Source organism: Blennius ocellaris (assembly GCF_963422515.1).
Source record: "Blennius ocellaris genome assembly, chromosome: 1".
Taxonomy (NCBI): Eukaryota; Metazoa; Chordata; class Actinopteri; order Blenniiformes; family Blenniidae; genus Blennius; species Blennius ocellaris.
Genome location: NC_137650.1, coordinates 22,065,652 through 22,126,599, shown reverse-complemented (window position 1 = coordinate 22,126,599; position 60,948 = coordinate 22,065,652). Strand labels below are relative to the sequence as shown.

The 60,948-nt window shown below is 41.5% G+C and overlaps 5 protein-coding genes across 5 annotated transcripts; 4 read left to right on the top strand and 1 right to left on the bottom strand.

Moving 5' to 3' along the window:
• The first annotated feature begins 652 nt into the window (after positions 1-652).
• got2b (glutamic-oxaloacetic transaminase 2b, mitochondrial) lies at positions 653-9,592 on the top strand. The gene is made up of 10 exons (XM_080506179.1): positions 653-805; positions 3,915-4,071; positions 4,526-4,654; positions 4,779-4,838; positions 4,918-5,079; positions 6,027-6,131; positions 6,253-6,403; positions 7,104-7,269; positions 7,362-7,512; positions 8,300-9,592. The coding sequence occupies exons 1-10, from the start codon at positions 723-725 to the stop codon at positions 8,420-8,422; spliced, it is 1,287 nt and encodes a 428-aa protein (XP_080362305.1). The 5' UTR covers positions 653-722; the 3' UTR covers positions 8,423-9,592.
• A 1,812-nt stretch (positions 9,593-11,404) lies between these two features.
• Positions 11,405-19,512, top strand: slc38a7 (solute carrier family 38 member 7; the record flags this gene model as incomplete). Its single annotated transcript, XM_080494221.1, has 11 exons — positions 11,405-11,659; positions 12,054-12,107; positions 12,996-13,140; positions 13,879-14,014; positions 14,111-14,209; positions 14,365-14,422; positions 14,515-14,629; positions 15,665-15,812; positions 16,367-16,566; positions 16,655-16,706; positions 16,941-19,512. 11 exons carry the CDS (start codon positions 11,405-11,407, stop codon positions 17,041-17,043), a joined length of 1,365 nt encoding a protein of 454 aa, XP_080350347.1. The 3' UTR covers positions 17,044-19,512.
• A 58-nt stretch (positions 19,513-19,570) lies between these two features.
• On the bottom strand, positions 19,571-25,490 carry LOC308132364 (lysosomal protective protein). Its single transcript, XM_080499443.1, has 11 exons — positions 25,244-25,490; positions 24,302-24,413; positions 24,079-24,216; positions 23,810-23,968; positions 23,513-23,604; positions 22,521-22,605; positions 22,266-22,418; positions 22,016-22,161; positions 21,282-21,444; positions 20,520-20,609; positions 19,571-20,423 (listed from the first exon to the last, which is right to left on the bottom strand). The coding sequence occupies exons 1-11, from the start codon at positions 25,429-25,431 to the stop codon at positions 20,340-20,342; spliced, it is 1,410 nt and encodes a 469-aa protein (XP_080355569.1). The 5' UTR covers positions 25,432-25,490; the 3' UTR covers positions 19,571-20,339.
• A 1,800-nt stretch (positions 25,491-27,290) lies between these two features.
• On the top strand, positions 27,291-30,474 carry LOC308131056 (transcription factor E2F4-like). The gene is made up of 7 exons (XM_080497648.1): positions 27,291-27,454; positions 28,564-28,673; positions 28,768-28,923; positions 29,313-29,356; positions 29,706-29,770; positions 29,861-30,155; positions 30,336-30,474. The coding sequence occupies exons 1-7, from the start codon at positions 27,350-27,352 to the stop codon at positions 30,437-30,439; spliced, it is 879 nt and encodes a 292-aa protein (XP_080353774.1). The 5' UTR covers positions 27,291-27,349; the 3' UTR covers positions 30,440-30,474.
• A 9,762-nt stretch (positions 30,475-40,236) lies between these two features.
• On the top strand, positions 40,237-60,245 carry LOC308131081 (stereocilin; the record flags this gene model as incomplete). The annotated part of the gene is made up of 29 exons (XM_080497677.1): positions 40,237-40,336; positions 40,432-41,559; positions 42,184-42,208; positions 42,324-42,876; positions 43,040-43,927; positions 44,073-44,135; positions 44,209-44,334; positions 44,510-44,676; positions 44,761-44,947; positions 45,079-45,191; positions 46,675-46,807; positions 46,913-47,095; positions 47,411-47,449; positions 47,521-47,697; positions 48,128-48,277; positions 50,564-50,622; positions 50,788-50,911; positions 51,052-51,134; positions 51,246-51,381; positions 51,894-52,096; positions 53,781-53,871; positions 53,987-54,158; positions 54,299-54,468; positions 55,942-56,097; positions 56,218-56,360; positions 56,766-56,914; positions 57,178-57,275; positions 59,840-59,987; positions 60,157-60,245. 29 exons carry the CDS (start codon positions 40,237-40,239, stop codon positions 60,243-60,245), a joined length of 5,853 nt encoding a protein of 1,950 aa, XP_080353803.1.
• Between the last annotated feature and the right edge of the window lie 703 nt (positions 60,246-60,948).

Here is a 60,948-nt window from a genome sequence, read left to right as displayed (position 1 = left end):
TTCTGTGGTCGTGTATACCTTTGTGGTCATGTTGCCAGTCTGTAATGGCAGTTTTTTTTCTGTCTGTCTGTCTGTCTGATTGCTTTGGATGGGTGTAATCATTTCACTTCACTAGCATTTTATTTGACCTTGTTTTTTGTTTGCATTGATAACTGACAAGGTGAGAGTGGATATTAGGCAGGAGACGTCCTGGACAATGATATCTGTAGATGGTATTGATGTATGTGGTGAAGGTGAAGGTCTGCACTGAAAAGAGGAATTGACAGTATAAACCCAGGTTTGTGAAGGATGCACGGAAGAAGTGAAGGATGGTGAGTTTTTCCATTGAGATTTTCATTGGATGTCAGCAGGATGAACAGGATTAACGTGAACATTATTTTTTTTACATAATTTTTCTGATCATCAGAGATGCGAAATCCGGTTGAAAAGTTCCGGAAATGCAAACCTCTCTTTCGGTGTCGTTGTTAACCACCTTCGTGACTGATTAGGAATAAAGTCTTTCATTCTGGGTGTTTTATGTCCCTCACGTTGCCGCACTCTGCACGTTATAACATTTAACGGATTTACACAGATTATACTCTTCTGCGCTTCGGCAGCGTGGACGCTGCGCGAGCTCGTTGTGACGTCAGTACGCACTCGAGGGCGTAAACGTCGTCGTGGTCGCGCCTGCCCTTCACTTCAGCCCACATCCGACTAAGCCCGACTCCCAAGGAGCAGCAACCATGGCCCTCCTCAAGTCCAACAAGGTGATCTTCTGCCTGGGGAACATCTCCCCGTCTCTGGGAGCTCTGTCCAGCCGCAACAGGTAAACCACACCTCCTCCGGCTAAACCCTGCTCGGACACCGAGACGCCTGCATTGATAAAAGTGCGGGTTTCTTCACAATATTCACGGTGATCTTTCCCGTTCCAATGCCAGTCTGACAGGCAGATTAGCTGTTATTTTTAGTTCCACGGCGGTGAGTGTCTCGGTGCAGACTGCGGCTCTGTCCTCGATACGGTCCTTACTAGCTGCCACGCTAACCGCACACACAGGGGTCAAATGGTTCCACCAGGCCCCGCGGTGATGTAGGCTGCACTGGGCTTCCCGTGCAGCGAGTTACTGTTCAGGTTAACGCTCTACAGGTGATTTTTTTTTTTTTTTTACAGAGTTGCATCAGTCGCTGGGTTCTGTGATTCACACTGGCGTGACCGTAGAAGGTTATTTTTCATCCACTTCATGAAGATGGTGAATGTCACGACACGTCGGTGTGTCAGAAGCACAACTTCCCTGCATCAGTCAACGCCTTCTGTCTGAGAAATGGTGGCTCAGTCACCTTATAGTTTGTTGTTGTCATAACGTATCACACCTTTTGTGTTAAATGTATTTTTATTGGCCTTTTAACCAAGTTTTTAGCTAATTAGACAATCGCGATAGCTTCAGTGGCCAAATCCCACGCTCTTTTTTGAGCCAACAGACTTGTCGTAGTTTCTAAAATAGAGCGATCTGATTGGCTGTCGCGCTCCGTCATTGTGCGTTGATTGGCTCCTCTCTTGCAGTTCAGCTCGCTCGTGTCTTTCAGGGTGCTCTTGGAGGGCAATCTAATATATTTCTTCTTTTTTTTAATGTATCGCTTCGTGAAATGAATTATCCATAACAGTATAATTTTAAGTTTAATTCAGAGTGCTCTATTCTTACTTAACTGGAGTCAATAGTCTGTGTGTGCGTGTGTGGGTGAAATCGTTTGGTTTTGTGAGCACATTGTCTAGTGGTTTCGTTTTGTGGTTGGGTTTCAGTGAGCCTCCCTCGTGTCATATCATGTTTAAATTAGTCCAAAATGAATTGGCCTGACAACCCCAAACACACCCGCTCTGCAACTTGACAAGAAAGGCCTTTGATCTGTTGCTCACGAATAATCTCCCTGTTTACCTAAACTCTGAAGTTCACTGTTCAAAGGTTATGTTTATATGCATTTGACAATCAATACCTCTTTGGGAAACATTTAGCTGTTGTTGTCATTTTCAAGGCTATCATTCCACATGTTGGTAAATAACACAAAAACAAACAAACTATCCTGTTTTGTTTGTATTAACAATGTTTTTTTTTTTACTTATTCTTTTTGACCTGCTATCTTCACAAACATACATTGACTGACTACATTCTGCATATATGTTCAGTGAAAGTTGGAAAATCTTATCTAATCAGGGACTTCACATATAGAAACAGCCCGACAGCTCCACAAACTGTTGACATGACACCAACTACAGGAATAACACATGACTCTAATAAACAGCCATAAAACATTCTTCTTTAACCCCGACTCAAGATTTAAAAAAAGTTTGTTGTCAATGCTAATCATTTGGGAGGAGATAAAAGCTGGAACGCGGATCTAAACATTTACTTTTTCGTTCATAAGATAATTCTCTTGATATTCATGCAGTGACCATACATTTGTTGATGAAGTCACAATAAGACATGGTCATCCCATGAGTGTTAATATTATTGGATTGAAGACTTACTTTTGGCCTTTACAAAAGGTTCTGTGCTAAATTTAGCTGCAAAGTGAAGAGGGCTCACAAAGAAACCTGAGACGGCGACGTCTCGCTGAGGACAGGGGTGCAGGTTACTATGTGTGAAAATCAGATCACTGAATGTTTGTGTTTTACCAGTAATCCATGCCGTCATATGAGCTCCTTTTTTTTTTTTTTTTTGGTTCTTTCTCCCACAATAAGTTTAATGCGGGTCCCATTCTTTTTACAGCTTGAGCTATTTTGATATACACAATAACCTGCAGACTGAGCCTGACTGAGGATAATAGGGAAGACCACACAACCCTTTTCACACTTATGACTATGTTGCATTCTTTAATTCTGCCCTGTTTACTTGTTCTTTTTATGGGCTATTTATTTTCTGGGTTGCTTTACCTCCACCACAGTTGCGCGGGATATTTTCACGATTTACTTATTGAGTTAGTGCCTGAGTTAACTCTGGAAAATTGAGCGGTTTAAACATTTAAAAGATGGACGACATGGTTTCGTGCGGCTCCAGAATTTAAAATGGAGAAGCAAAAAAAAAAAAAAAAAATTTTCAACTTATTAATGATTCGACTATCAAAACACATGAATATTACACTAATTGAACAAACCATAAACCTCAGTATGAAAGGATGAACTTGGTGAAAGTCGTAGTTATTTCATAGGCAGCTTGTGTCTTCGATCCAGATTAAGCGTGACTGTTGTTTCTGGACTCTGGACCTTCTGAATGGATTATGTTTGCTTCTTGAAACCTGTTTCCACTGAGCATGTGTTGTTCATTTGTCTGTATTAGTGTACTAACCATAACATCACATGAGGAGTATTATGTCCACTGGAAGTTGGAGGTTTGCTCACTCAGGAGTCGCTCTCTGACCAGCATCACAAAGAAAAAGTATAGCTGCAGCTCTTCTTACTCGCCAAGGAATATCCTGCTTTTTTTTTGCAATTAAATGTCTGTACAGTAATTTCCCAGTCTGATACTTCTGTTTTCTTGGTATATTGACATGCAAAGTGGTTTTATGGTGTAGAAAATGACATGAACTTGTTTTTTTTTTTTTTGTTTGTTTTGAAATTGTTCATCATCTGCTGGATGTCTTCTTTCAACTTTCTTTGGTGTTCCCGAACCATCGTTCTCACTGAATGTGTATGGCACGATCGGATCATTTTGCAACAAATCTGAAATCAGCGATTTCTCTCAGATCCACACATAATTTAACTCGTCCAATCTTGCCTGCTAAAATAACTTCTGGCTAAATTATGCAACTTGCAAGACAAACTGGTACCGCAACACCAATGTGGGGAATAGCTGACTTGAAGTTTATTGAAACCTCTCAAGTGGTGAAAATGTGTGTGACTACTGTTCAGTTGTGGTCACTAACTAGCAGTTTGGGTTTACTTGCAGCTCATGGTGGGGTGGAGTGCAGATGGGTCCCCCCGACCCCATCCTGGGGGTATCGGAGGCATTCAAGAAGGACACCAACCCAAAGAAGATGAACCTGGGAGTTGGAGCCTACAGGGACGACCAGGGGAAGCCCTATGTCCTCAACTGTGTTCGCAAGGTAAAGCCGTTGGCAAAACCGTCCAGGGAATCCACTCAAGTTCTCCTGTTTAATGCACACAGAGTGATTAAATTCATTCAGGGATTCATTTTTGGTGGTGATATGCTGCACTTGTCTCGTAGTTGACAATGTGACCTGTTTAAGCAAGAGCTTTGAAACCGCTGCATGGTTTGTTTAGCCTCTTATTGTTAAAAAAAAAAAATGGAGTCAAAGGTGATGGCCGAGCAACATTTGTTCATGGGTCAGTACTTGCTGAGTCATCCCGAGTTGTGCTTTTTGAGTGTATTTCAGGCTGAAACATCTGGACAGAATTAAATTTTTTGCACTCATCACTGTTATATAGTTTGTTTTGTCTTGTCAACAAAATCACATGAATATCCATGCCTTGGTTGATTTAAAAAATATGTTTTTGAGATGGTTTATTGCAATTTCACATTATATTCACCCCCCCCAGGCTGAAGGTTTGATTACAGCTAAACAGCTGGATAAGGAGTATCTTCCCATTGGTGGACTTGGGGACTTTACCAAAGCTTGCGCCCAGCTGGCCTTTGGTGCTGACAATGAGGTGCTGAAGAGCAGCAGGGTAAGTTATGATGTTCACCAATCCAGCCACAATAAAGTTCATATGACTGTTTCGAACCAAATCTGAGCATCAATTGTTTTTTTTCGTTTGTTTGTTTGTTTGTTTTGATTTAAATCCTCAACAGAGCATCACTGTCCAGACCATTTCAGGGACTGGATCTCTGCGTATTGGAGGCAACTTCTTGGTAAGACTCACTTGTACTTATCATTTACAGCAGGGAAGACATTGCAGCCATTCAATCAGGCTGCCTTTCTTTGTCACAGTCTCGGTTCCACGGAGGTCCAAAGGACGTGTACCTGCCCAAACCCTCCTGGGGAAACCACACACCTATCTTCAGAGACGCCGGCATGCAGCTCAAAGCATACCGATACTACGACGCTTCCACCTGCGGTTTTGACTTCAAAGGAGCTCTTGATGACATTTCCGTAAGATCTTTTTTCGGTTTTCTGTTGGAATAATGCTTCGAGAAAGATATTTATACAAGTACATCCTGTTTCTGACTTCTTGAGCTTTGGGAGAAACATAATATAAACAGGAAAGTGATTATAGAATAGCCTTTGAACCAGTTGCACTGTCACTGTGAGACATGATAGAACACTCAGCTGCTGAGAGCTTTTTGCCCTGTGGTATAAACGATAACCATTTAGCCATTAACTTGTCTCGAAGCTTTCAACCAACAATAATATCTATGTGTTCGTACCAGTGTGTTTTTGCAACAGCTGCCAACAAGGACCTTGTTTTCACCCTCACTTATCTTTGAGTGGCGTTTCTATTAGACCAAGTAAATGAGGCACATCATTTTAAATTCTGAATCACGACATCGAGTACCATTGGTAACGAGCTGTTGAAAAGTGTCTGTAGTTTCATGTTTGAATGTATTAATCCACAATGTAATCATTTCTGCTATATTGATGTGTTTTGCACACTGTGACTTATTTGTAAATTTTATGTCAAATATATTTTGACTTGTCAAGTCGATTTGTTTGACTTTATTAAGGGTAAACCACCTTAGTGTGCATGCATAGTGCTAAATTGCATCTTCGTGCTTGAAGTGAAGCATTCACACCGCTATAGCAAACAAACTTGACATTCAGCAATCAAACACTTTGGGTTTTAAAGCACACCCCCTATTTTAAAGTCCTCTTGTATTCTTGTAGTTGGTCAGCGGTCGTGAAAATCAATGTTTATCCAGAGCCCTGGCTTAATTGAGATTCAGTGGCAAGGAGGAACGCGAGCAGACCTCCTACAATGGAATGTATTTACCACACCTAATGTTGCAATTACAGTGGAATAGGAATTGTGAAATTGACTAAGCAGAACAAGTCGTAAACTGACGGTGTTGTATTTTGAAATCTCCTCTTTTGTTTCTCAGAAAATCCCTGAGCAGAGTGTGATCCTGCTGCACGCCTGTGCCCACAACCCCACCGGAGTGGACCCCAAGCCCGAACAATGGAAGGAGATCTCTGAGGTTGTGAAGGTGAGTGACTGTTATTGCCACGTTTGACAGGTGATCGTTCACAGCACATTGCGTGGTTTCCTTCACCTTAAAACTGTTCTCGCTCTGATGTCTGCCACCGTCTTTTCTTTCCACTCTATAGAAAAGGAACCTTCTGGTGTTCTTCGACATGGCCTATCAGGGCTTCGCCAGCGGAGACATTGATCGTGACGCCTGGGCCGTGCGCCACTTCCTTGAGCAGGGACACAACATCGTGCTCTCCCAGTCTTTTGCCAAGAACATGGGACTTTACGGTGAGTCAAACCTAAAGCACAGGCTTTGCACGGATGAGCGTTATTACCTGCAAGCGAGTCACAACTTAGAAATGAAATAAGGCTTTTGCAATGTTTCAGGTAAAAGCCATATTTGCGTTTTAATACCATGCCGTGCAATTTTTTTTTTTTTAAGTCTTCAAACTTTAAAAGTTCTAAAAAAATAAATAAATGATGTAATACGTTTATTTAACGTGGCTTCAAGGTTCAAGGTGTTTTATTTGTCATATCACTAGTAAAAGCCAGGTTTCACAGTGAATGAAATTCTTATTTTGCCGTCCACCCTGAAGCCGACCTATATAAATAAGTATATACACAAGAGAATAAAATATAAAAAATAAAATAAAGTAACAGAGCAGTGCAAAAATATTAGTGCGAAAGTGAGATGTGCAATGTAAACATGTCAGAAGCTGTTCAAAAGTCTGATGGCAACTGGGAAGAAAGAGTTTTTCAGTCCATTCTTTTCACTTTTAGTACTATAAGACATTCAATGGGTTGAATGTAAACGAAGCTTCCCCAACTGTCAAAATACACAGATGTTATTAGTTATTATTTGGAAACTTAATCCAGTGAGATTATTCTTTCGCCTTCCGATGGCCTCTGCTTGGGGCCAGGTCTGATTTGTTGAACTCTCAGTTGCAATTTCGCTGTCGTCACTGTCGATGACTGTGAATGTTCACAGGTGAGCGTGTCGGAGGCTTCACCGTGGTGTGCAGCACCGCAGAGGAGGCAAAGCGTGTGGAGTCTCAGCTTAAGATCCTCATCAGGCCCATTTACTCCAACCCACCGATGAACGGGGCCAGAATCGCCACGACCATTCTCAACACACCAGACCTGCGCTCGCTGTGGTACGAGCGCCTGATGCCTTCGGTCTTTTGTTAGAAATCGGGTGTACAATTTTTGTTTCTACGCGAATCACACTTTTCTTTGTCCATCCCAGGTTGGATGAGGTCCATGGAATGGCGAACCGCATCATCAAGATGAGAGAACAGCTGGTGGCAGGCCTGAAGAAGAACGGCTCCTCACACAACTGGCAGCACGTCATCGACCAGATCGGCATGTTCTGCTTCACAGGCCTCAAACCCGAGCAGGTGAGCGCTCAGAGCGTAGGACACATAAGATTACTCTTTGTTGAAATATAGCTTTAGTAATGGCCAATTCAGTTCATTAAGCCTGTTTACGTGACGTCAAAACATCAAATTATTGTCTGGTTCCTGGAGGGAATGGATTATTCATGTGATGATGTAAGCCAAATATATTATACCTTTATCTTTTTCCATCTGCGCATGTATTTGGATGGGGGGGCTGTTCAACGAGACAAAACCAGATTTCGATTTTCAGTTATCCCATATTTGATGTACAAGTAGATGTGTTGGAACGATTTCTTCATTCCTCCCAATTATCGGCTTCTGGTCATGTAATCGGGCTTATTAAAAAGCTCTTTGTCAGACCATTTAAGAATTGAAAGATATAAATCTCCTCTCTTTCAATTATATAGAGCTCCAGCTCGGACCGGTAGTTTCCTGGATGCTCTGCTGGTTGCAGTTTTCCATATAGTTTTTATGTTTACAAAAATCTCCCCGTCTCACTGTACATACGGGGCAGGGTTTAACTTTTACGTGCATTTATTGCCGAGAACTGCTGTAGACCAAACAAAATGTACGTTTATTTTTTTGTTTGTGTTCTTGGTGTTGCTATTAATTCAGCAGAATAAACTATTGCAAACTGAAAGTAGAAAATCTGAACTTTTTCAATGAGATTGCGTACTGAATCATAAATTACAAAACGAGATGATAATGAAAGTGTAAAAAAACAAAAACCAAACATTGCACTGGACTCCGTCTTTAGTAGAATCGTTAACTTGTTTTGCTCTTGCAGGTTGAACGACTGACAAAGGAGTTCTCCGTGTACATGACCAAGGACGGCAGGATTTCCATGGCGGGCGTCTCCTCTGGAAACGTGGGCTACCTGGCCGATTCGATCCACGCCGTCACCAAGTAGAGTGGAGCCAGTCGGGAGAGTGGTGAAATCAAAGCAGCCGTCATAGAAGAGGAGCTTCAGACATCACGTTTTCTCATCCATTTTCACCATTTTAAAAGTCAACTTAACATTTAGATCAACTTTTTCTGGATTGGAGTTGAATTTGGAAAAGTGGTACATTTTACACACAAAGCACATTTTTTTTTTTTTTTTCCCCAGTTACATTTTTTTTTTTCTTTTTAAACATTTCATCAGGCACCCCTGCAAAAAAAACAAAAAACTTTTTTTTCTTTTTCTGCCAGAATCACTGAGCTGATATCTAACCTTGGCTTATTTATTACGTGGAGTCGACTGTTGGCTGTGTTTGTCCTAAATGTGCACTCTTGATCTGCTGCGGGCCCGTTCACGCTAAATCATCAACAAGCACACAAACCGAGGAAATGTTAGCTTGTGTGTTAGTTTTGCGTCCAAAATGAGCTTTCTGCTGCTCTGTGACAGCCTGTAGAGATGACTTTTTCTTAATTTAACGGTGGATGGGTAGCACTTTATGAACTGAAAGACACTGTTTGGATATCAAGACATGACTTTAATCAATTTACATTCATAACTGCGACATAACTAATCGGTTCTTCAGCAATGTAATGTCTTATCTCTCTTTGGCTTTTCTTCCATTACTCTTGTGTTCAGTAATTTTCTTGAAGGATTTTAATTTTTAGGTGAGCACATGGCAGCAGCCTCTCGGTCACTCTCGCCCCCTTCACCATCAAGCACACAAACCAAAAGAGTTGAACTACAATACAGAGTAAAGTATAGCTAAGCAATTGACTGTATACCCTGGTTTCCATGCTAAATATTGATTTTCCACATATTTGCTCCAAATATGCCTGATCTTTGAGGACTGTGTTCTTGAAAGCCCTGTGCATGTCTGTGGGTTAACGTGACGCGTTCATGAGGAGATGGGACATGTGCGCAAGCTGCTGGTTCACTCAGACATCGTGTCTCGCTGTATGGATCGGTTCATCAAAACTGTGAAGTCAAAGGTGACATTTGGTAATGTGGGCTTTGTCCCAAGTCTGCGCATACTTCTGAAACTCGTGGCTCTTTGCCACCATGTTTTACATTCTGTCCTAAAATATGGATCATTGGTCATGTATCATTTATTGAACAAAGAATAAATCCTTATAGAGTCGGGATGTGTTTTGTTGTGTTTTCTTTTCAACCATTGCAATCAAGAGTTGTCGAGCTTTCCTTTTCACAGTAATTTTCACACTTATAATCCTACATCCTTTGTCCTACAGTGTAAATTGCTGATACATAATAGTTTGCAGCAAGATGAAATGTATTATTTCTGATCCAGTCTCAACTCTTATAAAGCACTCAATGAAATTCTTTCAAATGAAAAGTGGTGACTTGTGGCATCTTAAAACCAAAATTTAGAAAATGCCACAAATATCAAGTGTTTTTTTTAGCAGTATATACATTTCCACAGACTGCACAACTGAGCAGTTTTACAATATGAGTTAAGAATGTTCTCGAAATACCACTTATTGGATGCAAACGGTATATTTGACAATGGATATTCTGTCAATATCTCTTTTACACTTCATTTGCTGTTATAATTGTCATTGAGGTCATTGAAGTAAATCAAAACAATGAATTTACAAAAAAAGCATTGACACGTGTATATTTACAAATAGAACATGTACATCTACCTATATATCTGTTGTTTTAATCAACATGCATTTGTTTACATCGAAATCTATTCAGTAATCTGGTTCATCCTGTCTATTTAATATCGCACGACGATCCTGTCCCGTTCGTAGGGTCAGACTTTTGTAGTTTTGAGAACTACATTACCCACAGACGCTGGTTTCCTGTCACGTGACTCGGTGTCACATGCTCGCTGGTTGAATACAGCCGGGCCAGTCATTCCCTGCGGCGGAGGCTGAAGGTAACGAGCTGCCAACATTTAATTTCCACAGTCAACCAAACAACAAACACATTACCACCAACAGGAATAGTTCAGGGTTTTTGGGGTTTTTTTTTTTACAGAAGATGTCCGGTCTGAAGAAACGAGCCTTCGGTGTGTTTTTGGCCTCCAGCGGGGTGTTTTGTTCGTTAGCTAGCTATTGTGGGGCGGTGACAAAGGGCATGGCTGTGTTGACACATGTTATTGTGTCCGTGATGAAAAGAAGAGCACATATCTAACGTCGTTTTAAGTTCTTAACTGGCGTTTCTTCAAAACAGTCATTCAAAACCGGTAGTCGTGCCTCCCTGTCATGTCGTCTCACATGTCAGGAAACACAACAACATTAGAAATATCAGCCGAGGTGTTAATGGAAGCTTCTCTGACTTCTCTTCTGGACAGAAAATGTCAAATTGTCTTACTTGACCGATTGTTGAAAGGAGTCCTGCAGCAGGTTTCAGTGAGGAGCCATCCTCCAAGGTTAAAGTCAGCAGTGAAGGTTTTACAGTGTTGTTAATCCAGATATTACTCTCAGCTCGGGTTAACCTTCAGCATTTCTATATTGTCGATGGATATCTTTTTCAAAAAAGTAACTATTTATGGATCATTGCAGGATTTTTCTCACAATACTGACAATAATGTATTTAGAACAATGTAATGTATTATATCTTTATTCTTTCCCCCTCATTATTCTATAAAAAAAACTAAAATTTAGCTTATTTCACACTATTTTAAAGTTTAACCCGCATTATGTTTTTAAATTCTGGTTTGGTACAGTACTCGAGCCTGTTATTGATTCTGTGATGGCTATTTCCCTGAAGAAGTCTGACTTCAAGCTCCTTTTTTTTTTTTTAAACAGATCAATCACCAAATGGCTCCACCATCACACTTCTGAGATACTTCATCTGCCTCCGGACATAAATCACCACCCGGTGCCGCAGTTGGGGAGATTTGTCGTCTCCTCACTTTTCTCCTGGAGTCTGACTCCCATCGGGATTGGGTCGGGCTTCCTGGACTGAGCTGCAGCCTTCGAACTCATGGCGATAAACACCGACGTGGAGGACTGGGGCGTCATCGGCAGCAATGACTCTGGAGAAAGGGCGTGGCTCCTGCAGAGCCCCAGTGTGGACTCCGTCCGGCAGCCTGAGACTGACGGCCCGCGGGGCGGCGGGGTGTCGTCTATCGGGGCCGTCTTCATCGTGGTAAATGCTGCGCTGGGAGCGGGTCTGCTCAACTTCCCTGCAGCCTTCAGTATGGCCGGAGGCGTCACTGCTGGGGTGATGCTACAGATGGTGAGGAGAGTCCAGTGATTGATTTGTGCTCCTTGCACTGATTCCCTACTTTTTAAACTGTAGGAGTGTGGTACATCAGCGGCACGTCCACATGAAGAGGGGGACTAATCAGACGTCATGACAGGCCAATTACGTGTCTCCAGATTTTACTGACACTGCACTTAAAAAAAACTAAACAAAAAAGCTGGATGAAAGTCTCCCATTGCTGTCTTAACATCAACGTGCCTAAAAACAAGAGTAGGCCAGTCAATTGACTTTATTCAGATAGACGTGCCTCGATAACAGTTTAAACTAAATGTTAGCGCTGGTAATGGCTACATGGCTGTCAGTCTTTCTCTCTATTGCAGACAGTAAATTGTAACCTTCTGCTTTGTGTGTCCTTTTATTGTTTCAGTTCATGCTGATCTTCATCATCAGTGGGCTGGTGATTCTTGGCTACTGCTGCCTGGTGAGTGTCAATCCAGAAGCACGGTCGTCCTCCTTTTATTATTATCGCTGTCTCCTATTTCATTCTCACACTATTGAGCTGTGTAACCCCAGTCACTCGTCGCTCACTTCAGTTCATTGACTGCGGCCTTGGGTAACGTCATTGTACTGTGGTTGGGATCTTGAGTGACTGCCGATCTTTGCACAGAGGTACAGACTTTCACTTCCTGAATTCCTGGGACATGCTGACAGGCTAAAAAAAAAAATCTCAGTGTAGAATGAGTAAAACCAAGGCTGAGTCGGCTAAATTTATTTCATCATTTGAAAGACGAGATGACCAATATAGATTACCAGGGCTTTAAAGTGCACCTAAAGTTACTTCTTTTATGACATATGATGAAAGTTAATAATGAACAGGATTGCACCGGGATGAATGTCTGCTTGTGGAGGTCAGGTCGGAGTAAACGTCGTGTTCAGCTGCAAAAATAACTTCACTTTATATCACAGAAGTTCTATTAGTTTGGGAACATAGTTCTTGATTAGTTTTTTTTTTTTAACCATCTTCAGTAGGATTAAAAAGAAGAAATTAACTGATCAGTGTTATATACAGGTGCAAAAAAATAGAATATCATTGAAAATGTATTTGTTAGTTATTTACATGGTAAAATATAGAAACTATGATGTTTAAAGTATTTGTAATAACTGAGATAGTGTCAATAGAAAATTCTAAAGAAGCAAAATTGGCTTGAAATATTCCAGTCTATGTGTAAAACACCTAAAATATGTGAAAATCTCAATGTTTTGAGGTTCACCTATAACGACTTATTATTTCACAACTTGTCTATCGTGATCACAATCCCCTTTGGTTGTGGATGTTCACGCTTTACAGTAATTATCCTGCTGCCTTCAGGTCTGTAACGAAGGCACCTACCAAGAGGTGGTTCGAGCAACGTGTGGAAGAGTCACTGGAGTCTTGTGCGAAGTGGCCATCGCCGTCTACACCTTTGGCACCTGCATTGCTTTCTTCATTGTGATTGGAGACCAGCTGGATCGCCGTGAGTCCCATGAGCAGCGCATTTTAACAGACTGGCTCGATAGTGTTGTGACAGTTAAGCTTGTTTTGACGAGCGACTGGATTCTCGTGGATTTTATGGCCGGTAGAATTGACAAATAATGTGCAGAGAGCAACTGTTTTTGCTCCGTTTATTTAATATGACTGTGTTTTCGATGACGATGAGAAACCGATGCTTCAGATGTGCGACAGGCTGCGATCGGGTCATCATACTGCAGTCGTCCTGTTGGCTACCATAATGAACCCAATGCTTTATATTTCGGCTTCCTGGTCGTTCCTTAATTTTCTAGACATCATAAATGGTCAAAAAGTTTTGGGTTCCAAGTGGGTTGAAACTATTCGGGTTTCTTTTGGTCAGAATTGAGACTTCTACTATCACCAGATCACATTTTCCTACATTTTGTCTCTCATGGAGCTTTGCTGAGAGCAAAGAGCATTGAGGATGACCGCGCTCAGCCTGTTGGTTCTCTCATGTGACCAAGTCTTACATTATCACCCCGTGACATGCTGACTGTGTGAAAATCCTCCTTCAGCCCGTTCTTGGCCTTCTCCCTCTCACTTCAAAGTTAATGAAGTGGCTGTGACTTGGATTGTCTGCAGAATGTCTGCCACGTGCACAGCAGCTTACAGTTCATGGATTCATTAGTGTGCAGTACATTTCAGTGTCTCAGTGCGTCTCAGAGCTTCTTTTTTTTAATATGATTCCTGCTGTGCGTTGCAGTGATTGCTGCGATGACTCATGAACCGGCTGCAAACTACTGGTACACTGACCGCAAGTTTACTATTGTGGTGACTGCCGTCATGGTGATTCTCCCTCTGTCCATCCCCAAAGAGATCGGCTTCCAGAAATATGCCAGGTACACAACTGAGGTCCACATGGTCGTCCTGCAGCCTGTGATCGTGCTCATTTCGCTTTGCATAGTGAGCATCTGAGTTGTTTCTCTCCACTGCAGTGCCCTGAGTGTGATGGGAACCTGGTATGTTACCGTTGTGGTGATTATAAAGTACATCTGGCCGGATAAAGAGGTGACTCCAGGTTATGTTCCCACCAGGTGAGGCCTGTATGCACATTTTACGACACTGCCATCACTTTATGCAGCTAGTCGCCCTTTAAGAGTTTGTTTTTTTTCCCCCTTTTCCAGCACAGTTGTCCATCGCATTTTCATGTTGCTTTGCTTGAGTTGCTGAATTGCTGTGTTTGTTACAGTGCTGCTTCCTGGACAGCAGTTTTCAATGCAATGCCCACCATATGCTTTGGTTTCCAGGTATCTCTTCACTTTGTATTGCTTGATCCCTCTGAAATTGGCTTTGTGTGTCTTGACTTTACGAGCGGCGCATTATTTTCTTCTGTCCTCAGTGCCATGTCAGCTGTGTGCCAGTGTTCAACAGCATGAGCAGGAAGGAAATCAAGCCGTGGGGCCTTGTAGTGACGCTCAGCATGATAATCTGCCTTTTCGTTTACACGGGAACAGGTATTGTGTATTTTTGTTGTATTGAAGTAAACCATCACCAACTCAAACGTTGATCATTGAAATAATCCCCATAGCTACACACACACACACACGAGGATGATTACCGACACGCGAAGTGAATAACAGCGATTACCTCTATCGTAGATTAAAATACATTGTGCCGCAAATGAACATTCTGTCCGCAAAGTCGATGTTTTTAGAAGCAGAAATATCTCCAAGCAAAAAGATTTGAGCAAGTTTGATAAAGTGGCTCAACAGTTCAGAGTCAGTTTGACACAATGTGAGGCAGGTGATCATAATGTTATGGCTGATAAGGCATACTTATCACAAGATCTCAGTGGATCCTGAAAAAGTCTATCATTGTTAGTATTATGTTACCCCCTGGTTTACATTTTACAGCATTTCTTAGTTAATTATCTGTACAAGTGACAGTTTTAAACATTATAGTCATTAAAAATGTGTTTTTTGTTGAACATTTGTTCTATTTTTTTCAGAAGTTATCTGATGGGAAAATACTGAGTTGAACTCTTTTGTGACGGCCGGTGTCTGACCTCCAGACTTGACCGTGAAACTGTCCTGATTGTAACTTTTACTATCAGGATGTTTTCAGGACAACATCCTCTCATTATCTCTGGAATATGAACTCATACATGTAATCTACCTCCTTAAAAAGACTCCATACTGACTCGTTTTTCATTTTTGTCTCCGTCGTCTCACACTGTACAACTCACTGCTGCCACGTGTGTGGAATTTGAATGTTCTTACAAGGCATTCGTCAGTTTTCTGTAGCCAGTCTGGTTTCCTCTCACTATCCTGAGATATGCTTGTTGGGTTCTGTCGGAGGGGGCCCTGAATCGTCTGCTGGTGTGACTGTGCCCGTCGGTGTTTTCACCACAATGAATTCTATTTGTAGTCAGTTTGCAGAGAATCCCTTGATAAAATGTCTTTTTAAAAACATCAGTTTACTTCTGCTGACTGCCAGAAGACTTCTGCTGTGACTTTCTCTCAAAAACTGTAATTCTTGTGTTTGATCAGGCGTCTGTGGCTTCCTCACGTTTGGCTCCAACGTCAGCCAGGACGTACTGATTTCATACCCTTCTGACGACGTTGCCGTGGCCATTGCAAGAGCTTTCATTGTCATCTGCGTCGTTACTTCGTACCCCATTTTACACTTCTGCGGCAGGTAAGATATAGTCAAAAAGTCTAATGATGCTTTAACCAAGCGTTTTTATTGAAGTCACTGTTTGGTAACCTCCTACAAAATGTTTTTAAATTAGAGTATTTTAGTAATTTTTTTCCAATTGATTCCTGAAGCACAGCATTCACTCCTTTATTAAAAGTTTGTACAAATGACAAAGAAGTCATTTAGTGCTACCTTCCATTAAGAGTAGCTGCTATTTATCGTTTGTCCACTGGGGGTCGCGCTGACACAGAAACGGTACAAAACAAAAAGCAACTGTGAAACTCAACACTGAAGAGCAGACTGCTGCAGATTGCAGGTGAAATTACATTAGCATCAAATCTATACTATGAGAGAGAGAGAGAGAGCTTGTGGAACACAAGAGATTGGCTGCAGCAAAAACGGTTTAATTTGCACTTAACGAAAATGCATGTTGTCAATGACTTTTGCAGGAAAGGTCTATTCAAGTTCAAGTGTCTGCAACACAACTGAGAAGCGGCACTATTGCCTGTCTCGTGTGTCATTTCCACAACTTTTCTTCTTTTGTGGCCCTGCAGGGCGGTCATAGAGGGACTTTGGCTGCGTTTCCGTGGCGAGCAGGTGGAGGTGTGCGTGCGCCGCGAACGACGGAGGCGGATCCTGCAGACGCTGGCGTGGTTCGTCGTCACACTCGTTCTCGCCCTCTTCATCCCGGACATCGGTCGCGTGATCTCACTGATCGGAGGATTGGCAGCCTGTTTCATCTTCGTCTTTCCAGGTAGCGGCAACCTCATCTGATTTGTACCGTCAGAAGACGTCCGCGCAGTCTCAATATAACACCCGTCAAATACTATGCAACTTCACAGGTTTGTGTTTGATGCAAGCCAAGTTATCGGAGACCGACAATCGATCTGCAAGGTGAGATGACCCAGACTCAATTCCTCTCAATTCTCGTTCAACGGAAAGTAACAGACGTTTATCCACCGGGCCCCACAGAGTTCTTTGTGTTTAAGTAGAAAGTTTGGGGGAGTGGAAGGTGCAAAAGTAGATTATCTCTTATTTGTATTCATTTAAAACACACCTGGAGACGAGTTTAATCCTGGTCTCTCTCTCTCTCTCTCTCCCCCCCCCCCCCCCCCCCCCCCCCCCAAGCTGGCATGGATTGGTGGTCTTTGGCGTTGTCATGGTTACACTGGGAGTGTTTATCTTCGGCCTCACCACGACAAACTCCATCTATCAAGATGTCTCCAACTAAAGGGAACTTAATGGGAGAAGGGCCCCTCATCTTTGAAGACGATGAGCAGAAGGTCCTCAGACACGTGCTGCTCTTCTCGACTGCTGGATTCAAGCGTCATGCGACTTATTCAAATACTCAACGCCACTACAGCTCATCCGCTCCATCCAGAGGGTTCTTCTCCGAAACAGAGAGTCACCAGAGGATGCCAAGTGACTTCAAGCACTCAAGTTTATTTTCCGTGAAGTTCCAATAGCATGCAATACGTTTTGACGCTGCTCCCGCCTCGGGACCGTGTGGGCGAAAAACATCCAGTCCTGTTTACAAGAGCTGAAGGACTTTATATAGTACGGTTTTTACAATCAAATTGATTTTAATAAGGAAATTGTACCAATTTGTGTATTTTAAGTTGCACGGCTAAGAAAACCTTTGTGACCGTTGAATATCGACGTGCTGTGGTTCTCATGTACATGTAAATACTCTTAATTCAGGTTCAGCCTTTTTAATCACAGTTCCTCCATCTATTGAATCAAGTGACTGGTTGAAATACAGAACGACAGAATTGACTATATTCACTACATGGTCGAGACTCTGGATCCGAGGACCCGGGTTGAATCCCGGTTGCAGCAGGAAGTGAAACAGCAATCGGCCAAGTTCACACAGCAAGTTGCAATGACTTTCTGTGACCCTGTAAAAAGGGAGCGGCAAAACACTCTTATTACAACTACAACTTACAAATTACAACTACATGAACCAGATACACTAGTTCTTTGCATTTTAGGTCAAATTCAGGAGCTCATCTGAGCTCTGTACCTTTTGGTTTCGTTAGATTACTGCATGTTTTACAAAAATAGGGTCAGATTGGTGTGAAGTTTCACCTTGTTTCTGATGGTTAATCACTTTTAAATGATGTCTCAAAAGATTGAATGTAAAAAATATTTTTTGCATAATTTAATTCATTTATTTTTCATTGTAGAATTTAGCCAATAAGTGATGGAAATCAAAACGAGGGGTTAATATCCTTGTCGTTTTCCAAAGATTAGATGTTTTCACAATTTTTCCATTCAAATACCAAGTTATTGTTATGTAATTTCCTGCAAAAAATAACTGAGAAAGCAATTAAATTTTCCAAAAGGAAAAGGCAAACATTAATTCAAGCCATATTTGTGTAATATTCAAGTACCTCAAACAATTCAAAGCACATCTGTGTGAGATGGAAAATCAAACTGCCTTTGTACTTGAAAGAAAAAAGGATGAAGGCTTATTTCACCGAAATCACTTTGTGCACTTTTTTTTTTTTTTTGACATGACAAATCTGCCTTTATCAACTACAACCAAACTACAGACGTTTGCCACTAAAGAAATTAAGAGTATTGATGTAAAGATCTAAAGTTCAAGTAGTTCAATCACATGGAAATGCTTTTTTTTTTTTCTTTTTCTTTTTCTAAGTGGACATAACATGAGGGCAAAGTTTAAGTATATATCTGGAATAGCAATCCGAACTAAACCAAGTGATCTTCTTCTGTGTTTTATGTTGACTGTGTCTTTAACACGGCTAATCTTGATTAGAGCTGTATGCAGTTCGATTCCATTACTCCGTGAAACAAGAGGTACGGAGAAGGTATAAGGGATTGTTTTAGTGTTCTACGTTTATTAGACCATGTTTGAATGAATACTGTGACACCTGCATCGTACTTTAAAATAACAAAGATGGACAATATGATGATGGACTGTTTTTAATTTTAATTCATTGTGCAAGAATGTTTATGGTTTGGTGCTTTAATGTTCATTTTTTATTTTTAAATGTTTTAATATTTAGCTTTTTGGTGCGACGAATCAGTGTTTGGTCATGTTTACCTCGACGACATTTATAATTTATAGCCATGATTTATTCTATTTCAAACTGGGAAAAAAGTACCAACTTCTTTTCGTGACTTCCTGTTGTCTTCACATTGAAAGGTGACGATGTTTGTGGGACATTTCCGAGACCAGCCAGTGATGCTGGATGAATTCATTGGATTTGAAGCATGTAAATAAATGACAATCCTCATGTCACAAGTCCAACAAAATCTTTAATAAAAACAAGTTCATGTGAGGTGATCAACAAAGTTTGAGCAGTCAATAATTAAAAAAAAAAAAAAAAAAAGTCAAAGGCACAAAAAAATTATCACATCCGTGCCACAAACATGAGTTTGAGAAGATTTTTACCATTACTGTGTAATTGTGATGTGTGAAAGTCTCCATATGAATGAAATTCAACTGAGAAAAGTGTCATTTTAAAATCTGTTTTCATCAATTATTTCTCCTGAATGGACTCTGTACTTCACTTTGGACACACACATCTGCTGAATTTACAAATTTAAGAATTTCAAAAAATCCTGTTACTGTGCTTCATTTCCATGACGCCAGTGACCTAAACACACCGTGTTTCCATTCAGTGTAGAAGCAGGTGGTGTGATGTTGATTGTAAACCTCTTAAATTGTTTTTCAGTTCACTGAAAATTACTCCCCCCCCCCCCCCCCCCCATCAGTACAAGTTAATGTGCAGCCTCTCCTTTGACAAGCTCTGAACCGGGATGTAGCAACTGGAGCCTCATCTGGGATCAAATGAACATTTCATAAGGTGAGCTTCAGCCTCCGTGGTCATTTGACCTGGTTTCAGTTTGTCCTCGTCAACTCTTAATTCAACCGTTAAAAACAACAGTTTAAAGTTGCAAAAATTCTAGACTTTGTATGCTTTTGTAATCCAAAACTGTAACTTTGGAGACAATATATATGTCGACCTTTTTTTTTTTTCTCTTTAAGAAAGAGCAAATAAGTCATTTAACCTTCGGCCTCTGATTGAAGTGGAACTTCCTTTGCTGATAATGATTTTTTTTTTTTTTAATCACATCTCCCATATTGGACTTATTGGCAAGATTTTCTGAGCCACATGAGTTCTAATAAATTCAGAACTCCTCCCATCCCACCAGCGGCATAGGGCTAAGTTTATCCCATAATCTAACTTATCCCAGTTCATTGGATGCAGGCTGCTGCTCTCATTGACTTAGATATTTAATGTTTTTAGATGATCGTTTGCATCGGACGTGAAACTTTTAATGTGTTAAAACTAAATAAAAGCCTAAAATTCCCTCATTGTTCATCCAGCTCGGATGAAAATTCATCACAATTAAAACATGAGTATCCAGAAGAGTGCAAACGCTGAGCCGAGAGAACTATATAAAACAGAAATAAGGCAACAGTCACTTTTAAACCGATTTTTCCTGAGAAAATGTGCCATTTGACAAGAGGTGGGTGCAATCACGCTCCACTGTCCCTCATGGCACAGTGTTTGTGATGAAAGACTCAAACAAATGGAGAGCTGGACCAGGAGCCCACTGAGGAACCATGTGACCTGCACCCTGCAACAGAGAGGGACACGGTCTTTAACTGCACTAAATCCCCAACCTGGACAAAAAACAAAAAAAAGACAACTACAGAGACACTTGTGTCCTTACCTTAACTGTCAGGAAAGTGACGTTCCCAAACTGCTGGTAGAAACCAGCGACCTGGTTTTCATGGATCCAAGTCCGGTACTTGGTCGTTTCCTGAGAAGAAAAAGAAAAAAATCAGGGCAATTAGACAATGCTTCTTATGGCTGTGGGAACAAATAAAGAAAAAAACCAACAGCATACAAATCACAATAAAAAAAAAAGTCTGACCTGATGAAAAGTGTTCAACAAAACCAAACACTGACCATCTTGCGGTACTGTATTGCCTAAAGGCTTTAAGTGTTTTTTGCAATCCGTGAGCTTTTAATAGTATTTCTATTTCCTATTTATTTGAATGTTGTATACGTCATCCCAGAGTTACAGTCAATTATGTTACATTTCTACACAAAACCAATGCAGGCTTTCTGATCGCTCACGTAAATGACCTGTGAGGAGTGTTTGGCCCACAGCTGTGAATCACAGACCAAACAGTGGGACAGCTCACTGCAGGTCGTACCAAAGAGCGTTCTAGTCCCTTTTTAACCTCCACTCACACAATTATTGACCGTGAACGCATGAGCGGGAAGTCCGACTGTCGTGCTCCAAGGAACAACATGAGGAACTAACCCCAACCTGAACTGACTTCATTACATTGTTTCCCCACTCATGGTGTTTTTGTTCATTTTAACACAATTCTGGTGGACGAGCTGCAACATTGACGACATCCACACCACCCAAACCTCTCGTTGAAGAGTTTCTAATTTCAAACTCTAAATCAGTAAAGGTTACCTCGAAGCCCAGGTTCTCTACAAACCACCGGTCTCCCAGGAAATTGCAGGCCATGTCGGTGTCTCCGTTGTAGACGAGAGCGCGCAGGCCCAGAGCGAGCAGCTTCAGATACACGTCTTTCATTGTCGAGTAGAGGATCGTGTACTCCCCTCCAACCTCATCACTGTGAAAAACACGTGTAATGAAAACTTCTCTTTATCATTGTTTTTTTAAAAACATTTTTTACCTTGACTTAACAAGGAAAATCTAACTGAAAATGTTGGGTTTTTGTCTTAGCAGTCTTGGCCTTTAATAAAGAATATCACTATAACAGCCTGAAAACATTCCAGAACAACAGTTATTCCAGCACAATAAGAATAAATAAGCGCTAAACCTAAAATGCCTAAGAGCTATTATATCTTCAGAGACTCTTTTAAAATCGAATTAAAACTATTTGAAGAAACTAAATCACATATTTTCATATCTTTGTCATTTATTATATGTTGAACTCACACTCAAACAAATTGTTACCGACCTCCAACCAAATTGGAAAGAGCTGGAGTGAACAAATGGAGAACTGCTCCTCCAAATCATGTCCAACCTTGAGATTTAATTAATCTCATAATCATTTGGATGTGAATGCTTGACACCCACTCACTGGACACTGAGCCATCTTCATTTCTCTTATGTTTTTTTGATCGACGACAGGTCGTCCCTCGGGCAAAAAGACGGCACCGCTATTTGCCGCAACATACCTGCAGATGTCCCAGGGCGGCAGGATGTCGGGAATGTGTAGCGCTTTCCTCACGTCTCCTCTGTTTAACCAGTTTGTCTGAGCCGTGCTGTTGATGCAGGGAGGGACTCCAGCCAGAGACGTGGAGGACGACAGTGGATCTGCAACCTTAATATCACAGTTTTATTGACAACACCACAAGGCAAAGTGGGCCGTTAAGACTGCAGGTATGTTCGCCATTAGTACTTGTACACAGAGGGGGGAAAAGTCACCTCGCGGGTGTGCGGGTCAGTCCTGAAGTTCTTAAACAGATGACTCATCGCCAGCTTGTAGCCTCTGTGGGACCGCCTGGAGCCCTCACAATTCAAGTAAAGGGCATACTCATTAAGGCCACTGTTGTACAGTATTCCAAATGCATGATTTACCTGAAAAAGAGGACAAGAGTAAAAAAAAAAAAAAAAAAAAGATGAGTCATGGCATCTCACCAGAAATTCCCAGATGAATATCAGAATATTATGCGCTCATACCATCGTCCGGCAGGCCTCGGAGCTCGAGTTGTAAAAGTCGCAGCTTCCGTTGTTACAGCAATTTATGTTCAGCTCACGCCACAAACTGCACATAAAACATAGCAATCTCTGCATCAGTTATGTACAACTCTATACCTCTACATCAGACCGTTTGACATTCCGCTACTTGATGCAAAACACTGAAGTGAGAAACTCCCGACTTGAGCAGTCACATTGGTTTCAGGAGGGGGAGAAACCGCAGCAGGATTTACAGACATGTGGGAAAGTTTTAATTGTGCAGTGACATAGCAGTTAATCAGGGAGCCTCAAGGATCTTCAAGTTTTCCACGGTTCATTCGCTTTATTATCCCTCCCTGCCGGGAGGTGAAGATAAGGCAGTCCTTGAGTGAGTTTAGACTCTCGGAATATTATTGATGGACCACCTTCCAGATGGTGTGACCAGGGAGGACCTCGTTTGCACCATAAAGTTTGGAGTTATGAGATAGTTTAGGGAATCTGACAGTGTCCGTTTGGGGCATCATGTGCCAAGGATGCATTCAAACACTCCATTGCTGGAGCGTACTGACCTAGAAATGCCCCAAGTATAAATATACACATCAATCAGGCAAACATGATCCACCAGCCTAATATTGTGTGTGTCCCTCTTTTTATGAAAGCCAAAATAAAACCATAAAACAACCAGCCCATTAAGGCTTGAACTCGACTAGAGGTGTGCTGATGTACCTGGCACCAAGATCTGAGCAGCACGTTCTTTTTTTTTTTTTTTAAACACAGACGATGCAAAACTGGGAAACTCGTCCAGCACATGTAACCAATGCTTGAGTAGATAGAACCCTGGAGAATTTGGAGGTTAAATCGTCTATCTGTGAGATAAAAAAAAAACATTCTGTAATATTATGTTTGTTTTTGGGGTTCATTGCCAGAATCGGTGTCGCAAAAACAAATCCATAATTCAGATTATGATTATTTCCTGAACACAATGATCCACTTACGTTTCTCCAAAGAGGCCATGGTAGTTACCAAAGTAGATCAACGACTGATCGTTGAGTGCAAAGCTGCTGAGACCGTTCCCCACCGCAAAGCCCTGCAAACAGATGTGTTCAAAAACGTTTTCCTCAGACATGTCAAGATGCATGCAATCATATTCCTCATTTAAAAGTTCTAAAAAAGAGAGAGAGAGAGAGAGAGAGAGAGAGAGAGAGAGAGAGAGAGAGAGAGAGAGAGAGAGAGAGAGAGAGAGAGAGAGAGAGAGAGAAAGAAACAGAAGAAATTAGCATGTAGTGCCTCACTTTAAAGTTGATTTTAGCCGGTCCTGTGGCCACTAGCATGCTGAGCGTTGGTGCGTATATCCCACCATAACTTTCCCCAAAAATGAAGAACTCATTCTGAGTGAAGTTCGGGAACTTGGTGAAGAAACTCTGCAAGGCCTTGTAGTTATCATCGGCAACCTAAAAAAGAAAAAAAAAAGACATATTAGATATGATCTCCTATCAAATCCACCCCCCATGCTGTTTCTATGCTGCATTCGGGTAAATATAGCATTGATCCTTTTCCGCACCTCATCATCATTAGTTGCATATAGTTTGTCATCAGAGTAAGAGTATCCCACTCCTGCAGGAGACTCCATGTACACCACATTGGCGATTTTGTTCCAGCTGAATGGATTCTCGTACAGCGTGGCCCCGTCGTCATTTACCTGCAAAGCAAAGTCGACACTTCCCATTCAGAGCTACCGTGGTTCAGTCTATAAGCGTGTTATGCACACGGTGACGCCGACTAACGTGAAATGGTCCGTTTTCTGACAGGAACCCATCCAGCGAGCTGCAGCCAGGGCCGCCGTTTAGCCAGAGCACCAGAGGATCTTTGACGGGGTCCCGCTGAGACGTCACAAACCTGCAGGAGGCCAGGATCAGCGATTCAATCCTCATACTGATAGGCCAAACACAAATCTGGCCAAAAGTCACTCCCTTGACACGCACAACCGGCAATTATGAGAAATATGCATATTACCGAGATGTTCTATCCCAGAATTTCACACGTGAGAGCACTGACCACCGGGACAGCTTTAACAATGGTTTGCTTTACGGTTGTACAGTAGACTCCAGAGGGCACACTGCCAGCATCTGATATCAACTCGTATTATGGGAGCAGTCCTTTCTGTCAACAGCAGCAGGATGAAGGATTTTTTCTTTCAACTCGTGATTGAGGAGAGGCACGTTTGGAAGATCCTGCATTATCATCATCTCCTTACTGATAAAAGTGTCAAAAGATAGGACATTTCACTGTGGTCAACAAGGGACAAGAACCACTGATGATATGGTTAACTGAATAATGTATAACACACAAGACATAATAGGGTGATCCTTTGTGGCCTCTTTTGGAATTAGGATACGAGATATATTTACTTAAAACCTATTATAGTTCAACATTTTGTGTTTTTGAACTTCGGCTTAGTAAAAACAGACCTGGAAACACAAATGGTCTCTCTACAACAACAAAAAAAAGAGAGTTTTGTGTGAAATCACACAAACCAAAGTTTCTGCTAATAACGCAAGGTTCCTTCTGTTTTCTTCCAGCAGGGTGCAGATTTATGCGTCTTACCAGACATTTAAGATAATTCCCTAAAGATCCCCACAGTGAGTCGATTGATATTATTTACAGTTTGATTCTCTGATCGTCAGGTGTTTGCACAGTCTGCGTGGGAGCCCGACGTCCTTTCTTACCAGTAATGCAGAAACCTCCCGGGTCTCGTCTCCAGGTATCCGGACCACTGCTGGTAGCCGGGTTTGAACGACATGCCGGGCAGGTCGCCCACCTCGTCCGGAGGGTACTGAGCCCGCGAGCCGAGCGGAAACACGGCCAGCAGACCCAGCAGCAGCCCGCCGGCGGACATCGCTGAGCCCAGACCCATCACACAAACTTCGCCGAGGTTGGGCGAGAAAAAACAAGGAGACTTGACTTCCTCCTAACTCTCAGTCCTGCAGTTGTTCTGCTGCTCTAACCACAAGGACGTCATGTGACCGCTCGGGCACGTGACCTGCGCCTGATTCCACCCGGAAGTCCTCAACTAAAAGTCGTGTAAACAGACTTAACAGCTCGTCTTTGAATCTCTACACCTTTTACATCCTCACAACTTCATGTTGTATGTGCTATAACGCAGAGCCACATGTTATTACAAAGGTATTCCACACAGATTAGTATGTCACTGAAATATAAAAGCATGGTATGTTTTCTGAAATTATACCCTACATAATTGACAAAGACAATATTTGGCTCCAACAAAATGTGTTGATTTAGCAGATATTTATAAAAAGATTAGAGACTACACGCTCTCTTGAAAATCCACCCACATTCTATCACATTCACATTCACACCTCGGGGCAATTTATGGTCCAATTAACCTCACATGCATTGGTTCAATGTTGTATTTGATCTACAGAGGATGACTCGGGTGATTTTTCTTATTTTTAGAGATTCATTTTTCCTCCTCTGCATCAGATATGATTTTCAAAAGAGCAGGGAATCATCTGCTTATTGGACCCATTCCTGGTGAAGTGAGCAGACTGAATCATAATGCCCCAGATGAAGCTTCATAACTACCATTTGAATTGCAGTGGCTGCTGGACACACATGGCCTCCCTTGGACCAGGTTCACTGGCCAAGGCAGCAGGGCTTGAAGCTGTCGAATTGGGTTGGCAGCTGGAAAAGGTGGAAGCAGGCAAACAAGAGTATAATTAACTTGGCTGCATCTTTGAAGCGCCAGTGAGAAATGAAAGCGAATGAAGAAATTCTGGAGCCAAGTGTTGTGAGGTGGCTGTTCTTTATGAGCTAATCTTCAGTGGGTAAGCTGGTTATGTTGGTATTTGAGTAAGAGCGGAAAAGGTGAGAAACAGCAGAGGAGTGTGTGTGTGTGTGTGTGTGTGTGTGTGTGTGTGTGTGTGTGTGTGTGTGGGGGGGGGGGGGGGGGGGGGTGTTCCTCACACCATTTAATTAAACCCCACCCAGCAGGGTGGAGCCATTGTTATGTAGAATATGAGGGTACAGACTCCCCACAGAGGCCTGATATAGCTCTACACTTTACTTTTGCAGTCTTTGTTAGGGCTGCACACATTAACTCAGCAGAATCAACAACTTTCCAGGTTAAAATAAAAAATAAAAATCTGCGACGTCATTTTCACGCTTGTTACTGAAACCAATAGGCACGTGTTAACTGTAAACTCATGTTATTAACAACTCATCAACATTTACAAGGTACAAATCACGTGAAAATCTTTGTACTTCTGGTGCGTCCCTTTCACAGTAAACAACTCCTCTCCTCCTTTTGAATCCGTTTTGAGCCACGAAAGATGGATTTAGACAATGTAGTGTTTGACATTTTTCGTGTATTTTAACGTTCTAAATTCACTGTGCTTGAATCTTACACCAACTGCAAAATGGAAACATACATGAAACGGTGTCTGCTTTTATTTGGAAGGGTCGCCTGGAGCGGAAGCGCGCTGTTCCAAAACGGTGGGCGGTGCGATGTTGCCAGATTGGGCGGTTTTCCGCCCATTTGGGCTATTTTTGTTTACTTCAGGCCAAAAATACATTAGACTGGTTCATGTTACATGCAAATTGGTGGTTTGGGCTGGGTTTTTTTTTATTGATAAGGGCGGGTTCTAAGATGTGATTGTGCTGGAAACGGTCAACCTGATCTGGCAACCGTGGCCGGCTGTAAACCTGTGGCGGGCGGGCTATTCCAAAGCGTGGGGGGTGGTGGTGTCTGGAAGCCTGTTGCACGTGGAGTAGAAGAAAGTTGCTCACCTTTACCAAAAACAGAGACCTTCATCATGGAAAGCGTCATCCCGAGGAGGATGAAGAGTCTGAATCTGCTCACGACCAAGTTTGTGCATTTACTGGAAAATGCTGACAACGGAGAGCTGGACCTCAGAGATGTAAGTCAAGCTGAAACCACCCAGACAGTGTAAACAACACCTCACGGATTAGGAAGGGATTGCATACCTTTCTGTTGGAGTAAAAAAAAAAGAGTAGAATACCACACGTTACACCCGTATAGATTTTAATCTATCTACAGTTCTGCACCATGATCTTCAAAGTTGAGGGTTTTGTGGTGAAACTACAGGCACAGAAGTTCCCATCCTCTTCAAGAGACGTGGCATTTGTGTCCCTGTGGGATCTTTACTCTCGGTTTTTAATTGTTTTGCTCGTCTTTATTCGTGGTTGCTTTGTGCAGATATGTTCCTGCCTCTTGCTATTTACTGCATTTTTACTGTATTTTCATGACTTGTTTTCCGTCAGCTTTTATTCCGTTTTGTGTTCATTCTCCCTTCATTTCCTCTTTGCACGATTTGAGATCACTTTAACCCTTTATTGGGTAAGTAAATATATCTGAGAATTTCAGCATTTCTTCCTGTTTCTCCCAAACCGATGTCTGTCAAGTTGAATCATCATATACATCATGCTTGTAATAAGTCATATTGAAGAAAATACCTTTCAATGGCAGGACAGAACCACTCTTTTACAGAATTTCAGTGAGAGTGAGAGATTTGTCCAATTTGGGGAATTGTGAACATAAACAGGGTGGGATGTGGGTAATTATTTTTGCCACATTTTCACGTATAGATGGCACATAAATTATTTTATTTGCACATAAGCTTTCCTCAACACACACTTTCACTGATATTTTTAACCTACAAGGGTTTTTATGAGTCCCTATAAAGGTTTAAGATGTTGAAGTGCTCCTTATGGTTATTTTTATGTGCATGTTTTCTTCCTGTGTCATCACGTTTTGGTTCTTGCATCTGTTTATTTTAATGAGTTTGAATTTATTAATAGAATTCCTGACTATATTTGAGGTTATCTGGTGCTTTATGCATAATTTGATCTCAATTTGTAGTCCTCCAGTGCATCTCACAGTCCTCTTTAGTAATCCTTCTATGTCTGAGACACTAATGGACACAGATTAAAATAGTTGCGCAATGTAATTTTTACAAGTTGAATCTAAAGCGGACTGTTGTGATAATGGGATTTTGTGCTCACTCAGGCGATCAAGGTTCTGGATGTGTCAAAGAAAAGGCGAATCTACGACATCACGAGTGTGCTTGAGGGCATTGGCCTGATTGTGAAAAAGTCCAAGCGCATCGTGAAGTTGGTGTAAGTTTTTTTTTTTCTCCCTCATTGACATGTATTTCTGTCGATTTTGTAGAATCGTGTTTTACTGTGTTATTTGTGCCTTTTTCTCCGTAAGGGGTTCCCTGCCGAGACGACCCGGACAGCGGTCACATGGCAAACTAGGAGAGTTGGAGTCAGAGGTTGCAAAATTGAAGGTCATGGAGCTGGCGTTAGACCAACAGATGGTGTGGGTTAAACAAAGCATCGCCAACACAAAAGAGGATTGCAGTGAATATCCTTTTTACTTTCAGTTTAAACTTCTACCGTCATACGTTTCGGTCTTGTTTGATTTTGATAGATTATCATTGAAAAAATGTATTTGTGTGTGCTTTTTAAAAAAAATATTTTCAGCATTATCTGAAATAGAACTATTGTAAGAAGATTTTATTTGTTTTAGAATGTCAACAATGACAGAAAATATCCACGAAAAGCACCAGTAATAAGCACCACAGTTTTTCCTCTAGATATATTCCTCAAGATGCTGCTGACTTGAAATTTTTACCCAGATGTTGACAACTGGTCGTAATTTGTACAAGTCTCGAATGTTTTGTAACTTGGTCATTTTATCTGCCGTATCTCATCACTACCTGCTTCACTGTTAAATCTTTAACTGCAATCCACTCTGACCTATGTGAATCACGAGGATATCTGCAACTGCTTCAACGGTAACGTATTGTCACTATTTGGCTTTTATGTGCATTTAATTTTTTTTATGTCAGCATGTTTTTGAAAAGTGCTGAAATCCTTTTGACCCCTTTCTGTCAGCCGACGCTCATCCTGCTCAACACAGAATTCATAAATTGAAATTCAGCATTAAGGTTTTTGATCGTACCAAAACATGTGGCCCATTTGTAACCTCAGCGGTTTTTCCGTCTTTGGTGTTTTTAAAATTGTGACATAAATATAAAGACAAACCAAATAAATGTATTTCTCCAGTCTTTAAGGGGCAAAAATGTTCAGAATATGTCAAGGCTGTATTCGAAGATGTTTAAATGTTCTCTGTTACTTCTTAAGGCCACACAGTTTTGGCAGTGCAAGCACCATCTGGCACACAGCTGGACGTCCCCATTCCCAAAGCTGTAAGTTCATCACCAACTCGACTCCCATCTTGTTTCGTCACCGTCTCTCAGCCTCAACGGTATGAATTCATCTCTGCACACACGTTTCAGGTCCAGAACTGCCCGCCAATGTACCAAGTCCACATGAAAAGTGCGACAGGTCCCATAGACGTTGTATTTATGAGCAAAGCCTGTGTCGGCTCGGTTCCCATCATACTTCCCATCCCGCCACCTGAAGGAATTCTACAGCGGGCCAAGTCCGCCATGTTGGCCTCAGAGGAGAACGACTACATCTCCGGAGCTTCTCGCGCAGCACAAAGCTGTCGGCCTGAGCGGACGGCCACGCAGCTTCTGCACAAATCACCATTCCGAAGTCCCGAAGCAAACAGAACCGCTCAATCCGCATGTGAGTATTTCTCTTTTTGTTTAAATTGGAATCAACTCCTTGCCATTTTGCTAGCAAGTCCAGCAAGTCCAACGTCTACTGATCTTAAAATTAGGATTTAAACCATCATTGTTGTGCTCATGGCATTTACATCGATTTGATTTAAAAATGTATATCTATTTTTTTCTTTTTCTTGCCCAGTCCATGAATTAACAAAGGAACTGCAGGTGCGATTAGACCAACCCAAAGGTAGTGTCCATCCTGTGACGAGTTTCCGCTCGTGTCCACTTCCGATTGCGTTCTAACGTCTATGCGTTTCTCTCTCGAACGCAGACCTACTGACACGATTCATATCCTCTGAAGGTAAGCGCTTTGTTTCTCCCAACTTCAGTTTCGTTTCCGTCGTCTGTGTTTTCAATGCCTCCCGTGTTCGCCTCATTCTCAGTGCCTCCTCCACTCCTCCGTCTGTCTTCATCCCCACCTGAACATTATGCCCGTAACCTGGACGGGAGCGAAGGCGTCTCCAACCTTTCTGATGACCCTGCGCTCAGCGTGTGACCTCGTGCCTCAACTCGGGACTTTCTGCAAAAATGGAATTTTGATGTTTGTTTTAAAATTTTGATTAAAAGATCATTTGAAATATTATGACTCCCTTTTTTCTAAATATGTGGTCAAACAAAAATGAATCGGTTATAATCCCAAGAACATCCCTTTTTACTATATAAGTAAAACAATATTTGAAGAGCTGATTATTAAAGACATTATAATTTTTAGTATTGGATGAGGTTCAACAGGCCAAAATATTTTTTACCTCTTCAGTGTAGCACTTTTGTTGGAGTGCTTGTCGCCTTGGCAATGCGCGGCGGAACCCCGCTGGTTTTAACCCATTAGAACTCAGACCCATTTCTCCTTAATGGAAAATTATGTTATGCAATATACCACATACCAAGTGGACTACATAGAAAACATTTCTGATGTTTCATTCTTTTCTTTAAAAAATACCATTCATTGTCAAAGACCTGTGATGTTACATATATGTCACGATGGGCCTTAATGGTATATTTATTTTGCAAGATAAGTCAAAAAGACAGTTATTGCTGTTTAGTAACACATATTTACCCTTTTATTTGCATTTGCACAACACATGTCAAAATTAAAACTTTGATAATGTGTTTTAACAAAAATTGCAATTTTCAGACTTGCTTATTGCTTCAAAAAAAAAGGAAAATAAATACATTGCCTCGCTTCTCAACAAGCTACTGCAGCGGTATAAACCTGAACAACAGACTTCAGCACTTTGGATAAACATAGTGCAACAAAGGAGGTGTGATATATGGTCCTTTGACTTTGCACTCGGGCTTCAAACGGTTTTGTTCTCCAAGAAAAGTCTTTATTTCCATGGACGGTTCCTTGTTTTTGTCCTTGGACTGTTGTATTTTGTTGTGCCGTGTCCACGTTTGGCTGTGGTACCGCATCTAAATCCCTTGAATCACCTTCGTCTGAATCACCACTCACACTCCACGTCTTTGCTCTTGGGAGTGTAATTGGGGTCTTCTGTCGTCACATCCCTCAAACTCGCTATCATCTCCTCAGATGATGTCCAGCGCATCCTGAACAGTGTAGCACTTTTTGTTTATATAATCCATATTACAAATAAAAACGAAACAATTACAATAAAATGGGATCTGCATGGGATAGTACTTTTTTGTTGTTTTTTTACTAACTGACCTGCAAAAATGTTTTGTCATGTTTTATTTATAGCTAAATAATCTCACATTATTATGTGTTTATATTTGTTCTGATGCACTTTGAACAGAACAACGTAACATTTTAATTCGAAACAAAGCAGTTGAAATAATTGAAAGGATTGTTCCAACTTTTGTTATTGTGGCCCATCAGCCATTTTTGGTTCAATTGTTTTTTTTTTATTAATTAGCTCAAAACTTTTGGTCAGAATAGGTTAACTGCAATGCAGAACTTCCTATCAAAGCATTAAATGGGTTCAAACTTACCTTTAGGATAAAAAATAAATAAAAAAATTTGTTTGCAAGCTGCACCACCATATTACAGGAAGTCACATCCTGTGGTCAAATGACTTGTTCAGCAGGATGATCAGTCAATGTCACTTAGGGACTCAATGAGTTAAGTTTAGGCATGAAGCAGTCTAAGTAAGATTTTAGTGTATTTAAAGTGTCGGTGACACCCGTGTCAAAGTGGGTTCTTACGGCCAGACATCATCTAATCTGTGGTGTTTTCAAGGTGTGACGCACGTTCAGCGTCTCCAAGGCTCATTGAGTAGAACATGTAATGGCAAACGTAGTCCAGTTTGGATGTAAATCTACCGTATGAAGCTTTGTGTTTGTGTTGAACAATAAATGTACTTTCTTGTTCAGTGGAGTGCCTATGTTGACAAAATTGTCGCAATTTGCTGCAGCACTTGATTGTTTCAGCCTCTTAAAGCACTGGAATGTCAGCATCTTCTACCATGGATAAGCCCGCAGTACCACCCGTCTCTATTTCAGCTGGAGGACTATATTGTGCGGCTTAGAGAAGAGCTGGATAAAGAGAGAGAGAGAGAGAGATGAGAGAAACTACTTCCAGCTGGAGCGGGACATGATCCACAGCTTTTGGCAAGTCACAGAGAGAAAGAGAGAGAGAGAGAGAGCTTGCAGAGGTCAAGTAAAAAACAAGAAAATCCCGGAGAAGGAAATTGAAGATGATGAGGCACATCACCAAGTACAGATCAAGGTAAAGACAGACATAAAACCACTGCTTTTTAACGGGGAAATTCACAGTCGGTGACAAGTCTCTTTGATATAGAGGCTTGTGAAATGCATAAACCTCCCGTCCTTTTACCTCTGTTTTTGCCAAGGTTCATTTATGTCGCTGCAATAAAACAAATCTGGTGTTAGTCGTTTTCCTGATGAAACACCCAGCAGGCTTTCTCACACTTTGGGACGCATTGTGATTGAGATTGCTTTTATTTATTCTTATATGTACACTTGTGTGCAAAAAAAAAAGTCACGAGACATACCATATGAGCTTGTCCTATTGGGGATTGTTCACTCGTTATTTATGCGTTACTATGGTGAGAAAATTATGTTAAGGGAGGTCATGGTGTTCACATCAATACGCTTCTTGAGCCAGTGGGGACAGTGACTGTAGATTCATGTTTTAATATGGTGGATTTATGAGGGAGGATGCGTTCTGCATCGCTGATAAATCATTTATCAATACTTGTGAGTCGATGAGTATGCAAGGAGATATGCATTTCATGGCTGAATTCATTCTGTATTGCTCATTATAGGTTGTTTTTTTTGTCTGTCCCCCTACCAGGTGTATAAACAGAAGATGAAACACCCACTGTTCGAACGCCACAACACAATCTGTGAGCTGGAAGCAGATGGCGTCGTCTCCGCTGAGGTGGTGCAGGAAGATCAAGAGAGATTAACAGTGTAGAACTTCACAAAGAAACGAGGGAGCCGGTGGCAGATACTCACCACCTCCAGTGTGAAACCCTTTGTCGGGGAAGTGAAAATGGTTTGTAGATTGTCTTTCTGTTCACACATCCCCAAGACGTATTAACAAATGGTCACGAGAACCGCAACCACTAATTGATTTTTACAGAAAAACAATGAAGAAATTACTGCAAAAAAAACAAAACAAACAAATGGGAAAAGTGTTTTGTAGGTACACAACTGATTTTTGAGTTCAGACTCAACATCTCATGCTGTGAATTGTTAATCAGGAAACCGATGTTGTTCTCTCACCTTGAGAGTAGAATTTGCAGATAAGACTAAGAAAAAGATGCTGTTGAAGCAACAAAAGCTGGAAAATGAGACTTTGATCGGCGACAGGCAACACCGGTGGAACGCCCACGTCAAGACTCTGAAAGAAGATGCTGACAAAGCTTTCCAGGTTGAGTCTAATGTTATTAGGGAGAGAGAAAAAAAAACGGAGCTCACAAAGACAATGCTCTGTACACACAATACACTTCCTGATGCCCAAATCGTAGTCAGGTCTGGAAGATAAATTTGAAAGTTAAACAATAAATGATACTCATTTGTATTTCCTATTCGTGTGAATATAACTCATTAGGTATTGTGATCATGTTTGACGTTTACTTTGAGACATCTTTGTTGAGAAGGCGCTGCCTGACAGTGTGGAGGAGACGCAGGCTCAGCTCAGTGCTTTCAGCTTCTAACCTGGACCTCCGTGCCCTCAAAGTGATCACAAGCAAAGTTTCTGGTGCTGCTTCACATTCCCCCGTACATTTTCTGTTCTGTAGATTTCCTCACTCCTGCACTCTTTGATACTGTTTCTCTTATCTGTGATTCACTGATGTGCAGTTACATTTTTGTAATATTTCTTAAGGTCCACGTGTCAGCCACAACCAAGAAACGTGTGTCTGTGTGTGTGTGTGTGTGTGTGTGTGTGTGTGTGTGTGTGTGTGTGTGTGTGTGTGTGTGTGTGTGTGTGTGTGTGTGTGTGTGTGTGTGTGTGTGTGTGTGTGTGTGTGTGTGTGTGTGTGTGTGTGTGTGTGTAAAGAATTATCACTTTGCAAAAACTGCCATCAATAACTGAAAAGACTGAAAAATGTTGCCTTTCCAATGTTAGTGGTTTGGCATTTCCTGAATAAGGTACTATATTTTTTTGTATGAATGGATTGTTTTTTTTTTTTCTTCCAGATGGAAACATGCATTTACTTTAATTTGATCTCCACGGTAATATTCAACTGAAGCGGATGTTTCTCCTTCAGGCTTGAGGGCATTCACTGCTGACCTGTGAAACTAAGCAACGGGCCTCTCCAATTTGCTCCTAAATGAGTATGAATGAATTGAAATAGTGACTGCTTTAAAGTACATCTCAGTTCTTACTCTTGCTTGTGATCTCTCGTTTGACTTCATCATTCATTAAGAACTCAGATTTTTAGTTTAATCTATATGCACAAATAAGAATAAATGAGAATAAAATTCTTACTGTTGAGATCTAAGCAAGCAGATTCAAGCAAAGTTTAATGTGAATGTTCAGGCGCCTTCCCTCTTGGTGGTACGCCATATACACAAACTAACACCCAATGTAAAAAATTTTACTATCTTGTAATTTGAATTTGTCTGCCTCTTAAATGATGTGGAGTTTTAGCCTAAATACTTATGTTCTTTATTGGTGTTGTATGGTTAATCGTTTTAAAGCTATAGTTCGATAAACATGCCAAAGCTGTAGTTATTGTTGCAATTCTGAATCTAAAGAAATACAATTAAGAACTACTCACATTTTTACTTGCTTTCTTTGAACCTTCTTCAACTACTACAGAAAATTAAAACAACAAAACAGTAAAAGAAAAAAAAAAATCAACACTAAATTAAAAAAAAAAATCAATCGCATAGCAAGACAATTATTCACGGTTTGCTTACTGAACCGCGGTGGAAAGAATAACACTATTCGCCATGACATAATTGTTTTTGTTGCTGTCACGCTGAAAGTGCAAGATAAGCGAGGCATGTGAAAGACCTAATGCTGGACAATGGAATTAAAAATAGAAACATAAAGATTATTTACAAGTAATGTTGATGAAGCTTTGGGCTGCTGCTGCAAAGAGGCTGTTGAGTCTTCACAATACTCCATGGAGATTAAATAATTTCACTAGTTTATATGTAAAGATCTTTCTACATAATTGAATGTGTAGAAAAATGTGAATATAATTTAAAGAAATTCAAACTAAAATCAGATGACGTCGGCTAAACCCCTACCAGAGAAGGCAGACTGCACCCGCAGTGTCGGGGATAGAAGAGTGGATGAGGGACAGACAAGACAGGAAAATTAGAAATGGAAAAACAGCCGACGCTTCTTGGTATTAGGTTGGTGTGTTGACCCATTCGCCCCTTCATCACATTCTCACAGGTACTGTATTGATCACCAGAAACATTGGTGGAGCAGAGGAATGGAATCAAAATTGTGTAACATGTGGGCATCAACTCTACCCAATACAAACACACTTGGTTGAACGTTATTCATTTCATAGATGTTTGATGCTACTTACTGGACAACAGATGTCACTGTTCACTCATTTTCGCATTGGTGTTTTATTAGTTTGACCTCCCTATGTCCATATATCTCCTTTGAGGCATTTCTATAGAATAGAAAAAGAAAAAAGAAAACCCGAGCCTTCAAACATGAGCCATAACAATACAGGAGACAAGTTGCACTTTGTGACTTGAATTGAGAAGTAGTTGGGCTCTTTTCTCAAGAACTTTTGTTGACTCTCACCTGAGGGAGAAAAAGAAACTGTCCAAAACTTTCAAATTTTTTGTTCCCGAAGGACCCCAGCCATACACAGAGGGAACAAACATCAAAGGAATGCAGCATTTTCATATCCTTCTGCACTGTATCATTAAATGTGTTTTCGTAAGAGATGCTTTTCCTCTTAGAATTCGGAAAATGTGGGAAAAGTTGATGGGTGAACTATGTTCACATCAGCAATTTACAAAGAAAAAGCATTATGTATCTGATATCTGCAGCCCTTGATAACATTTTCATCTGAGTCTTGAAAGAACCGTGTCAGAGGACAACAATAATCCTAAACACAAACATTTGACAAAGAGTTTGTTTGTGGAGTTACATTGTAAAATCCCATAATCCTTGCAGTATGCAGGATCCCAATTTCCTGTTTTGTGTCTCTTTGTTTTTCCATATTTTCTGGCTGTGTGAATGAAAATATGTGAGCTATGGGATATTTGTTACCAGGTCTGTATTTATAAGTATGTAATCTTATGGAGATGAAGGTGGCATGCAGTGAATTAATAGAGATGAATGAATAGACTGACAGAATAAGGTATGCTTCTCTCAACTGTCTCCCCCCCCCCCCCCTTAAACAAATACTTTTTACATGGGGATGAAAAATATGATAACATCTGTGATATTAAAGTTGAACATGATTTACCACCTAATCTTTTGCATACACAGTCCAAAAACATTAATTTAAGGCTCGTCTCTTTAAATAGCTTGTGAACTGTTGTGAATGTCTGTGTTTTCCCTATTATGAGCCATAACTCTATAATAAGCAGGAATCGACTTGAGCTCCCCAACAAGTTAGAAAAGAAGATGGATGGTAATTTATGACATGTTGATAAAGGCCAACAAAGATATATTGAAATAATCTTGCAAGAAGAAAAATGACTATGATTAATTATTTTTAAAGATTAGAGGGTACATAGATGCAGAGGCATTTTCTTGGTCTTGGCTGCAGTACTTTCCATTCCTGTCATGCAAAAGGGGAATCCACATTAATAATGTAATTTACTAGTTTATTTCTGGCTTTTTAACAGAAAGCACTTTGTTTTTATAACCTCTCCAGCCATTTCTCCTCTTTATTGTTTTGCTCTCTAATAACAAATGGCTTCTCACATTTATTAAGTTGATGTGTTTGTTTGGCTGAACAACACAGCAGAGGGCACAATCTGCAAAACAGATGGTGACATGGTTGGGGCATCCCTGCCAATAGAAAATAAATGCATTCTGCTTTGAGCTGCTTCAAGCAATCAATAATCAATCTCCTATGCTGCTTCATCCAACATTGTTGCTTAATTTAGGGACAAATAATTAACTTCAAGCACACGTTTGGAGTATGGGAGGAAATGGACGTGGGATGAAAACACATTTTACCTTGGTAATGTTTGAGTCTTCCCTGTCGACAACAACAGAACAAACCTCAGAGGTTCCAGAAACCTGTGATCGTGTGTGAAAGACGCCTCAAATTTAAGCTCTTCAGATGAATCACAAAGCCAGAAAGTGGTTTGCTTTGTGTTGTGAGAGATGACTGCAGGGGGCTATTGCAGAACTGCGTGCCGGCTCTAATGAGCTTTCTGCTGTTCATTATTTATAAGATACAATGAAACATTCAATTAAAATATGCATGTGTCTTATTAATGTTCTTCAATAAAGAAACAAAGGGTGAAGTGCTATGCTTGTTTTATTAACTGAAAGCTACTAACTCTGAGCCTTACAAAGTTGTTTTTTTTGTAGCGAACAGGGCCACATGGTACACTTTAAATGAGGCTCACAGCAGCAGCCTCCACATCCACTGTGCTTTTTTCTCTCTTTCAAAGCCTGGTTTGGTATTTCTTTTGCAGGATTACTATTACCTCCCCCCAGTCTCTCTCTCTCTCTCTCTCTCTCTCTCTCTCTCTCTCTCTCTCTCTCTCTCTCTCTCTCTCTCTCTCTCTCTCTCTCTCTCTCTCTCTTCTTATTCTCCATTTCTCCTGACATGTCTTTAGACTATAGTCTTACCCTTCACGGTAGTTGGTGCCATATATTTTTTCACTGTGGACTTTTTAACCTGCAACATTTTGTGTTGAACCTCAGTCCCCCTCAACCCTCATTTAGATATACTGGGGCTCGAGAAGAGAGATTGGTTGATATCACCTGAGATATTGCCGAAAATTACACGATTTTTTTCATTTGAACAGATAGAGTTAAAGAAACTTCATTTTAAGGTCTCTTTGGCCTTGGGCTCATTGTGAACAACAAGAAGGAGAAACCTCAATTTTCTGCAGTGATACATCCACACACTTGCTGAATTAAAGTAGGATAAATACACTCAGGATGTTGTAGCGATCACTGAAAAACCAAGCTTAGAGTTTAATGTGTACGTTTTCTCTTTCAATTGGAAGCCGGGCTCCAAGTTGGACTCAAACCAAGTTTTCCAATCACAACACCTTGTTTCACCTGCTGATTTCCCCACTGCCACAACTGAGTTTCCAGCAGAGCGAGAGAAGGAACATATGGGGCAGATCCAGTTTCTCATTGACTATTCCCGTGGTGATTCGAGCCCCACTGCACTGAGTGATCGCTGTTCCCCGTGGCATCAATAATACAGGAGGAAGTTATTGTCCCTGTGCCGGCCGTAGTATCATACAGCTAAAGCAAGTGGAGGGAGGGGGTGGCCCTTTCACTTGGACCTCTAGGGTTTCAGGGCCTGCAGACAGTGGCCTGACTCTGGGGAGCCTGGTCATCGGCGCTTGCACTGGACTCAATTGTAAGTCTGCCTGGCTGAGGGATAAATGTGTCTAAACAGTGACAGCCTGCACCGCCCTGCCGGCTTGGCTCCGTCAGTAAAGCTACACCCCCAACAAACCCCGTGTCACCAGATGAAGCCCTGCTCAATAGGAAAATTTGTCACTGTGAGATATAGATGGATATCCTGGGTGTGATTAGCATCATATAGATTTTCACTTTGCTTAATGACTGTGCTGAGTGTGCTGACCTTCCTATAACGTGTCCAAAAACAAGCAATAACATTAAAGATTCTCATGAGACACATCTTTGTCGTATTCAAGGGACTACATACACCCATGCCTGCACACAGTGCATCATTTATTTTCTGCAAATGTAAGGTGGCATAAAGTTAACAAACCTAAAGATATATGAAGTAAAAACGTAAACACCTGAGATACAATAGCAAGTGACCCGAAGAGTTAAAAAAAAAGAAAAAAAGAAACAGGAGCAAGAGAGGACACGAGTGGGAGGGGTTCAGAAGGAGAGTGCAAGGTAGAGAATGTCCGAGTGATGGTAAAATAGAGTGTCACTCAGGAACAGGTCATAAGAGAATGTCTTAACGACTTTAAGGTTATGGAGGTGCTGCCAGACATTTAAGAGGACACCTACAAACATGAATGGACCGTGACATTGGGTGAGTTTATTACTACTCTTTTACTTTAATGCAGGCTTTTCAAATGAAACTGATCCTCCTCCCCTAAACACGATCCCTAAAACGATCTGCAAGTATTCCTCAAACTATTTGCATGTTCTTTTAAATAAACACATAGACTGCCTTAAACAGTCCAGCGTCGAAGCGTTTGTACTACTTAATCACATTATCGATACTTGTTTTAGTAACAATGCAGTGAGAGTGGTAAGGTGATGTGGTAGAAAGTCATTAAGGTTTAATTATCCTCGCTTCACTGAGACACTTTACTCCAAGAGTTCATAAAAAAAAAAAACTGTTGCACTTCAATGAGTGTTTTGTGAACTCAACAGGAAAAAGAGGTCAAAGAGAACAATGTGACACTGCAGTGTCACGCTGCATTCTGCATGCTGACATGAGATGAAGATGGCACAGACAGGGTCAGGGATTGCGAGTGTTAAATTTGCAAGCTTAATAGTTTGTGCAATTTTACTGGGACAAGGAGCCCCCGAGAAGACGGGTGAGTGCTGAACCGAAACAAAATATCTGTTGGTTTACTGCTGCGTATTTGTCACAGATTGCTGACTCGGACTATCTCTGTTGGGGCCGTTTCAGGTGGAGGAAAGGAGGGCCAGAGAGATGCCATTTTGAAGGAGATCATATCAAAATGGAGTAAGGGCGGCGGTTTTAATTCACAACGGGCTCCCTCGGCTACAAACAAAGACCAATCTGTGCACGCATGGATGAGGAATTTTATGGGGAGCTTAAAAAATCTGTTTCCCAGCAAGAACCTAGCATCATTAAACAAACCAATTGACAGGCACCGTCTCTCCGGCTTCCTCTACAACATCTCTCTGTACCTTCAGGAGATGGGCGCTGAGCTGGAGGAGGCACCGGCCGAGCCAGACGAGGAGCAGCTGTGGGAGAAGGTGCTGCATTTCTTCCTCCAGTCCGAAGGGAACGCTGCTCTGAACCAGTGGAATGGCCGCGTGCCGCCACGACCCAGTGTCAGAGTACAAGACTGGTTTTTATCCCTGAGGGGAAGCCCACACTGGGACTGGTTTTTGGGCCTCCTGCAGAGTATTATCACTATATCAGAGCGGCAACCTTACAGGCCTCTCCTCAGTTTCTTATCACAGAACTGGAGGACTGTCAGTGCCGTGCTGGAGGCAGCACTCCAGGCTCTGGTCAGTGGGACGTATGGGCAGGCGAGTGCTGGCCTACAAGGCTTCATCTGTGCACTGAAAGGCCGTAATGACTGCACGTTCAGTGTCAGCTGGCTTCAGCAACTGTTGCAGTTCCTTGAAGCACGCAACTGGAAGCCTGTGGTCAGTTTACACCCAGCAGGGGAAGCAGCTGAACACAGTAAAGGCTCCAGCCCCCTAGGACGTTTAAAGCCTTTCAGCTTGCCTCCTGAGGCTATGAAGGAGGATGGTTTGTCTGCAAATGTGTCTATGGAAGATACTCTGGCTCCAGAAGATGACCCAGACTCCATGCAGAGCTTTCTGCTGCAGGCTTTATCACGTTCAGGTGGAGGAGAGCGAGGGGGGCACTTGGCGCAGAAAAACTTAGCTCTGGTGCAGAGCCTGGACGGGCTGCGGACCGGCTTTCTGCACAGGGTGGGGAACTCTGTCTATGGTAACCTGAGGAAGAAGGTGTCACGAGTTACCATGGCGCTGCTTGATGACGTCAGCAGTTTGGTGGATGTGCCTTTGCCCAACACTCAGGGCAGGTGCTCCATTGGTGAGTACATAGAATGGATATGGCCTCATGTTATCGGAGGCAGGAGCCCATTGGCATCCAATTGTAGATGTATGTTAACCATCTTCCAAAAGAAGATAAAGAAATTTCAGCCAGAAATTCTTGAATTACATTCATGCTATCAAATTGAATAAAGACAAGCACACGACGGTCATAGTTCATGAAGTACTCTTCTTTAGAGAACTATTAGAAACAAGCATTGAATTGATGTGTTTATTGAAATATATATTTGGTAAATACAGAATCTTGCTTTGATTGTGTTCAGTGTTATTCACCCAGAAACTGTCTCATTAAGAACCGTATTAGCTTGGCCCTGGATTCACCTGGCACATGCAGCCCACAACATGACAGTGACTGACACTGCTTTAAAATCTTTATCATCATCCCGGCCAGTGAAAGCTTCTGTTGTTAGCTCACCTAATCTCTTTATCCTCTCAATGAGGTCCCGTCAGTAACATTATATCTTGGGCATTGTTAGCTGAGCTGCACTGTTACATCAGCCTCAATTGTGTACTGCAGGAGCTTCCGGTCACATATCGCACCACTCATGTACTGTACTTTGATTTTCAACCAGCTAATATTTGCTTCTCTCTGGTCTTTTTCAAGGTGATTTAAGACAGCTGATCCTTTGGTAAGCTATCCTGTGGACATGGCTGACTTTGAATGATTGCATTTTATTTATATGACAGTGAAATGTTGCCAAACAAATTCACATTGCAACCCTTGTTTGGTTCATGCATCTCTAGGGGGATAAGACACAATGTGATGTGGAACACTCAGGCTTTGGGCATTAGCTCTCAGGGCCTCCCGAGCTCGCTTCCATTCCTGTTCTGCCCCTCCAGTAAAGGAGATGAGCTGAGATCAGCTGAGTCATCTCGGAAAACAGCTCCCTCTTCACATAGAATGTCCATAAAAAAGCACCTTCCAGAACCCGTCACTGCGCCTCGTAGGCGGTCGCAAACCACAGGAGAAATATTCAACCTGGAGAAAGAGATGGATTTCTTTTCAACCGAAATTCTGGAGGCAGCATGTAATGAATCGATTCCAGGCTTGACTGGTGTCTCCAACTTCACAGTTTTTCTCTATTGTAAGCTATTTGAAAGTGAGAATGGGACAAATAATCCGACTGCAGCTCAGATGGAGCTCGACCTCCATGCTACATGCACCGATGCAGCTTGGTACCTATCAGCTGCTGAAGAAGACTTTCTTTGGGTCCATGTCTGCAGTGAGTTTTTTGCCCATGAATTCAATAACACAGTGTGTGCCAACTCATCTTTCTGGCTGGAGAGAGCACATCAGGTAATGGATCCGTTTTTGGATGACTGAGCTTGTTCTCTAGGAAGCTGGCTCTAGACACTAAAGAATTACACTGTACTCTATACATACTAATCTGGTGCTTCATTTATATTATACCAACATCCACCAGCTGAATGTCCACTGATTGATATTTTACTGTTTTCAGGCTTCAGTGACAAAGGATTATCACTTTCCCAACCACACAAGTATAGATGATCTGTGTGTGCAGCTCTCAGGTGAGATAATATTGAACCCAGGGCTCAGTGAGGACTGCCTGGCTGAGTTGGGCAGCAGGTCACTCAGTGCCCAAGCTTTCAGACACTGCTTCCTTCCCAACAACTCAGTCTTGATCTCGGCTCTGTGTGGAAGAAACTCCCCTGACTCACATCAGTCCTTGCCAGAGGGTGGCTGGGCTGCAGCCTACTGCTCCAAGATGCACAACACCTCCTACGATGACACCATTGTCGAGAATTGTCACTTCAGGGAGTGGACTGTTAATCAATTCACCAACTCAACCCTGCTGGAGCTCTGTCGACACACACATGGATTCAGGGAGTACATTTGTCTCAACGACACAGTCTACCGTCACCTGTTAAGAATAAAGCCTTGGTTTGCTGACGCCTGTGGTGACCTGCAGGCAGAGCAGGAGGCAAGAAAATGCTTCCTGCAGAGGTTTTTTGACATGCTTCCTGCACCGTATGAGTTTGACACATCCCAACTGTGTGTGGATCCAGCACCAATGCTGGTAGAAGTTCTGCACAAGCTGAGCGTGTGTGAAGTGGAGGGAGGAGAGCGTGAAGGATATTTAGTGGCGCTGGGGTACGTGTTGCGAGTGCTGGACTTCATGGTGGGCCTTTCTTCAGGGCTGGATGAAGGCGAAAGAGAAGCGAGACAAGGCCTGGGTCAGGCCATCTTGCTCTCCAGCCTCCTGGACAACACGTCCTGGGCTGCACTGCAGCCAGAAGCCTCCACAAGTGTCCTTCACACAGTGGGAGTCTTTCTGCGCAGAGAGCAGAACACCACTGTAAAAGAAGACCTGCTGAGCTGCTTCAGTGTAAGATTCGTCACGCACGCACGCACGCACGCACGCACGCACGCACGCACGCACGCACGCACGCACGCACGCACGCACGCACGCACGCACGTACGCACGCACGCTGGCGCACTGAGTGAATAACCTGTTTCTTATATTGTATCAGCCTGTCCTGTGGGACCTCATCCAACAGGATGATAATTCATCTGCTCTCAGGGTTTTGCTGCAGGTACTGTGCAGTTATATTCACGTTTGACTCTTCACTGCAGACTGGCTCACTGTGAATCACTTTATCTGATCAGGAGTACCTCCAGATGCCGCGAGACAGTATACGTACCCTGGTGATGTCCGCTGAAAAAGATGCCGTGAAGAGGTTCCTGTCTCATATGCATCAGAGCTGGGATCAACTTCAAGTTGAAACCAGCCAGGTTTGTTATGTAGGAGCACACAAATATCTACAAGTCCAAGGATAAGGCTATTTACTGCAATGTTTTGTGCCATAGCCACTTTATTTGCCTTGGTGTCATAACTCATGCATAGTTAAAGAGGACAATATTGAACGAACATCCCATCCCCACCATCTCGTTCTCTTTTCTCTGTCAGGCTTCTCAAAAAGAGCTCCAGGCCATGGAAACAATGACTGCCGCTTTCATACACAAGTTCCCGCGAGTGACACCGGAGCTCTTTGTAGACCTTTCCCAGTTCATCCCCTTCATGTCTGTCTCTGATATCATGAATTTCCCGGCCTCTCTGATTGTCAACGACAGCGTGTAAGTTTGTCATCGTCTCAACAAATGATCAAATACTATATTTCTCTTTGTTCACATGCTGACTCTTACTATGTGGACCTTTAGCTTGATGGCTATTCGTGACCACAGTTCAGGGATGAAGTCACTGCAGAAGAAAGCCTTTGTTCAGAGGCTCCTACAGTCCAGTGTGGTGGGAGACGTTTCCACATGGCCTCCATACTTCCTCACTTCCATCCTCCCACTTTTGCCATATCTACCAGTCAGTCACTTTCAGCAACTGACATCGCAACAGGTCAGAGGCCATTTTACAAATTTAAAGTTGAACCTTTATGACACATTGTCCAGAACCTCACCATGACACACCTGAATGTGACCCAATTTTGTATTATATTTTTTAAGCATTTAATTTGTTGTCACCTTAAGCTTACGCCTCTGGTGGAGTTGCTAGGCAATGGCAGCCTGGATGGTGTGAGGGGACGCCATGTGCTCCGGACCCTCTTTAGTAAGAAGAATCTTACGAGCGGTAACGTATTGAGGTAGGACCCGGATACTTTGTGATTATACTGTATCTATTCATGCTTGTATGTGTTCATGATTACTGAGAAGTACTGGACGTTCTATCATTTAAGAACTGATGAAGCAAGACTTTATTTTTCCTCTGCAGGAGCAGGAAAAATAGGATTTCAGTGGGGCTTCCTACATCAGCATGATTTAGCTCTTCAAATATTTGAAAGAGTAAAATAAAGAGATAAATAGAGACAGATTGAAGGAAATACTATACTGCATCGATTGCTGCATTATTAGAATAAAATTCATTGTAACACAGATGAAGGAAAAAAGAAGCTTTATGCAAAAATCCTTAGTGTACCAAGCATGGTGGTGGCAGACTTTGCACACGTCAAGAAAATATTACATTAAAAACATCTAACAAGAAGAGTAAGAGCAAGTAGCATGACTACATGACAAAAGGCAAAGTCCAGAAAGGTTTAGTCAAATCAAAATAAGATTCAGCGATGAGAACACAAAATAACACTGTGTGACAGTTGGACTGTGAGTCTGACAGGACCGTCTGGGTATTTACAAAACAATAAATGCAAAAAAAAATATGAAAGAAGTGAAACATGACCCAGTGTTCAGAGTGGGTTGTGTCAAACGCTGCCCTGTGGACTTTGTCTAGTACATTAAAAAAAAGTCTGTTTTCAATAACACTCAGCGTAGAGAACACCCCTGAGGATTTTATGTACTGTTAAAAAATCTGCAATGAAATTGTATTTTTTAATACTTTGAAATCTGGTGTCCATGTTGCATACTTTAATGTGGAGTAGTGGTTAGCGCCGTCTCCTCACAGTGAGAAAGTCGCTGGTTGAATTCTACTGCTGTCAGCCCAAATTGTTGGAGTGAGTATGGAAGTTGGATCGAAGATTACATATGGATGGATGAAGGTTTTTAGCAAAGAAGCAATAATTGCAGATATCAAGAATGGGTTACCATGGTGACAGGGTCGTTATTTGGTCCTTTTCAGTGTGTTAAGACAACCATAAAGTCCTCAAAGGTAATTAGTTAACACTTTTACAACTGGATTTCATTTGATTCCATAGTTGTAGAATTATTATTTTTTTTTATGTGAAGGGTGAGGCTTCATCCCGTTTGTGAATGAATAGTCGTACTGTGGAAGTCTTGTAGTTACCATTATGACTACTGTGCAGGGCATGCATATACAAATCTCCCTTTCTCTGCACTCTCGGGGCTTCAGAATTTTGCAAAGATCACCAGCAGTTTAAGAGTTACTTTTATGAGAATGAGAACATCAGCATTAAAGCAACTCGTAAAGGTCAGAACATATAGCGCACTGATAAGCGCGGGGAAAAAAAGACATCAAATCCCTCCCGAAGCTATAGATATTATCTTTATTGCGTTGAGGTTTATTGTTTGTGATTAACAACCATTAAACATTTTAATTGAAAGTTTTAACTTTTCGTTTTTAACGATCACAAAGCTAAAGAAAAATGATTTCTGCAGATTAGGCGCCCTGGCATGCTACCTGGACCCGGCAGACCTGGGTTCATACCTCCAGGACCAAGCTGTGTCCTCTGGCCTCTGGCAGCAGCTGTCTCAGTGCATGGCAAAGGGGCTCATCAGTGCCAGTGGCAGGGTGAAACTCCTAAAGCTCTTAACATCCCGAATACGAGCTTTTCTTCCATCAACGTTGTTTCGCAGCATGTCTGACGGACTCTGTGTGACTGTGTTTCATGGACAGCTGTCATCCTGGCTGATTCCAGCAGTTCAGACACTCAATGTCAGCAGCCTGGCTCCTCCTGAGCTGTCTGCTCTCAGTGGTCTGCTGCTCCAGTTAGGATCATCCTTCCTGCCGTCTCTCCCCACGCAACAACTCCTTGAACTCCTGTCTCAACCGGGGTTACAATCGTACTCTGCAGCACAGGTCAGCAGGGAACAGGATTTCTCTTTTGACTTTTCGGTCAAGTTTTCATCTGACTCATTCAAAATGGTGTAAAACTAATGAAGTTTAGATGAACTTCAAATATGTGTCTTTTCTCCAAGACATTTTCATTATACATAAGCCCTTATCATTAAGAAGCAAAGCTAACCTTGCCTGAAAACTGCATGTATGACTGTAGAAAGCGTAATTTAAAATACGATTTCCATCGAATAAGTCTTGATAAGATGGGTTCCTTTCTGATATTTAAAATTCTTTTCACTTCATTTTTCCTCATCATGTTTTCAACACTCTTTTCAGGCATTTCAAATGTTATCCAAGATTTCAAAGGACACCAATGTAAGTTGACATTTTAGAGGAATGTTTGTTCTGAATACCTACCAACCTCTGTGTTTTTCTGCCCCTGCCAGCTCACCATGGAAAAACTGTGCCGACTGAAGCCTTTACACTCTGGCCTCTCCCCCGCGGTGCTCAGAGACCTCCAGTGGTCTGAGATCAGTGTAGCTGCCCACTGTCAGTGCTGGAGAATGTTGCTAACGGAGCTTAAGCCTGGCCACAGAGCCATGCTATACGATGCAGTGCAGGAGGTGGTGGGTGCTATGTTTCTTTTGTATATCACTTCTCACTTTTCTAATCTTATTTCTTATACGTTAATGTGGCTCAAGAGCTGAGGGACATGCTGAGAAGTTTCAGTAGATGTAGCGAAACGTTGCTCTTCGTTGGATGATAAAGCTGAGTGTGAAGAGCTCTCATGAACATTGCTGCTTTTAGGCTATACGTCTACAAAATAAACTAACATAAACATGCGTGTGGGGTTAATTTGTGACCCTAAATTGCCTGTGACACTACTGATGATTAAGCAGTATAGAGGATGGATGAATGGATAGATATTTGTGTTTTTGATAGTTCTGCACTGCTCATTTGAGTGACCGACTAACTTCTGTCATTGCCTTTGTTAGCATTGAATTCTTGGACTATTCAGTCATATTTGACTGTTCTTGTTTTGCTTGTTGACAGGCTCTCCAAGGAGACTTGAGGAACATCTCACAACAGGTAAACTGTATTCTGCCATTTGTCCCTCTGAGGAAACTGATACAGGCTGTGGACGGCGAAACCATTTTAAGGGACATCAACATGTACGGACACATACACTGGTCTCCACAGCAGGTGCACTGTTTTACTTTAATACACCTTTGTGTGCTGTTTAATGTTGCTTTGATATGACAACAAAAGCTTGCCAGTTCTTTTTCTAAAGAAGAAAATGCTACCAGCTTCGGTTTTCGGTCCTGTTCATCTTCACCTCATTGGATATGCTTCAGAACCTTTCGGGATATTAATACTCCATTCACATCAGCTGCCATCAAGCTAATTAGTTTGGATGTAGTACAATAGTGCGGAGGAGTGTAGCATAAATTAATAATGGCTACCTTAAAGGGATTTTGTCACCGCCAAGACTGTATTTGCCTGCTTTCACCACCTGTTCTCAGCCTAACAAGACCTCAGTCAAATCAATAAAGATTGCCCTTTTCACTCGGTAATGACACTGAAGTATTCTGCACTGTGACGCCGAATATCAATCCTTGGCTAATTCATGCGAAATGATTTAGCGATGAGAGAAAAAAAGGTGAGACCGTATCAAGTGAGATTTCGAGTTTAGCCAGAAATCAATTCTGCTCCGTAGATTTTACATGCAGTGTGGTGCGCAGCCGGCTCTGTGTTAATTTGCCTGGCAAATTCTGTGCCATTATGTAAACCAGAGCCATTGTGTGTTGACTTTGGTTTACATAAGAGAACAGAATAAGAGCTCCCACTGGAAAGATAAGCATGGATGCTTTTGGATGATGTTATTGAGGGAAAATATGTAATCTGTTGGATGACATGAGTAAAAATCTGTTAGCTTTGCATATTCACTATGCCAACACCGGCATGTTCACTGTTGTTCAATATTCACATGAAATTTGTGGGCAGCAGCTGTGAAAAAGTTTAACGCTCTGTACTGTCGTGTTGTGACAAGAAATTCAATTGGAATACAAACAAACGGCATTTTACCTGATTCTCTTTTGACAGAGCAGCAGATTGATTTGATTTAGAAATGCCTTGAGTCAGAGACAGTACAGCGCTGCAATGTTTACAGGTTTAAACAAATTCTTTAAATTCTCCGTATGTCTGCATGTTTTTTTTTCAGCTACAATCTCGCAATCCAGAATCCTTGAATGTTAATAACATTCAAAGAGGCTGTAGTTATCAGCTACTGACATGAATAGATAAAAACAAAAACTAAAAGTAGCTCATCTTGTGCAGTTAGAAGCTTTCAATTAAAAGATCAGGTAAGTCTTTAAGGAATTGTCTGCAACTGTCGCAACCGTTATAAACTTGTGATTTTGCACTAAAGTTGATTTCATAATCCTTATTCAACATTTACGATAATTCAAAATCAAATACTGCGTGTTTTGATAATTTTCTTTACCCTCCACTTATTAAATTTTTTACCATGGTTTATTCTCAAATCTTAAACAAAGGAATAAGGCATCTCCATCTGCCTCCCTGATTTGTTCCCTCCTGAAGCTCCTCTCAGTGGAGGTCTTCCTGACACCACCTGTCAGGGTGCAACGCACATTTGCCCATTGTAACTTTCCTCTGTACTCTTAAATCGGGTAAAGGTGTATAGAAGATGGTTGAATAATGAAAACAAATGCTTGTTAAATGCCCGAGGATACTTGCAATTGAAGCCTTAAAATACCCATTCTGTGTGGCCCGTGAGTCAATTTCCAGTAAATGAATACATTATTGATTTTACAGGTTAAGAAAAGAGGAGGGTAATTTGAACAAAATGTAATTATTGATTCTGTAATTGTACTGATATTGTATGTCTAAAATAGTGTCTAATGACATAATTCCATTATATTCACTTGCTAGGAGTGCTTAGTCATTATTTCACCCTCCGAAAGGATGCCATTCTTGTTCCCCAGACAGCTCACCGTTACCATCCCTGCTCTAAAGTGTGAGTGTGTGAGTGTGTGTGGGTGATCGATTGGAGACATTCAGGGTTTACTCTGTGCTGTGTTGACTTTACGTTCCAGCACCCTGTGATTGTTGTCTTGATAGAAATGATAAAGTAAATAGAGCTATGCATTTTTACAGCTAAAGAAGCATCAAAACGTCTGTTTTAACGTGCTGTTTGTGAAAGGAGCTGTTGGTCACACCAGCAGGACAATAATTACTATTAAGCTACTGAATGACAAGACTCAAGTGGCTTCTTTAGAGCGTGTAATGAATCATTGCCTATCAGCCTTTTAGGAACAGCCTGCAGAGAAATGAACATTTAAGTGAGGAAATACTTATTGGTTGGTTCATCGCTACAGCATGTTTAGTTAAGGTGTCATTAAGGTGTTTTTCATTTAAGGCAGACTCAAAGCACTGACACTGACACTTTTTCCTTTTTTTTTTTGATAGGCTCAGTTTTTGTTTAGCATGGTCCACAAATTTAGAAACACTACCAGCCAACCAGTGAGGTACGTTTGACTTACCGAGCCAACATTTTCACATGCATGGTTTTAATCAATAATTAATTTGACCAATTAACTGGAGGTAAAACTCCAAATAAAGAGATGCAATAGCAGTCATGGGCTATTCATTCAATAAACTAATCGAAATCATTCTCTCTGTTTTACTCATAGGGATCTGGGTCGTATTGCAGACGGAATGACTTGTGACTTTTTGAGACTTTGGAGTAATGGTACAGAGATTTCAGAGATGCTTCAGTTTGTTAGTGAGCTGCCTGGAAGCACGCGACCTGCTCTGGTGAGAGGGAAGCTTCAGAGCCGTCAAACTCTCACACACAGTCTCTCATAGCCACAGTCGGAAAAGCTCTGTCAAACAAATGATACAATGTTTGCATGACTAACAACTTGAAACTACGTTTTGTTTGGTTGTGTCAACAGAGAAAATGTATTGTGGAAGAACTGAGGAAACAGCCTCTACTCAACATCATCGCTTTGAGTCCTGGGTTTGCTGCAACGTTGCCGTAAATATTCAATATCTGTTTTATTATGAGCCTTTTAACTCCTGACTAAAAATAGATGCTTCCCACTTCATCCAGATATAATAATACATTCATCTCTGATTTGTTTTCCAGGGTGACGATGATAGAGCAACTCTCAAATGAATCCTTCAGAGCTGTACTAGACCACATTCACACTCACTTCACTGATTTCCTCAAACTGCCACATTACAAACAGACTAATTTAGCTGAGAAGACGATCACTGAGCAGGTAAAATACAAGCTTTATCTCTCTACTGCCTTGACGAGATATTGTGCAAAATGAGCCAGATGTGATTCTGTATAATGTACCTCAGTGGAACAGCGTTAAACCAACTGCTGCTAAATCTCCAAACACGATTAAATTGAAAATAGAAACCACACATTAACCTGGGGGTAATTAAAATGATAAACAACCACCATGAGAATTAAAAGCAAACTGGAGCCCAGGCGAGCTAGTTTTTTTTTTTTTTTTTTGCCGACTTGAATCTGGGCTTTGAGTCAGCGATGGTGACTCATGTATTTCTTTGGTCTTGACATTGTAATGTGGGTAAAAGAAGAAATGTTTGTTTGATCAGCCTTTTGAAATGGGAATACACGAGCCAATAGCGAGGCGAACAGGAGGAGAGCGAGATCCAAGACATAACCAGCCTCATCCTCTTTGCAGCTTTCACGCGAGTGAATTCAGAACAGTGTGAAATCCTGCTTATCCAAGACTCACTCTCTGCGTGTGATGCTGCACAGGGATCCCGTCTGGCTGAGGGGCTGATTGACGGCACCCTTCTGGATGCCCTGGGGCCTCTGCTGCCGTTCTTGGACCGCGACAGTTTGGTTTTGGTGGACAGAGGGGCTCTCGCTCTGCGTCTGGAGGAGATGAGAAGTTTCTGTCTTCCGAAAAAGGCTCTAAGAGATATTAGTGCCCTGCTCACGGAGAAAGACCTCCTCGGGTAAAGCAACACATCTGCAGGGTACCGGGCTTTGACAGCTGAATCAATAATTTGTGAAGTGTAGGTTTTATTTCAGCATTTTCATTATTATTTTTTTTCCTCATGTAGTGGCTGTATATATGCAGCAGGATTGAAAGCAAAATATATGAGGGAAATCATATATAATATAAATCATATTAAGGATGACATGTATATCCTTATTGCTGATTACAAGTGAACCCGGTATCTACACTTATATTCTTCTGTAAAAGATGTTTTAAAGATGAGATGATGCACATTTACAAGACCAGAGAAAGAATGTTCACAATGTAAATGAGTGGCTGATGAACTAAGTTTTCATGAAACATGAAGGATGTTTAACTTGCCGGCATTTCAATGATTCTTTTTTGTTGTTGTTGTTAATTGATCATTTATTTGAAAGGCTGAGAATTGATGTCTTTGGAATTCTGAGAAATGTTTCAATTTCTGTCCATGAACTCTCCTGAGAATACTTTCTGTCTCCCACAATTTGTGCTTGCAGTACTCCACCAAAATGTATTATAGGCTACCAGATATATTTCCCCTGTCTCAGACCGCTAGAGATGTATTTTATCACTCACCAAAATTTCAGGCAGCTTTTTATTTTTTAGTTCAGTTTTCTCAAACCGTTAATGATTTCACATAGGAAAACTACACATTACATTTGGGCACAATCTGAATATTTTCCCTTTATCTCTACAGCAGCTGCAGCTCCTTTTACTTCTTCGCCAAGACAGTGGCCTCTGAATGCTTCAAGTGTTTAGCAATTCACACTCCACATAATGTTTTCAGAACACCATCTGGACCCTCACAGTGCACTGCATTTTCACTCAATGATAGTGTGAACATGTTTTATCTCTTAAAATAGTGCATACAAATGTGCGATGTTTAAATTTGGACACGATTAACAATATTGACTCCTCAGTGAGACTGTCTATTGCAAAGGTTTGCTGTGCAATGCTAAATAACCTGATAAGATGCCTCTTTAGTACAATGTTTGTTGTGTCCACTGTTAGACAAGCACAGTTTATGACTTAGATGACATAGTGTGCTGAGATTTGTCAAAGACTAATTCACCAACACAAAGCACAGCTGAGGCTGATGCAAACCTAAATAGTTTTGCATGCCCTTGATTATGAACTGAAGTATTGGGGGAAAAAAAAAAAGAAGATTTCAGCCCAGTGATGGCACCAGATGACAAGGTAATTGTGGAGTTATTATCATCGATCCTGAGAGCGGCATGAATGTCGGTTTCACATTTCATGGCAATCCATCAGACAGTTGTTAAGATAATTTTCCTCAAATCAACAAATGTTGGCTCTGTGGCGGAACGGAAATTATTGTCTGAGGACCATGAAGAACTAATAGCCATTCATCCGATAGCTATTTCAGTCTGAGCCAAAGTGTCAGGCCAAATGACAGGCAGATGGACATTTTCATCCTGGAAGCCAAAGTGTGATAATAAAAAAAAAAGTCTGAAAATCCACACACTACATGAATGTACTGACTTGTAAGAGTGTTGAAAACAGAATGTCCCCCACATTGCAGTGCCTGGTAGAAGAGCTTCTGCCCATGCCTGATAGTAAACTTCCAGCAGTGTGGTTAGAGTATGACGTGGACCAGATAAAGCAACAGTAATGACAGGGTATGTGTGCTTGTTTGCCAGCGAACCCTCCAAATGGCAAGTTGGGGACATCGAACATTTGGGCAGACTGGTGTTTGCACTATCAACAAAGCAGATGAACTCCATCCCACTGGTAAGCACGAAAAATCATCAACCCACGCAAATCATTACTTTAATTTTACCTCTGTTGTTTTGCTGCTCCATGCCTTGACCAGCATGAATAACTAACGTGTGTCTCCACTGCACAGACAGTGTTGAATAAAGACACAGTGGAGCAGGTCCTGGTGGGTCAAAGGCGCTGGGAGGACAGCCGTGTTGGTGGAGTGTGTGTCGCTCAGTGTATGGACCAGTATCGCCTGAGACAGCAGACTCAGGGTCTGCTTCGAGGGATCGTGAAAGCGAGACACAGGAGGGCAAAAAGTTCAGTGAATAATTCTAATACCTTCACAATATACCGTTGAATGGATGTTGAATGGATATCAATTGGCCACAGTGCAGAGGATGATTGTCGGTGGGTCTGGCCGAAATTAGCCGATTACACTTGTACTCCATTCGAGCAGTGCCAGTACCAAGCTGCGCAGACATTAGAGGGACGATTCCTTCGGCGTGGACGTCCACACAGCTCAGCAGGATGTCAGAGGAGGAACTGAAGCAGTGTGTGGAGGTGCTTGGTCAGGATTCCTCGCTGATCTCTGAGCAGCGCCGGTCACTGTGGGTGAAACTCAGGCCGGTCAGTAAAAGTACACAACACATCATGTTCTGTGATCTTCCACCCTTCAGTGCATCAGCACGCCATGTTCTACCTTCCACACAAATACATCTTGTACTCTGCCGCGGTATATGCAGACGTTGTTTGGGTTGGTTACGAACAATCCGAATCACCCCATCAGTGTGAGTTGCTCTGCAGTCGTTCTGTCTCACCTCCCAGTCTCACACTTAAAAAAATTTAATAAAGAAAAATTGATGATGATAATAATAAAAATAAATAAAACAAATAATAATAATAATACATTTTATTTATAAAGTGCTTTTCAAGACACTCAAAGGGCTTTGTGGGTCAGGAGGAGGACTTTGAACTAGTTGCACTGTGGGACGGGGAGCCAGTGGAGGTTTTCGGAGGACGGGGGTGATGTGATCACAGGAGCAGGAGTGGCTGAGCATGCAAGGCAGTTGAGGACTTTTGAAGATGAGCTGGAGAGAATACTGTTGCAATAATACATTTTGGAAGTGATGAAAGCGTGGATGAGAAGTTCAGCAGCCGGGGAGGAGAGTGACTTGCGGAGACGGAGTGTTGTTTTTGATGTGAAAGAAGGCGGTCCGGGTTATCTGGTTGATGTATTTTTCAAAGCTGAGATTGCTGCCAAGAATGATTCCAAGATTACGGATGTGAGGTGATGAGGAGGGGGGGGGTGGGGTTGTTTATTTATCAGGGCGAAGGTGTCACTGTGTTGTTTTTTTTTATGAGGGATTTGGGGCTGGTGGTTATTGTGTCTAATTATTGTAGTTTAGTTGTATAAAGTTGTTTTGCGTCCACGTTTGCTGGTTGATGAGGTGATGGATTTGGCTGAAATGTAGATCTGTACGCCGTCTGCTGAGCGGTGGAAATGGAGACCTCGTTTACGCATGACATTTTCAAGAGGGAGGATGTAGAGGATGAACTGGAGGGGGCTAAGCACTGAACCCTGGGGAACGCCTTGCAGCAGAGGATGAAGACAGAGGAGGTGCAGTTTTTGATGTTGATGAATTGATGTCTTTCTGAGAGATATGACCTGAGCCAGGAGAGAGCGGTACCGGTGATATTGAGGGATGATTCCAGGCGGGAGAGGAGGATGGAGTGATTGATGGTGTTGAAGGCTGCAGTGAGGTAAGCATGATGACAATGTTAAGGATGTCACTGGTGACTTTTAGAAGGGCTGTTTCAGTGCTGTGTCGTGAGCGGAATCCACATGGAAATGCTTCAAACAGGATATTGAAGGTGAGGTGGGTTTTGATTTGGGCCGCTCAGACACGTTCCAGGATTTCTGAAAGAAAAGGGAGGTTGCAAATTGGATGGAGGTTCTCCATGATGTCGGGGTTGAGTCCAGGTTTCTTTGGTTTCTTCTATTTTATACCACAGTAAAATTAAACACCTTTAGAAATGTGATCTGAATTAAAGTAAATGAAATCCCACTTCATTGATCCTGTTCCTATTTCTTCATCCCAGTCCTTCAGTCCAGTGAGAGAGCTGGGAGGAGACCGGGTGCTGGCTTTGGGCTCGCTGGTGACTGAAATGGGAGAGCGAGAGCTGCAGGACACCAACCTGACTGACCCTGGTGTGTTGGTACATTTGGGTGCTCTTACTGACTGGAGCCACAGAAAGGTGACTCAAACACAAACTATCTTATCATGCATTTAAAACAAATGCCAGAATTAGTTTTGGGTGCTTAACTATGCCTTCAGATAAGTGATTAGTACTAAATGTTGCTGTTTGTCATTTCAGATGAGAGCAGTAATTTTAAGTGTGATGCGGAAACAAAAACTGAAAGTGGAGCAGTTGTCAGCTGTTCATCTGGCAACATTTGGACACCTGATCTGCGGTTTATATCCCTCAGAGATCAAAAGATTGAGCCCTTACAACCTCAGGTCAGTCAAACAATTGGTTTGTAATTACAGAATTTGCTATATGCTGTGGCATCGAGCTCAAAATATTCAATATATATTTTTCAAAGCCATCAAGGAAGAGAGAATTTGTAGAGCTTCAGAAATATTATTCAAAATCCAAGTCGTGTGCAATCGCATCAGACATACTTCAAAATCAGGCTTATCGTGAACAAATAGAAATATTACCAAAGTGTTAGAAAAAACAAACAATCCACAACATTCCAGACTTACTCGCTTGTGGCGTTAGAAAGAAATGAAGACAATGTAGGCAATCCGGGGTAACAGGTGCTATCCATGTGGAGTCTGCAGAACCCTGAGCAACACTTACCTTGTGAAAGCTTTCCGCTGAGGAAGGTAAGGTCCTGAACGTTTTCCTCAAAACTGCAGCACGGCTGTCCTGTTCCTACGGGAGACAGTCCTTCCGTGCACAGAACAACAGATGGAAGCGCTGACAAGCTGTTTGTCTCGACCGGAGGCCTTTGGTCCAGTCAGTGCTTGGGGACCAGAAGTTTTCACCGAAATTGGGACGATGGCAGGTACAGTAGTGCATCGTATCCCTAGAGGTGAAAACATTTTTTTTTTTTTTTAATCAACTCTCTTAAAATGGATTTTTAAAGAGTGAAGACTGTGGGAAAATGATATGGCACCTCAAGGATGGATAGGCACAATTAAAAACACCCCTAAGGGTAAACCTTGAGAGTGAAGAGGAAAAGTTTTTTTTGTTGTTTTTTTAAAAAACCCTCCCTACGACCTGAAATGAGAAACATTAATTATCTGACCGCAGTGTTTGTGTGTGCAGTGGGCCTGCCGGACATCGCGCTGTCAGCTCTGTTACAAGAACAAGTGGAGGGAATCATCCCTGCAGCTCTCACTCTGATGTCACCTAAAAAGATGGCTGTGAGTTTCTGTTGTCATTGTCAGGTTGCTTACTCCTGGTACAAGTAGGTTACATCCAACCTATGGTATTGGTTGAGGTTGAATATAAATGTTATGTAGTGGCGGATAGACTCCCTGGCACGCTCTCATAAAGCCATATGAATAAAGCAGAAAAATTCAAATTGTAATTACAGGGGCTGCACATTGAATTGCAAGTGCGTCTTAAGAAAATGTCCCACAAACAATATTGTTTCTACTTTTAGTTGCTTTGTGTTTCAGCATGTATTTTTCATACTAGTAATAAACAATAGATGACATATCTTTCAGGTCGAGTGCATTCTCTCTTGCTAATTCAGCACCTGACTTGGCAAAACACATGGATTCGTTGTAATTTTGAAAAACAAATAATAGCAAGGTAAGTTTTCCATTATGGCACCATCCAGATGAGAAAAAAATCAAGAAGCTGAACTTGGAGAAAAAAAACCCCCAAAAAACGAACATCATATAAATCAAAAAAATAAGGTAAACAAAATAACACATTAAATGATGAACAATCTCATGAAAAATGCATTTGAGGAGAAAACTGAGCAAAACAGATTTAATTCACTTGCAGGCTGCAGTAAACTGTGGAGTTTAAAGTCCTGATCTTAATGAGCTGTCAGTTCCCCTCAGATACTCGTACTGATACTAGATACTAAACAGATACTAGTTTAAACCACATGTGGGGTTTTGATTATGTCGGTGTTTCATAATATACTAATTAATGGAAGATGCAGTTCTACCTGCAGCAGTAATGAAAATTGCACAACTCCACAACAGTCTATATTTCAAACAACTGAAAAAAGATTTTCAATAATTTTGTTGTTGTTGTTGAAAGCTATCATTTCTATGTAAATAATCCCATATTTGTCTTTTTCAACATTTTCTGTGATGAGACAAAAAACAAACAAACAGATAATGTAAAATAAGTTTGTAAATAGTAAAAAGAATATATCTCCATATACGTATACAACACATATCAACTTTAAAAGCCGCCATATCAGTCTGTATATAGACAGAAGAAGTTAATTAGCATGGAAATCCTGTCTAAACATAGTGGATCTAATGGACGTGTTGCTGATTTTAATGAAGAAACTTTTGAAGTCAGCTCAGGGAAATCTGTAGGAGTGAAGCTATTTACAGGTTTCACAACAGTTTTAAGGACACTGTGCTTGACGAAACATCTGTGGCGACTATGAAATTAATTTAGATTCTGAGAATTGCTTAAAAATAACTTCATAAACTCATTACTGCCAAGCGCCAAACTCCACATAGTACAGTCCTAATGAAGTGAAATTTGACCAGAAATTCCATGTATTTACAAGGAGAACATGTAAAACCCATAAAAGTGTCTATCATAGTTCTATCATAAATTTGTTTCATGACCTTCTGGCTGGAAGACAGCCCCCACCATTAAAAAAGTATTTCTATTTAAAATCCATTATTACTGTGTTTGCGATGTTTTGGAGTGTATTAAGCGAAACGTTTTATTTTTCTCTTTACATATACGCTTATTGAAATACCAGCATATTAAAATGACCTCAGTGCAGTTCATCACCATTGTGAAGAACGACCTGTGTTTTCTGAAACCTTTTTTTTTTTTTTTTATATGGAGTACCAGTTTAATATCATCTTGTCAGTGTGCCATCTTCACTCGCAGGCCAAAACAGATTAAACGTCAGTATGATACAAAGAACGAATATAAAAGTAAGGATAAGACTTGACATCCCTGACATTTTTTTTTTTAACGTTGACCAGAGAACGTTTCAGGTCATACCGATCACAGCGATGCAGCAGAAGCATCAGAAAAACAAACAGACGTGATTCGACACCTTGTTGACCACCTTCATTATAGGGAGAAGGAAGTCTTTGTGTGATTAAAATAATCCTGAATCGTTGAATTCACAACACATTTTCAATTTGGTATTTATTTGCCAAAATATCAACTGGTTTTTAAACAATGACTTTCTAGCACATGCCAAATGTAGCACATGGGGGTGCTGGAGGTTGCTGATCAAAACAAAAGTCAACATCACTGCCTTTGAATGAATCGGTTGTTGTAATGCAGTAGAACAGAAGTTCTCAAAGTCAAGCCAAATATTATTATTACTGTGTGCTGAGAGCACTAGTTTTGCTGTTCACACTTTTTTGTCGACTTTTTAATTGCCACCTATAGAAACTGGCAGGTTTATAGCTTATTCCATTTCTCTTCTTTCCAATTATTCCAATTATTCAAATCAAAAATTAAAAGGAAAAACTAAACATGTTGGGGAAAGGCTTTTTCTTGAACCCCACATTTTAATTGCTACTGCACTATCCTTGAAACTCTACGGGGGTGCCCAGTGGAGGCTCACACTGCACCTTGAAAGCTACTGCGTAGGCCTTGAGTAAAGTATAATGTTTTCTTTTGGTGTAAATTACTGAACTTTCAATGTGCCTGCTTCATCTGGAAACAGTGAAAACCAAAGGCATGCAGTGTTATACTTTATTCCGCATTCCTGTCTGCATAACAGAAAGTAATTTGTGTGTTGGTGTGTGCATGACAGGTGGTGTTTAGTGCGGTTCAGTTGTCGTGGCTCAGTGTGGAGCAGGCGTGGGCCGTCACCGAGGAGCAGTGGGCAGAGCTGGACGCTGAACAGAGGCACGCTGTAGGACTCGCGCGGTATGAAGGAGATGTCCTGCTGGAGCTGAGAGGTATGTCTTTAGAAAGAAATTACAAAGCCTATTTTAATAATTTCCCTCACTTTGGGTCTGTTTAAGCTGTTTTACTTTTTTGTTATGGTAATTGTTTCTACTAAGTGGAGAATATGATTTGTAATTTGTGCTCATGATAGATTCTATGTTCCCCTTTTTGTTTCCACAGGGAGAAATTTGGCTCCAGCAGCCCAGAACACAGGCAGGCTCCCTTTATGCTCACTGGCTCTGTGCCTCTTGTTATGGCAACTAATTTAAAATGCTGGAACACCATTTAATTGTCCCTTCGACCTCCCTTGGTATCGTCATATTTGTACTTCAAATAAATATTTTGAACCGTTTTGCTCTTCACTGTGTTGGCCCTTTAATTAACGTAACTCCTGACTGTGCTTTGCTGCAAGCCTTCTCTCTGATGACAGCTATCAGCTTGGCAGGGTGTGTGTGTGTGTGCGCGTGTGTGCGTGAGTGTGTGTGTGTGTGTGTGTGTGTGTGTGTGTGTGTGTGTGTTCAAATAAACATCCAATGCAGTAAAGTTAATCTGATAAGACGAGTACAGGATGTATCACCACACAGACAAACCTGTGACATTTCACCATCAACATCCAATGGGACACACAATGAAGTTGTAAAATGTAAGAACTCAGGAGTAGCTAATATTATCCAAATGAAATACTATACCCTTTTATTAAGAACATATGCTGGCTCTATGAGTTTCCTAATATGGCACACATATGACCTTCAATTCAATTTAGAAAAGTCTTTCATAATAAACTGCCTTTTGCTCTGTTTAAATGGGTGAAGTCTCTTGGCAGTGTTCCTTTCAGCAGGGTATTGTATTTAATTTTTTGTTTTTTTAATGCTATGTTTCATGGAATTCTGACTCATTTCTTAAGAATGATAGCTAAATGAAAAAGGATAATCGATTTTGTTACTTGGTTGATTGATATACAGTTGTTATTTG

What these genes read in the sequence shown, in the direction of transcription:
- got2b (XM_080506179.1), top strand. Translation starts at nt 723, where the DNA reads ATGGCCCTCCTCAAGTCCAACAAGGTGATCTTCTGCCTGGGGAACATC. An exon ending in AGATCTCTGAGGTTGTGAAG is followed by an intron (nt 6,132 to 6,252) that starts GTGAGTGACTGT and finishes TCCACTCTATAG; the next exon opens with AAAAGGAACCTTCTGGTGTT. An exon ending in CAAGAACATGGGACTTTACG is followed by an intron (nt 6,404 to 7,103) that starts GTGAGTCAAACC and finishes GAATGTTCACAG; the next exon opens with GTGAGCGTGTCGGAGGCTTC.
- LOC308132364 (XM_080499443.1), bottom strand. Translation starts at nt 25,431, where the DNA reads ATGGGTCTGGGCTCAGCGATGTCCGCCGGCGGGCTGCTGCTGGGTCTG. An exon ending in CTGACCCGCACACCCGCGAG is followed by an intron (nt 22,162 to 22,265) that starts GTGACTTTTCCC and finishes TGTGATATTAAG; the next exon opens with GTTGCAGATCCACTGTCGTC. An exon ending in CCGCCCTGGGACATCTGCAG is followed by an intron (nt 21,445 to 22,015) that starts GTATGTTGCGGC and finishes TGTTTTTCACAG; the next exon opens with TGATGAGGTTGGAGGGGAGT.
- LOC308131056 (XM_080497648.1), top strand. Translation starts at nt 27,350, where the DNA reads ATGGAAAGCGTCATCCCGAGGAGGATGAAGAGTCTGAATCTGCTCACG. An exon ending in ACAAAAGAGGATTGCAGTGA is followed by an intron (nt 28,924 to 29,312) that starts ATATCCTTTTTA and finishes ACTGCAATCCAC; the next exon opens with TCTGACCTATGTGAATCACG. An exon ending in TATCTGCAACTGCTTCAACG is followed by an intron (nt 29,357 to 29,705) that starts GTAACGTATTGT and finishes TTACTTCTTAAG; the next exon opens with GCCACACAGTTTTGGCAGTG.